General features: G+C 37.4%; 7 protein-coding genes and 1 pseudogene across 9 annotated transcripts in view; 4 read left to right on the top strand and 4 right to left on the bottom strand.

Moving 5' to 3' along the window:
* Positions 1–2,594, bottom strand: part of LOC125196033 (FGGY family of carbohydrate kinase) — a 7,159-nt gene extending 4,565 nt beyond the window's left edge. The window contains exons 1-4 of one of the 2 annotated variants that reach the window (XM_089057132.1): positions 2,309–2,594; positions 1,961–2,040; positions 1,736–1,853; positions 1,452–1,630 (exon numbers count right to left, since the gene is read on the bottom strand). In XM_089057132.1, coding sequence (XP_088913258.1) covers positions 1,452–1,630; positions 1,736–1,853; positions 1,961–2,040; positions 2,309–2,468 — 537 coding nt within the window. In that variant the 5' untranslated portion in view covers positions 2,469–2,594. The remainder of the gene's footprint in view (positions 1–1,451; positions 1,631–1,735; positions 1,854–1,960; positions 2,041–2,308) is intronic. The other variant, XM_089057131.1, reaches the window with a different exon arrangement.
* Positions 2,595–14,928: 12,334 nt separating this feature from the next.
* Positions 14,929–15,754, bottom strand: LOC125191973 (3'-5' exonuclease-like). The gene has a single exon (XM_048089416.2). It carries the CDS (start codon positions 15,752–15,754, stop codon positions 15,131–15,133), a length of 624 nt encoding a protein of 207 aa, XP_047945373.2. The 3' UTR covers positions 14,929–15,130.
* An 11,781-nt stretch (positions 15,755–27,535) lies between these two features.
* LOC125195936 (calmodulin-binding protein 60 B-like) lies at positions 27,536–31,843 on the top strand. 2 transcript variants are annotated; one of them, XM_048094225.2, is made up of 9 exons: positions 27,536–27,684; positions 27,839–27,959; positions 28,414–28,489; positions 28,775–28,833; positions 29,167–29,660; positions 30,099–30,259; positions 30,365–30,568; positions 30,702–30,918; positions 31,015–31,843. In XM_048094225.2, exons 2-9 carry the CDS (start codon positions 27,844–27,846, stop codon positions 31,581–31,583), a joined length of 1,896 nt encoding a protein of 631 aa, XP_047950182.1. In that variant the 5' UTR covers positions 27,536–27,684; positions 27,839–27,843; the 3' UTR covers positions 31,584–31,843. The 2 variants fall into 2 exon arrangements, with proteins under 2 accessions (XP_047950182.1, XP_047950183.1); XM_048094226.2 differs by having other exon boundaries at positions 31,021–31,843.
* Positions 31,844–33,062: 1,219 nt separating this feature from the next.
* LOC148927242 (putative xyloglucan endotransglucosylase/hydrolase protein 23) lies at positions 33,063–34,478 on the top strand. The gene is made up of 3 exons (XM_089057369.1): positions 33,063–33,400; positions 33,779–33,972; positions 34,075–34,478. The coding sequence occupies exons 1-3, from the start codon at positions 33,137–33,139 to the stop codon at positions 34,406–34,408; spliced, it is 792 nt and encodes a 263-aa protein (XP_088913495.1). The 5' UTR covers positions 33,063–33,136; the 3' UTR covers positions 34,409–34,478.
* Positions 34,479–45,875: 11,397 nt separating this feature from the next.
* On the bottom strand, positions 45,876–46,526 carry LOC125194657 (zinc finger protein 2-like). The gene has a single exon (XM_048092903.2). The coding sequence runs from the start codon at positions 46,373–46,375 to the stop codon at positions 45,992–45,994; it is 384 nt and encodes a 127-aa protein (XP_047948860.1). The 5' UTR covers positions 46,376–46,526; the 3' UTR covers positions 45,876–45,991.
* Positions 46,527–52,873: 6,347 nt separating this feature from the next.
* LOC125192837 (4-coumarate--CoA ligase-like) lies at positions 52,874–56,517 on the bottom strand. The gene is made up of 5 exons (XM_048090497.2): positions 55,474–56,517; positions 54,303–54,498; positions 54,018–54,231; positions 53,833–53,935; positions 52,874–53,122 (listed from the first exon to the last, which is right to left on the bottom strand). The coding sequence occupies exons 1-5, from the start codon at positions 56,452–56,454 to the stop codon at positions 53,021–53,023; spliced, it is 1,596 nt and encodes a 531-aa protein (XP_047946454.1). The 5' UTR covers positions 56,455–56,517; the 3' UTR covers positions 52,874–53,020.
* Positions 56,518–61,593: 5,076 nt separating this feature from the next.
* Positions 61,594–65,971, top strand: LOC125192838 (protein YIP4a-like). The gene is made up of 3 exons (XM_048090498.2): positions 61,594–62,231; positions 65,227–65,301; positions 65,467–65,971. Exons 1-3 carry the CDS (start codon positions 61,728–61,730, stop codon positions 65,725–65,727), a joined length of 840 nt encoding a protein of 279 aa, XP_047946455.1. The 5' UTR covers positions 61,594–61,727; the 3' UTR covers positions 65,728–65,971.
* Positions 65,972–67,818: 1,847 nt separating this feature from the next.
* Positions 67,819–69,672, top strand: LOC125197518 (AAA-ATPase At5g57480 pseudogene; annotated as a pseudogene).
* The last annotated feature ends 2,018 nt before the right edge of the window (positions 69,673–71,690 follow it).

Consider the following 71,690-nt stretch of genomic DNA (forward strand, 5'->3'; position numbering starts at 1 on the left):
CTCAACATTGCAATGCAATTATCAAGTAAAATACAAATTATTAGGTTGAAAATATTAATACCTGAGAAATATTAAATAATAAACTATCTTTTTCTTCCTTCATGGCTTTTCAATCATATGAAGAAGCCATGAAAACTGCATCTTCGAAGCTTCTACCATGGTAGTTTACAGATTAAAGTCTACCATTAAGTGCGCGGCACCAAAGAGTATCAGGGAAAGTTGTTGTCTGTGCATAACCCCTTGTAATTGTCTCTTTCTATGTGCACTTACCACTATATGACAGCCAAACAATAAAGCTGGTGGAGGCCTCTGTTACAACATCCCGACATACATCCAATCCATCACTAGATCCTGCTGACATACATCGTGACACACCCCTCATAGGCGAAGGGGGGCATAGCCCAAGGTATTATTCACATTGCAATGAAGATTTGGAAAGAGAGTTAAGGCCGGAATATAACTCTACGAGCAAGACTTCTATGGAACGTGGAACAGAGACTCAATGTAACGATGGGCACTAAAGGGTTTCGTAGAGTATGGACAACGAGCAATGAGACGATTGGCACCAGAAACGAAGGCATAGGTTCATTTCATAAGTCAAGAACAAATTACAAACCGAAAATTTGCTACGAGAAATTGAAGACAAAAGTAGGCAGTTCAACTATGAAATTGCATTAATAATTCTTAAATGAAAACGGACTAATCACAAAGATAAACGGTCCTATTCATAGGCTACAAAGAAAGACCATAATCCTAACTTGATAAGAAGAAAACAAGAGATAGTCTTCATCTCTTTAAAGAGGTAAAGATGACTCATAAGAAGCATTTAACTTCAACCCACTCTTGCACCAACTGTCTGCAGGAGCACGTACGAGACATTGCATGTGAGTTGACGATAACCAAAACAATAGATGATTTTATCAGTTGCATTCTGTTCCATTTCCTTTTATACGTCCACTTGTTGACGTCCCCTGACTGCAGCTACATTGCTTACCCCTACATCCTCTCCTCGGCTAGTCGTGCATGCATCATAATCCATTACTAGATGGATGATAGAAAGTTCTCAAGCTTTTCATACTTTTGGAGAAATTCCAGCTATCAATGAGACGAAAAGCTATGTGAAGTAAAAGAAGAAAAGGTCACCAATCGCTACTAAGGACCAAACAGAACTTTTTTTAGGAGTTGGTAGGAGTTCAGTGATTGAAAGAGATGATCGGATCCTAGTTCGCTTACTAATCGCTTTCAGGACAACGGCATGAAGTTTTAGTGGAAATGAATCTCCGCTAAGTACATAGCTTATAAGACATAGAAAGGTAATGCATCATACGTCATCCACTGAGCTCATTCCAGAGAGTTAGATAAACAAAATCAGCAGCAATGCCAAGAGAATCATGAAACTAGATCCGGTATGAGGAAAACAAATACTGTCGCAATTATATTATGTCTATTACCTTTGGTGTCTGCATCTCAGGAGATACACTCCCACCGCAATACTCCAGAACTGGTGACTTGGATAAATTAATTCTCTCAGATTGCTTCACAGCTCTATGGTCCATCCAGACTATAACATTCCGCCTTGAGTCATGAGTCAAAGAAACTGTCACAGGCTCTCCATCAGAATCAATGGCAACTGCACACAAGACCAATTTCCCCTGGTAAATAATAGGCCATAAGCTACATATCTCAAATCAGTAGGAAGATGGATCCAGCACTGTACTAGTTAGAGCTCACATACCAAGTGAACAGGTAGCCGCAAAACCCAAACTGGTCACTTGTTCCCCTTTAATTTGTGCAACAGAGCATGCTGATCTGACAGCTGTGCAAATCGCATGCCAGATATCGGTCGAAGATTCCTGGGGAAAAAGGAAATCTGGCTTCAAGTTTTCAGTTTCTCTAAGAAATTAGCGTGATTAAAAGTTTGTGCACAAACGTCTCAAAATTCACATTATTAAACAGCCACCTCAACGCAGTCACCATCTTTCCAGATCTGAATGGGGCTAGTAGCAAACCCCAAAAGCCGTCCATGGTTATTAAAAATGGCTGCGTTAGGCAAAAGAACCTTGGGTTAAAAGGTTATCGAATGGTTACAAATCAGTATCCTACATCACAATCCATAATCCCTGAGCTCTAACCAGCCTCATTTCTTCAATAAGAACATAATCGAAGTTGGAAATTGGTGATCAGCACAAATTACAATACCAATAAATTGAGAGAAAAAATGAGCAAATACATTTAATGGAACATTGCTGAAACGCAATCGACTAAAAACGATAAGATGAGTGATATAGATGCAATTGAGTAAGGAGACCTGCGCGTGCGCTTGCGGTGCCGACGTCGACACCGAGGAACATAGGGCCGGTGCGGCTGCGCGGGGTGATAGGGCAGTTGGGCGTAGTCATCTCGACGGCGGAGGAGAGGTGGCCTTGGTTGGGTTTGGGTGGATTGATAAGTCGATTTGCGCCAGACATTGTTTTAGGAGGATTATTTGACGCTATTTCTCGGGTTTTTTCCGTTAGGATTTTGACATTTTCCTCCTCCTCTCAACACCTGGTTTGTTTTCTCTCTCCAGATTATCATCTTTGCGTGATGAGTGGCGATGACTAGTTTCTTCCTTATTTTTTTATTTTCTTCATTATCTGGTCTGGTCATGCCCCGGGCTGAATACACAAACTAGATGTAGAGATGTCCAAGGTTTACGGTTTGGATAATTAATCGTGAAAATGTAACTGTCGATTACGATTTCAAACAAGAACCATGAGATTTATATGGAACCGTGGACCAGTCCAAGTTCCAAGATTCAATAACCGAAACCTTCCATGAACCGCCAGTTCTAGGCGGTTCCAAACCGAAACCGCGAAAAACCACCGGAAACCGTGAAACTAAGCCAAAACAGCAAAAAAACACTTACATTAATTGCAAAAAACACTTATAATTACTCAAATTAAATTTACATCATCATAAAAATATAAACATGCTTAGAGCATCCGCAATGCTGCGGATGTCCCGCCGCCCTTCTCGACGGACTTCCCAAAAACACCTCCTGCCACGTCATAAGGACTTCCCACTACATTGCCACGTTATAAGGACTTCTCATTGCACAATGGCGGACATCCCCAAGGACTTCCCGCGCGGACTTACCGCGATAAAAAAAATTCACAAATTCACAAATATGCAATTTACGTTACGGAATTAAATTTTCGACACGAATACGGACGGAGAAAATGCAACAACTTCATTAAAAAAAACATACATCATTAGATAAAAAAAAAATTACATAGGCATAAAACCAAAAAAAATACTACCCCAAGCTTGAAAAAATGCGACCCCCGGCTCACTCCGCGCCGTCCCCGTCGCCAGTGCCGCTGCCGTCATCCCCGGCGCCACTAAAAGTCAGGGGTGGCATCCCCAAATCGCGCCTCAATATGTCGATGACATCCTTCAACATCCTCTTGTAGAAAGGATCAGTCGTGTTATACCACATTTCCATGGTCTGTACTAGGCTATGCATTTGCTGCGCGCGGGTGTGAGATTGTTGTACTCGGGAGGGGCCTCCGATTAGACCTTGTTGGACCCGCTGGCGCTTCCCCTTGCCATCCGTTGCGCAGTCTTTTGCCCAATCGGGCGACGACGGCGGCGGGAAGACGGGGTCGGGATCTCTGCCTCGGCTTTGGGGAGCTCGTGCGAACCGGCACTACTGTTGTACTAGCCGGAAGCGCTGATCTTCGTCCGCTTCGGCCAGCCAGCTTCAACACCCGCACAAAACTTGGCGGAATTCTTCACCATGAGATAGACCTCCCAATGCTCGAATCCGCGGAACTTCAAGGCCCTGTCGGGGTACTGCTGCATGGAAAGGTTCTTCACACCCTCCTCGGACATGCCGCTGGTTGCTTGGCGGAGGTTGTTCTGGTAGATGCCGGCAAATCGACTGAGCTTAGGCCTCAACCGCTCCTACTGTTTCCGGCATTGCTCGGGACCGTGATGTTTCCCACCATCCGGTTTGAATCGGAGGTAGCCTTGACTAATGCGAAACCACATTCTGTCGATATGCTGGTTAGCCCCGATGTAGGGATCCTCGACTACACCGACCATGGCCTTCGCCAGCGCGACGTTTTCCGCCATCCAGACGAGGTAGGGCCTTTTGCCCTTGCCCTTGCCCTTGCCCCCTCCTTAGTGGGAGTCTCCCTGATCGGAGATAGCCCCAACTCCTCCAAAGAGAAAGTCTCGATGCCAGTGAACTGAGTCTCTAGAGAAGTACTCTGGGGGGGAACACTAGACAATAAATCCATATATGGGCGATAGACATTGTCCCCAGGTGATTGAGGGCCCTTGCTACCCCTCCCCCCCCCCCCCCCCACAGCGGCAGGCATGCCCTGCGTTATACCGGGCATCATTCCCCCCATCATCCCCGGTGCCATCCCGAGCATCATTTCCACATCCCCGCTGCCCCGTGCATCATTCTCCCCATCCCCGCTGTCCTGGGAATCATTCCCGACATCATCCCTGGCGTCATCTCGGTCATCCCTCTACTCACCCCGGGCATCTGGGGCACCATCCCACCCATCCAAAGGTACATACTGTAGTACGGGGACATCATCCCCGCCATTTGGGAAACCATCCCCGCTATTCCGCTCGAGTTTCCCTCACCTTCGGCGGGAAACATCTGCGTTTGTGACTCGCTCGTGGCGTGAGAGTTCCTATCGCTCTCCATTCATCTTCAACAGAAATGAAATTTAGAGAGAGAGAGAAACTTGTTAACACAAGTGGTATGAATGAAATAAAGTTCAAAGAGTCGTATATATAGAGTTTTAAAAAAATAGGAAGTCTGTGGCAGACGTCCGCGTCGTCGCCGCAATAGCGGACGTCGCGACTGACGTCCGCATGGACGTCCCGCCTCAGCAGCGGATGAGCGGTATCCTCACCGGACATCCGCGTCCTCGCAATCCACGCCTAATGGCGGACGTCCGACGGGAAGTCCGCTGTTGCTAATGCTCTTATAAGAAAAAAAAAGTATAAAAACAAGAATCAAATAGAATGATAAAAATGTAATATAAGTCAAAATTAAAAACAAAATGTTAGTTTGGGCTTTGAACCCACAACTCTATGATTCTTCAAGACACGTTTACTACGTGACTAGACCTAGATTTTGTATTAAAATCAAACAAATTTTTACATAAAGCAATAAAAATGCTCTTTTAAGTGTAAAACCAATTGTCCCAAATCGAAATCATAAAGAAACTTGGAGTTGAATACCTATCTCTTAAACAATCATTTATCTCACATCAAAGTCATAATGAAAATTTAATTGAAAACTAATATATAAAGGTTACTAAATCAATGCAAAATTTGTTGATCTAGTGTGAAGGATTATATTCACGCACCCGTATTTTAGTATGGATCGTTGTGTAATTATAGTTTTACTATTATTTTAATTTAAAAATTAAATTTTTTAAATAAAAATCGATTTTTTATCACTCGGGCCCCTGCAGTGGCCGGACGATAGGTTGGACAATGCAAGGGCGCCCCTTTATTCGTGGATGAAAGTTCGGGCATGGCGATCATCCGCCCGCTCGTCTGTCCGCCTGCAGTGGGGGGACAAGGGATCGTCCGGACAAAAACCACCCTATTGTGGATGCTCTAATCAGCTTTTCCAATAGCGTGTCCCATCCCAATAGATGCCGGCGGGGGCATCGATCGCACAACGGTCGATCGCCCTTATTGTGATAGCTCTAAGATCATCTTTATCAATGACCTAGGTCCCTCTCTCTCCTCAATTTCAATTTTACAAAACAAGGAAAAATATGGAGGAGGTCTCCCTCTCTCTAGATCCAAGGTTCAACCGGATTGGTTTATGAGACCAAGTGGTCTCTCCCTTACTTCATTTCATTGACCAATGAGGTTGTGCCATTTGTCACAACTTCATTAGACAATAAATATTTTATTTAATACCTTCAAGAGCTAGATCCCGAGCCCTGTAAGCCTTCATCCTACTCAATGTAGAACCGAACTGTTCATCCACACATTGTCGTATAGCTTGTAGAGAGATATGTGGATCTGCTTTGATCTTCTCAGTGAAACGCACTGCCAACCACTTTGCAGTGATCCACCTATTTTCAACAACATATGAGCATGTATGTGCATGGTTTCTTCGCAGACTCAGTAAGACAAAGTCAATGCCATTATAGGCAGCGGTCTTGCGGGCGTAAATGAACCACTCGCAACCTATATCATGGCATTTAACGCGCATCTTTGTCTTGTCATTCCTTGCAAGGTACAAGGGTCTCTTTGACATAACTGCGTACTGCCGTACAGCCGTCATGAAATACTCCTTCGTGGCGAACACGTCTCCCACGTTCCAAACTGGTAAATCATCAGTTAGGTTGAATGGGGTATATAATATACCCTGCTTGCGTCTGCTTCTGCCTTCCTCGGGTTCTGAGATGTTCTTTAGTCCTGCATCCGGTTGATCATGCATCGGGTCATGCTCTGAACCCTCATGCCCCTGACCTTCATTGTTCTGAACAACAGGCGAGTATCGACGTCGTTTCAATCGTTTGGTCCCACTGCTACTTGAACCTTCATTTACCAACATGGCATTAGCGGCTGCAACTGCTTGTCGATGTGCATTCAATTCTGTATAATACGATGCAAACAATTGCCTTCGTGCTGCGGGATAAATGTTTCCTTAAACAATGCTCCAAAATGAAAGTCTTCAAAATCAAACTCAAAATCAGCATTCTCATCATCCTCGTAAATGTCTTCCAAAGTTGGCTGATACGACCCCTCATCAACCACTTTTTCCTTTCCTTTATCTAATCTTCTACGGTCGTATTGTTCCTATCACATAGTGGCAGATATAAATAACAAAAACCATAGTAAAAGTAAAAAATAAAGTTAGTAATAGCAAGTATATTACCTCGACATACACATCAACATCTTCGAGCCATTAGGCCCACCTACAATCGAATCTCGGTTTCCTTTGTCAGACTCACCATGACCATGAACACTTGCCTGAACACTTACTCCTTCAGCACCTCCAAAAAACTCTACCATGAACACTTACTCCTTCAGCACCTCCAAAATCTGCTAACTGTTGGGGAGGCTCAACACTAGATCCTTCAACTCCACCCTAAACAAAGTCACACAGAGGATTATGATTAAGTCAGTAGAGTTTAGTCAATTATAGCAACACTATAAAACCTAATTATTATAATAGTTTTCCCTCTCTTTAGCAATAGTTTTCCCTATATAAGCTTAAAGCCATTAAAAGAGTCAACTAAATTACCTGGTTCACTGTGTCAGTTGCTACAACACCCACTTGAGAATTATTACAATAGTTTTCCCTCTCTTCAGTAACAATTGGTAAAGATATAACAATTGGTTCAAACTGAAATAATAAAAACACAAAATAAATGTCCGATCCCACCAATATATAATGCATGTCAAGTCCCCACCAAAATACAAAAAATAGTCCTTCAATGACTGAACTTTGTATTTTTTTTGTCCTTATCACATGAAACCTAATCAGGTCCCCACCAAAATATAATAACCTAATCACATTACAGGTATCTACAAATATCATCAATATCAAAAAAGTACCTCGGTAGTTGTTTGGTTTTCTACCTCCATATATGGACCTTCAATGACTGAACTTTGTATTTTTTTGTCGTTATCACTTGAAACCTGTATTCAACAATACATATTTAGTTAATTAAATTCACAGATAAAGTTCTCATATGAAGAACAAATGCAAAGTAGGGACCTCTGCGCCACTGCTTCTGCATGCATCTTCGTGACTTGGCATTGCTTCTGCATGAATATGAATCCCAAGATTATCACCTACATGTCTGCCATCCTCAACATCAAAATCACCCATCAAATTCTTTCCAACAACTTTGCTACTACGCATATCAACATCTTGCTTCTTCCAACTTGCTCGAGCTTTAGCCAAACTAGTTTTAAGATACTCTTCAAACTCAATGTCCCTCTCATACGATCCAATAAGCAATTGTTCTTGATTTAACCTCTGCTTCTTTCTCGGCTTTCTCTTAACCACACTAGCTTCAGGATCTTCTATTTCTTCAATGACCACATTGCTTTTAGGTTTCATAAGAGCCTCTCTAATTTTTTTTTATCCACTGCCGGCTTGGCCCCTAGCTAGGGTTGCTGTAATCTCCACAACATGCACATGCAGTAGCCTTTCTTTGGATATAGCCAGTGAAAGGAATTCACCCATGCGGCATTCATCGACAAGGGGTACCACACGACGGCCTACTGTAGTTCCTGAGCACTCATCGTTATATCGGGGATCACATATAATCTCTTGGATAGCCTAATTTCAGCAACATTGAAGAAAGATCTAGTAGCTGGAATTGCCCAACGAGGCAATTATCATAGTGGGTCATAGAACCACCCACATAGGTATCCTTCACAACTCCTCCACCGTGGTGTAGTGCCACAGTGAACATTCCTGGCTTATTCTCTGTTTAAAAAAATTCACCAAATCAAAACCCTTACAAACAACAAACACAAGGCGAAAAGAAAAAAATGTTCGTAGAAAACACGAATACTAAACAAACCCTACAAAAAAATTGAAAAACTAAAACCCTAACACCCAAATCAACAAACCCATCTTGGATACACGCCATTAAATTAGAAACTAAAACAAGTACCCTCCACGGAATGACAACAATTTTTATAAACTAATCATGGAATTAAAGTCAAATGAGTCAATAAAAAGCAAGGATTTACCATATTCAGTAGCTGGGTCGAACAAATCAATGTCTCTTGGACGGATATCCCAAGTTCCCTCGTCAACGTCGATGATCTCCATATGTTGGGGTGGCGGTGGTGGTGGTGGTGGTGGCGGCGGTGTCTGGGCTGGTGCCTGAGCTTGTCTTCCCCGTTTTCTCCGTGGAGGCATGTCTTGATAAAAACGAAATGGGTCGAAATGGCATAGGAGGTGGAAATGGGTGAAATGGAAGAGGTGGGCTATCTCTTGAGCTTCCGAAAATGAAGTGGAAAGAATAGGAATGTTAGTCAATATAAGAGAGAAATGTGTTTAGGAAAATGACCGTACACTTTGTCCTATTCTACTTACTCTTTGTACATGAACTAATATTAAATCATTTCAAACTTTGTCCAAAAATCCACTCAAATCAAAATGCAAATGAAAAGGCTGGCAGCTGTAGACAGAGAAAGATATTGTGTGGACGAATTAGCCCTTCACCCATTCGGGGGTTATAATGTCCAGAAAAAGTGACGAAAAGTGCAAAAAACCTTCAAACGTGTATAACTACAAGTCCGGGTACCGCTGGTGATATTAATTTTGTTTAGGCACCGCAAAAGTGAGAGCATACAAGTCTAGGGCCCAATTAGATAGTTCACTCTATTTAATATTTGAATAATTTTTATTTACTAAATTAAAAAGATATTTGCATTAGGAATAATAATTTTTCATTCTCTAAAAGTAAAAACTACTTTGCTATTGTTGCGTACACAAAAAAAAAATCTGTTTCGTATAACCCTTTGTCTATTCTACAATTTCTCCAAATATCTAATGTTTAGCCTTTAATTTGAGCACCAAATATCTATCCTTCATTGGAAAAAAAATTTCTTATAAAGAATTAGTCTATCTTTAAGGAACATTCTAAATTGACAAATATGGTCTATTTTTATAGAATGGAGGGAGTAATATATAAAAAATAATATTATAAAAAATAATACTTCTTCCGTAAAAATACATGCACTCTGTACCATAATAATATGGACATTTTCCTGTATGGAAAGTTATCAATTTATTTTCTACTTAGACCATATAACCCACCATTGTACCTCATCGAAAACTACTTAGACCATATGACCCAACCATTACAACTCTCTCCATCCCACAAGAATATGCATTGTTACATTCTTACATTTTTAATCTGTCCCATAAAAATATGCACTTTCTAATTTATGAAACTATTTGCTCTCTATGAGGTGAGACTCGTTCTTCACTAAAAGTACTTTAATTATTTTTTCTTTCTATCCTCTCTTGCTTTACCAATTTTGCATTTATACGCGTGTCGAATTCAAGCTGCATATTCTTTTGGGACAAAGGGAGTAATAACAATATGGATCCCACTATCCACTAACAGTACTTTTACTATCTTCTCCTCATTTATCTAACTTTAGCAATTTTGTCTGAATTCCCTTGTATAATATACTCATATTTTTGTAGGATGAAGAGTGTACACAAGATTATATAATACACTATTTGTTCCATAGTAGTAGGTTCATTTTATTTTTTTAAGAGTTAACTGTATAAATGGTACCTGATCTTTCAATTTCGCACATAAATGGTACCTGATCTTTATTTTATAGTATCGTTTTTTATACCTATAAATCACATTTTACCTGATTCAATTTTCACCCCTAAATACCATCTAAACAAATTCATTTTTCCATTTGTGCCATAAAGAATATTTTGGGCATTGACAAAACTAGTACCAAAAGTGATATTATAATATCTTCTCTCATTCTCCTCACTCTTTATACTATTATTATTAATCAATATTAATATTATTATTTTGACGTTATGAATAAATAATTAATTTATTTCTTAAAATCATTTAAATACACTTAATCATAACTATAATTATAATTATATTTAATTATTATAATAATATTATTGTTATAATAGTAAAAATTAGTAGTAATTGATAGGGGTGCTTAAACAGTTCTTTGCTTCTCGGTTAACCGGAATCGGAACTTAAACCGGCCGGTTAATTGAGTCCGGTTCGAGTACCGATTCGAACTTTTTAAATAAAATCGATTCCGGTTCCAAATCAGAAACCACCGGTTCCTAACCGGGAACCGAATTATAATTCAATTTTATTTTTTTATAATTTAATATACTAATAAATCTAATTTAATTAAATTAATTTTGCATTAAAGTAAAATAAGTTGAAACATTGAGTGATTTTTAAATTTAAACAGTGTTAGTTTGCAAGCTTTGTTTTTTAAAGAATTTAAAATTTTTAAACCGTGATACTTTGAATCTACAATTATTTCCCTTAATCCATTTTTTATGAACTAACTACAATGAGTAGGTAATTGTAAGTTTGTTTATAATTTCCAAAAGAACTTATACAAATACAATATCATTTCATATGATAGAAAATTAACTTTATAATAAATTTATGTAACAATTCATTTAACATACGATTTTAACATGTTTGTAAATAATTTATTAACTGTTCCGTTATAAACCAAGAAGTCACAACTAGATCAATTAGTATTGGAAATTCCAATGAATACTCCCTCCGTCCCGCTTTAGCAGTCCCATTGACTTTTCTGCCCTCTTTTTGTAAAAATAATAAAAAAATAGTTAAACATGAGAAATGGTAAATTAAGAGAGAGAATAATATAGAGAAGAGTCTTATCTACATTATTGTCTTTCTTACTTTACCATTTCTCCACTTTAATTATTTTTTATTATTTTTACAAAAAGATGGCAGAAAAGTCAATGGGACTGCTAAAGCGGGACGGAGGGAGTATTTGTTTTGCCAAAAAAAGAGAAAATGGAATTCAATTTTAAAACTCATTTCTAAAAAAAAATTGCTAAAGTTTAGAACTTCTATTTTTGTATTAAAAAATTGCTAACATAAACTAGTCTGACCTAATACACTTGGCATCACTCTTACCCATACATGAATATTATTGTATTATTAGTTTGTACATTTTCTGTATTTATATGAATTTTTAGGTATTATTTGTTATATTTCTATATGTTGGATTATTATTTTTTTAGTATTGAACTATTTAAAATTATAAATACATTCGGATTAAAATTACACATCGGTTCCGGTTCGAAACCGGAATCGACCGGCTCTTAACCGGCCGGTTCCAAACCGGAACCAATCGGTTCCGGTTCCGGTTCCAGTTCTAGGATTTATGAAAATTTAAAATCGGTTAACCGGTCTGGTTAGAACCGGTACCGGCCAAATAAGCAGGGCCTAGTAATTAATAAATAATAATTATTATATTATATTAAATTAATAACTAATTAATATAGTCTTAATCAAAATTTAAAATTGTGAATTATATTCATAATGATAAAGAGTTGAATATTTTTATTTAGGTGTTTCAATTCAACCCTAAAATGAGTATAAATAATTTAATTAAAAATATTTAATTGATTTAATTATTTTAAATAATTAATTTAATTAGGTGTTTTGTTATTGATTTATATTGTGAATGCAATTAGATGTATGTATAAAATACTAAAAAGAAAGAAGAAAGGAAGATAAAATACTAAAAAGTAAGAAGAAAATGAAGAAAAAAGAAAGAAGAATAAACTAAAGAAAGAATAGTGAACTACATAAATGGTACCTGATCTTTCACTTTCGCACGTAAATGATACCTGGTCTTTATTTTATATCGTTTTTTATACCTATAAATCATATTTTTTGTACCTGATGTAATTTTCTTCCAAAAATGTCCTTTAAACAAATATATTTTTCCATTTATTTCATAGAGGGTATTTTGGGCATATATAAAATTAGTACCAAAAGTGATATTATAATATCTTCTCCCATTCTCCTCACTCTTTATACTATTATTATTAATCAATATTAATATTATTATTTTAATATTATAAATTAATAATTAATTTATTTTTAATATCATTCAAATATACTTAAATATAATTATAATTATAATTATATTTGATTATTTAAACCCCAATAATATCATTGTTATAATATTAAAAACTGATAGTAATTAATAAATAATTGTAGTATAAGTATAAATTATGAATCACATAATATTATGTAATTATTATTATTATTATTATTATTATTATTATTATTATTATTATTATTATTATTATTATTATTATTATTATTATAGTTGTTATTATTACTACTACTATTATTATTTTACATAACTAATTAATATATCCTAATAAAAAATTAACATTGCAAATTGATTGATAATGATATAAAAGTTGAATATTTTTAGTTAGGTGTTTCAACTAAAATGAGTGTATAATAATTTAATAAAAAATATTTAATTAATTTAATTACTTTAAATAATTAATTTAATTAGGTATGTTGTTTTTTATTTATATTGAGAATGCAATTATCTGTATGTATAAAACACTAAAAAGAAAGAAGAAAAAGGAAAGAAAAGAAAAAAGAAGCAAGAAGAAACATAAACTAAGGAGAGAAAAGAAAAAAGAAAGGAAGATAAAATACTAAGAAGAAAGAAGAAAAGAAAGAATAAGAAAAACTAAAGAAGAAAAAGAGAAATAAGAAAGGAAGAAAAAATAATCACATATTTGGTACTATTTAGTTGAAATTTCCAAAAATATCCTCCATGAAAAAAAAAACACATGTTTGGTACGTAGGGTTATTTTTGTCACTAGATACCAAAAACGATATAAAATAAAGATCAGGTATCATTTATGTGCGAAAGTGAAATATTAGGTATCATTTATGTAGTTCACTCAAGAAGGAAAAATGAAATAAGAAAGGAAGGGGAAAAAAATCACATATTTGGTTCTATTTAATTGAAATTTCCAAAAATATCTGTCATAACAAGAAAATCACATGTTTAGTACCTATGGTTATTTTTGTCATGGTGTACCAAAAACGATATAAAATAGGGATATTGGCATCTAATATTATGAAACTTTCAAAAAGTTGGGTTTTTCCCACGAACTTTGAAATTGATAAATAATATCACGAATTTTATCCCGAGTTTGTTATTTCCCACCAATGAAAAAAATCCCTACAAATAATATTATGATACATATTTTTTTTCATAATTTCTCGACGACAATTTTGAAAGCTTCAAGTTTTTCAATCTTTGAAGATAGTTTTTCTTGAAGCATACCCTCCAAAATTGTTCTTCAATCTATTAAAATAACATGAACTTTTTAATTCGTGGGAAAAAATAAACTCGAGATAAAGGTCGTGATATTATTTGTTAATTTTAAAGTTCGTGAGAAAAACTTAACTTTTTAAAAGTTTTATGATATTAGATGACAATATAGAGTATTATTTATGTGCGAAAGTGAGGTATCATTTATGTAATTCACTCTTTTTTAAATAAAAAGTACTTAACACATTTTATCACTTTTACTTTTTTTCTATCTTTTACTTTATTCTATCCATTTTTTACTCTATTCTACTTTATTACTCAATTTTTTTTAATTAATACTATTACATTACACGTCTTTTTCTTAATCTCTCTATTACTTTACTCTCTCCGTTTTTTACTCTCTCCTACGTTATTACTCAATTCTTTTATCTAATACTACTCCTTACATTACACATCTTTTTCTTAATCTAAGTATATACCTCTACTATTATGAAATAGCGGGAGTAGGATGGTTGGGTTATTATTAATAAATGACTATTTTTGGATTCTTAGATTGAATTAATATTGAGGATGAAAATTGAACGATCGGGGAACTGACTTGAACTGGAGAGTGACGGCCGTGGCGGCAGCAAATTTTGGTGGAGAAACTGTCAGCGGGTTATCCTCCCTGTCTAGTTATGTGCAACAGCTGAAAGTCTGCAACTATGGCATGCTGCAGAAGAGAACCTCTCAACCGTTTATTTGGGGTAACCTTTACACGTGGCAGCATCTTGATCACTAAGCCTCTGTTTAACTGTTTTAACAGAGTACTATTCATATTCTCTGCATTTATTAGGCCATGCATGATCCAAAAATTAATCCCAAACTATATTAAGTTAGTTTTTAAAAATACTCCATATCCTATAGTATTTCTAATCTTACATACACTATTAAACAAAAAAATTAGTAATCCCAAGCAAAACATGCCATCATCCACTAATAAAATTTTAATTTTCAAATACAGTGATTTTCATATTTTTAATTTTCACCATAAAATTTTTGTAACACAAACCACTACACATAGTAGTTATTCTATGTCGCACCATTACATTCATAACATAATATACGTATCCCACATACACCACAATAAAGATGAGAATACAAAAAAAGGAGTTTATCCAAAATATTGTGCGTTTTTTACCATAATAGGAAGGATATGAAGCATTTGATGAAATACTTACAAGTTCATTAACCAAAATCCACAAAATGAAAATCCACTCCGAAATCAAAATGAAAAGACGACAGATCCATGATGAGCTTCCCAGTCCCAAACGCTGAGTTTGAGAGCCATCAAAAAGGAAAGAAAAACATCATGGCAAGCATACTCGACCTGCTCCCACGTGAGATCCTCATCCTCCCAGTCGCTCCTTCCCACCTCATTATCCTTCTCCATCCCGTAAATCCCCAAAATCTCCTCCGCCAGCTCCCCCATCGACGCCCCGAGGCGGCACCCCCTCAGATCGCGCGCCGCATTCCGCACATCCAGCAGCTGCCGCACCTGGAGCGCGTGCTCCGAGCGCATCAGCATGGCCTCGTCGCTGTGGTTCCAGAGCCCCACGCGGATGACGTCGGGGTCGAGGAGGAAGCGGCGGAGCACGGCGGGGCAGCGGTGGGCGTGGCTGAGCTGGAAGATGAGGCAGTTGGAGCCCACGCAGAGCTGGAGTGTGGCGGCGTAGGCGGAGCCGGGGACCCACTGGACGCCCAGGCCCGCCACAAGACGACCGCTGTGGCGGTGGAAGCTGTAGCGGTGGCGGATGGCGTGGACCCATCGGCGCACGACGGAGGGCTCGGAGGTCACGGTGGTGCGGACGCGGTGGGAGTCGCAGGGGACGGTGTACATCTCCGTCATTGCAACAGCTGCTGTCCTGTTTCACAGTGGTAATTAACCGTCTATTTATTGGCCTTCTTGCTCAGCAAGTGATCGTATCTCATTCGTTCATTTCACTTTCACCTTTACACGTGGCAGCCTGATCATCTACACACCCACCTAAGATAATATTGTATCACTACGTGGAGTCGTGGACATTGGTTAATTTGTGGACGATTAATATTCGAATTATACGTGCGTATTCCATGCATTTTCTAATTTCCGTTTATTACTCATCATTTTCATTTATCAGGTAAAGCCGTAAAGCTATTTTGAATTTAAACAATACGGTAAATCGGTGCAGTCTCATGGCTAAACAGGCCAATTATATATTCACCTGTATGTTTATTTTCATGTGCATATAAAATTGGACTAAATTTCATTCATAATTCAATCTAATACTCTCTCCTCCCACTTTAATACATCCTGCAAATTTGTCGTCCTTCACTTTTACTCCCTCCGTATGCCATTAGAAATCCTATTCATAGGTGGACACGGTTTTAAGAAATGTTAAAAAAAAGTAGGTGGAAAAAAGTGAATAGAATATGAGTCTCACTTGTATATATTAGTTTTAAATAAAATGTGAGTGGAATGAGTTAATAGAAGGTGAGACGCTATTATCATTTATGGTAAAAGTGAACCGGGACTTCTATTCGCAGACGGACTAAAATGAAAAAAACGAGACTCCTATTCGCAGACAAGGGAGTACCATTTCTGATAGTTGATTCCACATTCTACTAACATATTCCCATTCACATTTTATTGTAACACTAGTATACAAAAGTAGGAATCACAAGTCATTAACCTACTTTCTATTATATTTCTTAAAACTCTTACCAAGTCAAATGGTGACAAATTATTAAGAACGGATGGAGCATATTACGCCATCCGTTCACGAAAAAATAATCATATTTCTATAAATGGAACGTCTCTATATTATACTTTACTCACTTTCCTTCTCTCTGCCATACTTTATCTACCTTTTTTAATATCTCTCTAACTTTACTTATTTTTCTATCATATCTCTCTTACTTTACCAAATTTCTCATCAAAATCAGTGTCGTCCACAAATAAGACTATTTTTGTGAACGGATGGAGTATATATGTTTGAATATAGTGAACTCTTTATTTATATGACGTATAAAATATGAAATAATGATAGATATTTATACAAATATAAAATAATTACAAAACAATTTATATTAAAATGAAACAATGTTAAAAAAAAAATTATTTCACATAAACAAACAGTTAACAATATTTATTTAAATATAAATATCAAAATGTTTTAAATTGAAATATGAATGAAACTTTTATACTGTACTTTGTAATTTATATAAATATTAAATTATATATATTAATATAAAATTGTTGGCTAGGATGCTGGAGATCAATCAAGAAACAAGATGGAAATCAAGAAAAATAAGAAAGTAGATGTAGGGAAATTGTATTTCGTATTTTGAAAAGTCAATCACAACAATTTGGGGATTTAAACCCTTGAGCTGAAACGGATGAGATGAACAACCCCATAACAAAACTAACCTATAGTTTACAAGAATAGACGGCTAGGATCTAATCTATCTAACTTAAATAGATCCTACGGCTTACAAAAAAACTCTCCACTTGAGCTAAAAAATGCTTTTCAGCTCGCACGACTTATCCGCATTTCATCTCCTAATATTTCAGCTAAAGGCCCGTGTTCGTTCTGGTAGCCACCATATTCACAAATCTCCACCTGACTGCCTGAATTCGAGCCTTCTCTTGCTCATGCCCACCAACTTCATACACAAATCAAACTTTTCTTTGGGTAATGGCTTGGTAAGCATGCCAGCTGGATTGCTAGCTGTGTCCAATTTAAACACACAAATATTTCCCTTTTCAATCTCTTCCCTCACAAAGTGATAACACACATCAATGTGTTTGCTGCGTTCATGAAAGACTTGGCGCTTCGCCAAACTGATAGCACCATTATTATCACAGCCCATGGAAACACCCTTCAAGTATCTTAGAGTCCACTTCAAAGCGTGTTAGTGTTGTCTCCCATGATCTTCCATGAAGCGGCTAGTCACACTGATGGCTTGAGCCACATCATGCCTAGTGCTTATCATGACATACATGATACTGCCCACAATATTAGCATAGGCTATTAACTGCATTTCTTCTCTTTCATCTTCATTAATTTAGCTTCTGCTGACTTAACAACTTGAAATGCTAAGGTCATCCGCAGCCCTATCTCTTAACCGTTTCATCTCTTCACTATTCATGGACCCACTGTACTTTTCATCCCATCTTTTAACTAAGAGACAACACTTGCATCCCTCCATCTCTTAACCATCTCATCCCTTAACTATTGATTCAATTTCATTTTTATTTTTATTTCCAACAAATTCAATTAATAAAAAACACACTTCATTAAATTAAATAAAATAAAATTACAATTTAAAATCCTTTCATTAAATTAAATAAAATAAAATTACAATTTAAAATCCTAAAAAAACACATAATGAAAATTCAAAAAAATAAAAATAAAAATATATAATTTAAAATACTCTAAATTAAATTATAAAAACTACTCCTCCGGCGAATCATCACCCGAAGGCGGTGGCGGTGCCCTTAAGCTAGGTGGAGGCGGAAAACCAATTTGTCTTGCCATATACTCAATTACGGCAAGATGGGTTTCATATTGGGGAGGCGTCATGCGGGAAGTGCCAGTCATCGTGGCAAGCAGGTACATGGACATTAGGGTGTTGAGCCCGAGCTCGCCTGGCTTGATTCACCTCGGCCCCTCCCCCCCTCCCTCTAGCCGCCTTCGTCGCCTTGGACCCTTGCGCCCGACGTCGTGAACCGGAGGAGCCCCCTGCATCGGTGGCCCTGCCCTCAACCTCTTGTAAGGTGTTGCCTGACCCGTCCTCACTAGACGAGTATTGGCCACCCGTCGTGTGCTTCGTGCTTTCGAGTTCGACCCCGTGCATGACCGGACACCGCCAGCCCACCTTTCAAGGTCTTTGACCAACGACCAAACATCGATGTGTTTGAAATCTTTACCGTTGTCGTCTTCAAAGACTCGCAAAGCCGCTCTCAGAATGTCGGCTCCACTGGCTCCGCTTTGGTAATTAGCCGCTTCAATCCCATAGATCGCGCAAAATTTTTTGACATCTCTGTCGCATCGGTCAAAATGACTGCGGAACATCTTCAAGTTGCGGCGGCGGCCCCCTTTGGCTTTGTCTCATTGTTAGCTTCGGTGACCTTTTCCTAAAAACACAAGCGGGTTTGTTGATTCCCGACGATGGAATTGTACGAGATGCTGACCCAAGCGTTGTACAGAGCCAACGTCTCCTTGCGGCTGTAAGGATGAAGGCCTAGATCGTCCTCCTCCTCGTCCTCTTCCTCCTTGGCATCGATGTTGCGACTGGCGGAGCCTCCACCTCCTCATCCTCCTCCTATCGGAAGGTTTTTCGGAGTGTGTTCATCCGGAAAATTCTCCCTAATTTGGGATAATCCATGCGTTTGCACATACCTTGGGGGGACGTAGGGACGACAGTATGCATCCACATCAAAATGTGGTGTTGGTACGCCGCCAACGTCGACGAGTCTTGGGTGCCCGGCGACGAACCGGAACCGGTAGCACCCAAAACGTTGTACATGCCCCCAGTCGCCAAATGGGTTCAAGTCGAAGCCGCCGGAGTTTCCGTCACCAAACATTTTTACAGAAATTGGAGAGGAAAGAGAGATGATTTGAGAAGAATAGATGTGTGTTTGTGTGTAGAATGGAGAATGAAAGAGGAGTATTTATAGAATAAAAAAGAAAAAATAAATATTTTTTTCTTTTTACCGTTACAACGGTAATATTGCCGGGTTTTTTTTTTTCTTTTTGAAAATCGAATTTTAAAAAAAAATTATTTATGACGTCAGCTTGACGACGCCCACTCTCGGGCCAGCGAGTGGGTGTCACGCCTAGCGCCAGCGCTCGCCAGCTCCCCCTCCGTAACGAGACGCGCGACGAGATGGAGACTTGCATCGCTGTCTCGATGCGGTCTCATCTCAAATCGAGCCCGCATCGAGACGCGATGCAGATGCTCTAACCCATAGGCACACTTATACCTTTTGACCCCTTTCTTCCTGACTTGTACCTTATCCTGCACTCTTCAGCAACTAATTTGCGCATATTATCTGTTTAAACACGATAAACAGGCCAGTAACCAAGGCACAAAACTCGACTCATCAACAATCGACCAAATAGATTACTTTCAGTAAAATATTTGATTTACTAGTCTTCCGCTACGAACCCAACAAAATGTGCCACCAAACCAATGGTTATTGCGACGACACGGCAACAAATCACACATGGGCAAACTCAAGCGGATAACAATTGCAAGATCTCACAAAGAAAACTCTCAAGCTCCATGAACCTGTCAAGCCAAAGCCAAAATTCCGATCAAGTTTGAGTTAAGCGGTTATAGTAACCAAGAAGGTTACCCAGCAAAGAGTTTCACACTCATGAATACACAGAGTATTAATAAGAAGAAGGAGGAAGAAGACCAAAAGAAAATGATCACATAGAGATAAGCTCACAAAGAGAGGAAGAGAGAGACATAGAGGGGCGAAAGAAAACACTAATAGATAGAGAGTGAAAATGGCCAAATACGAGACATTGAGTGAGAAATAGCCTTTTAGAGGCTCCTTGATAATCGCTCCCTGAAGGTGGAACTACGTAGAGTTTAATAAGGTTGGAACTAGTATTGTCAATTCGGGTATCCGTGATACACAATCTAAAATTTTGGGGTATTTGATACCCGAACCCGATTAGCATTCGAGTACCAAACAAGTAGATTTAAATTTTTTTGGATTGCAATAAAAATTTATATGGTTTCGCTCGCGAGCTTGTTCTTTCAACTAAATTATTCTCCGTCCACACGTCATGCCTATAATATCTAGTATTTCTATAGCCATAGCAAAATTTATAAATATCAGCCTCAAAATATCTAGTAGTAGTTCTATAGCCATAACAACAACATTCTATAGTACTTCTTCAATTTCCTTGCTCCCGATAATAAAAAACAACAATTTCAACCTTGTTTAATTGTCTTTAATCATAAAAAATTTCCATGTATACATGATTTTCTGTGAAAAAAATGAAAAACATATATGCAGTTTATTTTTTCCTTGAGAAAAATCAATAATGATTTGGAGTCAATTACATTTGGCATAGAGTCAATTAAATTTGGCATTAAAACTTAACATTTCCATTAGAGTCAACTGTTGGAGTTCATGTTTGACTCGATTCACATTAGTTATTCATTAAATCACATAATTGATTTCAATTTCGTTTAGTTAGAATTTCCATATGGTACTTTCTAACTGTGATCTAAAATTAAATGAAATTGATCTTGTCAAAATAAGCTAATCAAGTTTGATATTACTGAATACTTGGTCCGATAACTCGATATCCAAATATAAAGATAAACCATTCTTGACAAGAATAAAATTATTTTTCATCAGCGAAGGAGTATAAATTTAATTTTAATTACACATTGGTGTCAAATTTTATTTCGAGTAGGGGCGATTTTAATCAATTAAATAAAAAATCTCTCACCTTTCCTGCTTAGTTCATCTCCAATAATTTACATCAAACTCAAATCCATTTTTGAATATATGTCACATCAAAAAGTAGTTTTACTCCAATCATTTACACAAAATTTAAAATTTACACCATTTTTGAGTTTTTGTCTCATAAAATTTTTGCAGTAACACCATATTTGGTGTTATTTCACAAAAATCACCAAAAATAAATTTGAGTTTATTGTATAGTTAGAGAAGATTTCTACACCAAAACTCATTTTTTTAGGTATAATTGGAGATAGTCTAAGAGGCAAATTTCTTTTTGGGATGCCCATCATTTCCTTCTTTCTAACAATAACTATTTTCATCTTTATCATATTTTAATCTCTTAGATATGTTATTTTATTCTATTTTTTTCCTCTTCTATTTTATTATTTACATCCTCCGTCCCAGTGCGACATTTTTTTGGCAGAAGATTTAAGAAATTTGTATTTAAAAAGTTAAATGGAGAGAGGAAAATATGAGAGAAGAGAAACATAGATGAATGAAAAAAATACAGTATATGGAAAAATAAAGTTAATAGAAATGATTTTTTTCATAAAATGGAAATGATTAACTTATGACGAGACATCCAAAAAAAAGTGACTCGTAGCATCCACAATAAGAATAGGCCAGCCATAGACCAGCCACTCTCTCTCTGCCACGTCATCAGCACTAAAATTCACCTGTCACGTCAACATTTACTCAAATAAGCCAGCTATAGGCCAGCCGCAATAAAAATAATTCAAAAACAACTACATTTACGGAATTAAATTTACGATTAAATTACAGAATTTACGAGACATATACGGGAAAATCCATTCATTTCATTAAAAAAAAGGTACATAGATAAAAAAAAATACATGATTTTTTTTTTAAAAAAAATGGGCTTCCACACATGAGCCCCACCACTCTCTACTCCTCGTCGTCGCCGCCGCCGTCCTCGCCGCCGCCACCCGGGGTATCTGAGCCCGCGTCTGAACCCCCCACCAGTGCCCTCGAGGCATCCAAATACACCCGCATGTTCTCGAACATCGAGTGGAGAAACCTCTTCTCCGTGGGGTCAGTTGCGGCCTTCCACTCTTGTAAGACTTTGTACATCCGTTCCTCCGTTTTTGCACGCGAGAATAAGGTGTACGCGCATGGGGGGGTGCCGAGATGACCTCCTGGGGCGATAGGGGGGATCCTCTCCTCGCTGCCCGTTGCGCCCGCTTTAGGCCAACCGGGCGAGGGCGACGAGTAGAGGATGGAGGGGACGGAAACTCCTCAGCATCCGGGGGGAGGTCGTGGGATCCGCCGCTGCTACCGCTGTAGTCGCCGGAATAGTTCAGCCTCTGCTTCTTCGGCCACCCAGCGTCGCACCCCGCCCGGAACTTCTCGGAGTCCTTCAGCAACACATAGCATTCCCAAAAGGTGAACCCCTTATACTTCCCTGGCAGGGGGAACTGACTCTCCGCTATCCTCTGGGCGTCCTCCTTATTCTGCCCACTAGTCAGCTGGCGGAGGGCGTTGGCGTACAACCCCGAAAATCGGTCGACCGCGGCCCTGATGCGTTTCCACCCCTTCCGGCACTCCTCCCCTCTGTAGTCCTTTCCGTGCGGACAGTTCCTCCTGTAGGCTGCTCTAATCTTCGCCCACATGTTGACGACCCGCTGGTTGTTCACAACCAGCGGATCGTCGCAGACCGACAACCACGCCTTGGCCACGCCGGCGTACTCATCCTCCATCCACTTCCTCCGCGTGGGGGTGTCGTGATCAGCGGGCTGCGACGATTCGCCGACCACCTTGCCCTTCCCCTTGGCCTTCTTCTTCTTCGGCGCGGCCCGACCCGCTAACGGGAGTGTCCGGCTCCCCGAGATCGATCCCCATCTCATGCAATGACAAAATGTCATCGCCAGTTAACTGCGTCTCCACTTGGGTCGACGCGTGAGACGAAGCCGTCAAAAAATCAAGAGAGGGACGATAGACTATGTCCCCCCCGGTGACCCCTGAATCCCGGGATGCATACCAGGCTGCATCCCTCCCTGTCATACCGGCATCATCCCCATCATCTGCTGCATCATCTGCTGCTGCATCTGGGGCATACCTCCCCACCCCGACGTTGCCTGCCCGCCACTGGCCTGCACCCCGCCCGGCATCCCCCTCGGCATCCCCCCTGCATCCCCCCTGCGCTCCAGCCATCATCCCCATCAACTGTTGCCAAGGGACGTTAAACCCTGGGCCCATCTGTGATAAGGATTCATGTATTTTATGATCCATTTCCCAAGGATTACTCATTTATGATGCTTGTTCTAACTATTTTTGTGAGATTGATTTTCAATTTATCAATAAAACAAAGGATAAGGTAGACCCAACCACAAAAGTTGAATCTAAACAAGAATGGATAGAAGATTAGGAATGGAAAGCATGTGTATAATGATGAGATAAAAGAGTTATGACCATAGGACCTTGACCAAAAGAATGGAAACAAACCTAGGTAACTTTCAATAGCTCTATCACCCCTTGGCTCCACTACTCAATGGATACACCCCATTGATGCATACCTCTACTTGAATCAATCTATGAAATTGAAACAAGCAACCTTCAAGGAAGGAATTGGATACATTCCTCAAAGAGGAAAAACTCACAAAGGAAATATCTTAATCACAATCTTATCTTAATCTAGAATGAAAAATGACACCAAAAGGTATTTATACTAAGGGCCCAAAATGTGGAAAAAGGCCCTCAAAAACTACGTCTCGGGTGATTCACCCGGTCGGGTGAATTGCAGGGTGCAAAACACCCGCCTGGGTGTTCTCTCTGGACTCCCTCGCCAGTTCTGCGCGACTTCTGTCAAACCGCTATAACTCCCTCATTCGGACTCCGATTGAGATGTGCAAGATACCCACACGAAGCTGTTTCCAAGACGAAGATGATGGTGGTAGTTTCATAGCTTTCGGATATCATCTCGATAGGAAGGTTTCTGGTTGAATCCAGCTATAGTTGAAATCCTTAACGCACGGCTTCCATGATCGTATCATCCTCCCCTTCTTGGAAAGGATTTATCCTCAAATCCGAGCCTTCTCTATTCCTCGCATCCTCGGGAGACCCTCTAGCTTTATTGAATCCTTGGAACGTCTTCACTCTCTTCCTTGGACCCCAATCAATCCATGGCTCACGTCGAGGTGAAGACACTTGATGTCTAACACTCATGGTCATATCAATCTACCGTGGGAGTCTGAGATCCGCTCGTCGCCGGACTGGACTCGTTGTTGTTGTCCATCGCTCGATATTGCTCTTATACAGAAATTTAGAGAGAGAGAAAACTCGTTAAAACAAGTGGTGCAAATGAAAATGAAACTAAAATCGCGTATATATAGGTTTTCAAAAAAAAATTTAAAAAAAAAACGAAAATTGGTGCTGGCCGATCGGCACGCCACAATGGCGGCCAGCGCCCTCAAATCGGCTAGCCCACGCCGATTTTTTCGCCGATTCGGCGCTGGCCGATTACAATAGTTCGGCTAGCCGACCGGCTAGTGACGCGAATCGGCTAGCCGGTGGGCTAACCGCTATTGTGGATGCTCGCAATTCGCATCCACAATAAGAATAGGCCAGCCATAGGCCAGCCACTCTCTCTCTCTCTGCCACGTCATCAGCACTAAAAATCCACCTGCCACGCCAACATTTACTCAAATAGGCCAGTCATAGGCCAGCCGCAATAAAAATAATTCAAAAAGAACTACATTTACGGAATTAAATTTACGATTAAATTACGAAATTAAATTTACGAGACATATACGGGAAAATTCATTAATTGCATTAAAAAAAATTACATTCATTTTAAAAAATAAATTACATAAAAAAGAAAAAAAAACTATCGCCGTGCAGTCTTCCGTGCCCACAACTCTTCAATTATATCCTTTTGGAGTTGAATATGAGCATCCACTTGGCGCATGTCGGCATATTCCTGGAGGCGGCCGACTTCATCGTGAGGTACCCCACGTCGTACGCTAGGGGTGGCCGTTCTGTGGCTTGGACCGGCTTCATCGTCATTGGTCCAACTCGTTAGTTGTACGCCTTAGTCTTCGACGATCATGTTGTGCATGATAATGCAGGCGTACATTATATCAGCAACGCATTTGACATCCCACAAACGCGTTGGACCCTTAATTGCCGCCCATCGAGACTGGAGCACACCAAATGCGCGCTCCAGTCCTTGCGCGCCGACTCCTGCCGTTCCGCAAAGTAGGCCTTCTTGTCATCCGCCGCGTGCCTGATCGTCTTCACAAAGACAGGCCACCTAGGGTATATCCCATCCGCCAAGTAGTAGCCCATATCATGCCGGTTGCCGTTGGCCACAAATGAGACGGCTGGACCGATGCCCTGACACTTCTCGTTGAAGAGGGGCGACGAGTTGAGGACGTTGAGGTCGTTGTTCGACCCGGCTACCCCAAAATACGCATGCCAGATCCACAGCAGGTAATCAACTACGGCTTGAGGATCATCGTGGGATTCTTTCCCTTGTAGCCGGTCGTGTAGGCCCCTTTCCAGGTAGTTGGACAGTTCTTCCACTCCCAATGCATACAATCTATGCTGCCTAACATCCCGGGGAACCCATGCTGCTCCCCGTGCATCTGCATCAGATCCTGACAATCTTGGGGGGTAGGGCTTCGAAGGTACTGCTCACCGAAAATTTGAATCACGCACTGACAGAAAAACTTCAGACATTCCAGAGAAGTTGTCTCACCGATGTGGAGGTACTCATCTCACATGTCTGCCTCGCCTCCGTAGGCCAACTGCCTGATTGCCGTCTTGCACTTTTGGATAGGGGTGTGGCCGGGTCTGCCAGCCGCATCGTGCCTGAAACGGAAATAAAGATATCGACGCTCCAAAGCGTCAACGATACGCATAAACAACTTCCTGCGCATTCAAAAACGCCGCCTGAACATGTTTGCTGGAAACCGCGTCTCCGGAGCGAAGTAGTCGTCATATAGCCGCTAATGTGCAGCTACGTGATCCCGATCAATCACTGCTCGGCGGTGGACAACCGGTGGAGGGCGAGGTACCGCCTGCTGTTCGACCCTTCGCATGTACCGCTCTAGCTCGCGGTTCATGTAGGCCTCCATAGCCTCGTTCATCTGCCGTTCGTACTCCTCAGTATCCCCACCACTACCACCACCACCACCACCACTACCACCACTGCTACCACCCGCGTTACTCATCGCTCGATGTTGCTCTTGTACAGAAATTTAGAGAGAGAGAAAACTCGTTAAAACAAGTGGTGCAAATGAAAATGAAACTAAAATCGCGTATATATAGGTTTTCAAAAAAATTTTTATAAAAAAAACGAAAATTGGCGTTGGCCGATCGCTGGCTGATCGGCACGCCACAATGGCGACCAGCGCCCTCAAATCGGCTAGCCCACGCCGATTTTTTCGCCGATTCGGCGCTGGCCGATTCCAATAGTTCGGCTAGCCGACCGGCTAGCGACGCGAATCGGCTAGCCGGTGGGCTAGCCGCTATTGTGGATGCTCTTATGGCGAGACAGATGGAGTACTAATTTAATTCACTAAATAAATAAAACTACGAAAACTCTTGGAGCAAAATAAAAGCGTTTTTTTAGACTGGTACACAGATAACTAGATTAATTAGTTCTAAAACTCATTTCTATAAAACAGAAAAAATAAAATCACCATAAATAGTCATTCACTAAAATTAATTTAATAATAATATTTCTTTTTTGTGTATGCATTAAAATTAAATATATTTTCTGTTCACAGAAATATTATTAGTACTCCTATAATTTTTTTTTAAAAATTGCACATCTAAACAGTACAATTCATAACTGAAACTAAATTTTGAACCCATTTTCACTCACTTATTTTAATCAAATTTTTTCTCACTTATTATATCTTCGTATCTTTACCTTTTTCCTTTCCTATTTTATTATTTCTTTACTTAACTCACTTAACACAATACTTTTAATCTTCAACCGAAGAAATGTCTGTATTACTATGAAATAGAGGGATTACATAAATTCGTGAAGAAGACTAATTCGGTTTAAATTTTATAAATTACAGTTACTCTCTTGGTGAAGGACTGCATTTGCTTAACTGAAAACTAATTAACTGTAGTAATTAGAGAGACCATTTTCTATTAGTTGAAAAAAAAAAAAAAAATCGACTTCGTTATCGCATATCAAATCAAAGACCAATAAAGCTTGCTTCTTTCTACAAATACCAAATCGTAATTACTCACCAAGCAATCATTCGAACTCTGACGCAGCAGTCCGCCAATCCACCACCTAAACGCGCGCGTACCACACATCCGAACAGGTGAATTTCTTTCCTTCTTCACCGTATGTAATTACTTAACCGATTTGATTTGGGGATCTGTGACGGATTTTTTTCAATTGGTGGTAATTTGAAGCTATTTTGACCTATTTTTTCAATTCTGCTTCTCAAATTCCTCTTTTGGTTGTGTTTTAAGTGTCAATGAAGACTAGGTATATGGAGAGAACAAACTCGATGAAAGGTCGAGGGAAAAGGACCTTGGATGGTGGCGGAGATGAAGAGCAGGAGCCCGAGAGAAAAAGGCCTGCTTTAGCTAGGTATCAAGCTCTCATTTCTCCCTCCTCTGATTTTGGACTTGTAAATTTTGTGTCGAAAGGGCTTGCTTTACTTCCCTGTTTTGCTGGTTTAGATTTCTTTACTTGGCTGGCGGCTGGAAATGTGGGAATTAATGTGGCCCCTTTACAATCAATTTAATCTATGAACCCATTTATTGTGTAATTATATTATCCTTTACTGAATGTGTCTAGAAACCAATAAACTGAGATATGAACTGTATATAAGTATTGCATACTGCCTTAGGAAGTGTGAGGGTTATGTGGTAGCTTCAGGTTTCAATCAGTCTGGTGATGCAGGTGTTGGAAAGAGTTTCTTCATGTTTCTGCGCTCTCTTTCCTTTCTGCTGTAAAATTATTCACTGATTAGTTGTCTTATTAACAGATGCTAAGCAAGAAATGGCACTGATTGTTTTATATATTACTCCCGTTTATGCAGTGTTATTGTCGAAGCACTCAAGGTGGATAGTCTCCAGAAGCTTTGTTCATCCCTAGAACCAATTCTCAGGAGAGTGGTAAAGTCAATGCCATTACAATTCAAATGCATCACTTTCCGTAATAAATTTTCAACAGATAAGAACACACATGTGAACCTTGTCCCTGACCTCCTGTACACTCCTTTCTGTGAAAGCTTTTGTGGATTACAATAGCCAATTTATATAAGAGCTAATATAAAACATTATGTGATTAGTATTTGGATTCCAAGTATGTATGCTACTTGAAGCTGTCTGTTCTGCTCTAGGTGTTAAAATAATTCTCACACACAATTTTGATGCTGTATAATAACTTGTCTTGAACAGGTTAGTGAAGAAGTGGAGCGAGCTTTGGCCAAGCTGGGTCCGGCTATGCTGAATGGGAGGTTGGTTGCTCTGTTTGAACTTCTGAAAGGACTTATCAATATGTATAATGTAATTTTTTATGAAATATTGATAGTTTTCTTGTTTATGTTTTTGATGTGCTAGTATATTTCCTTATCATATTCCATTCATACAGAATTACGGATGTTGATGTTGTTCATTCAAAAGATAAATGTTCAAGATGACAATAAAATGAGAATTTCATAAATGGATCTTTTCTAGTTTGGTTCATTTTTCAAATGTCTCAGTTTCTATTTTCATTATTAGTTTCCTCTACTATATTATTGAAACTTCCTTTATACCTGGAAGTTCTTCCTAAGACTTTGAGAGTTCAGGTCATCTCCTAAACGGATTGAAGGGCCAGATGGGAGAAATCGGCAGCTTCACTTTAAATCCAGACTTTCCCTTCCGCTGTTTACCGGGGCGAAAGTAGAGGGTGAGCAAGGTGCTGCTATTCATGTTGTACTAATTGATGCCAACACAGGGCATGTTGTAACATCTGGACCTGAATCCACTGTGAAGCTGGACATTGTTGTGCTAGAAGGTGACTTCAATAATGAAAATGAGGAAGGCTGGACTCAGGAAGAGTTTGAAAGCCATATCGTGAAAGAACGTGAGGGAAAGAGGCCTCTTTTGACAGGGGATTTACAAGTCACACTTAAGGAAGGTGTTGGAACTCTGGGTGATCTTACATTTACTGATAACTCAAGTTGGATACGGAGCAGGAAATTCAGACTTGGTCTGAAACTTGCATCAGGATATTGTGAGGGAATGCGCATTCGTGAAGCAAAGACAGAAGCTTTTACTGTCAAAGATCATCGAGGAGAATGTATGTACACCTCTTATTTTTTCTAACTCTGTCCCATCTATGACACATGGATAGAACTGCTCTGATGCTATATGATACTGATGTCAATTTATAGATTCACCAGATACAAAGGGGTGTTACTGGGCGACTGAGAGGAGTTAGGATGAGGTGGGGGAGAACAATTATATGTCTGAATCTACCCCTTATCTATTTTCTTAAATTTAAGTAAGGCTTTTTACATGACGAGGTAATCAGGATAGAACAGTTAGTGAAAACATCAAAAACACGTTTTAAGCTTTAGGTCCAAAAACGATATGGAAACCATGTTACTCCAGAATTGTCTTTATTATGATGTATCATTCTTTCGCGCATGATAAGTTTCTCATTATTGTATTGTAATTAATGTTTCTCTTTTTTCATGTTGATTCATGGACTAACATATGTTCTTTCTCTTGATAGTGTACAAGAAACATTATCCACCTGCTTTGAGTGATGAGGTGTGGAGATTGGAGAAGATTGGCAAGGATGGGTCATTCCACAGAAGGCTCAATAATGAAGGGATATTTACCGTGGAGGATTTCCTTCGACTTGTAGTCAGGGACTCTCAAAAGCTGAGGAATGTAAGTACCTGTAGTTTTCTCTCTCTTTTGATCATCAAATTTATTTAACTATGGTACAGTTGCATATTTGACAACATTTTTGTTTTTGAAATTGTGATTGAGCAGATACTTGGCAGTGGTATGTCAAATAAGATGTGGGAGGCCCTCATAGAACATAGCAAGACTTGTGTTTTGAGTGGGAAGCTTTATATATATTATCCTGACGAGACAAGAAATGTTGGAGTGGTATTTAACAATATCTACGAGCTGAGTGGTCTTATAGCGGATGATCAATATTATCCTGCTGATTCACTTTCTGATGGCCAGAAGGTTTGCTAATTTTCTTCTGCAATGAGTTTTCTTGGTGATTATATTCGACGTCTAGTGTGATATCTTCACCTCATTAGCCTCTATATTATGATTGGATGCTGTGAATTGCTCTCTGAATCTTATTTATGTGCAGGTATATGTGGACACTTGGGTGAAAAAAGCATATGATAACTGGAGTCAAGTTGTGGAGTATGATGGAAAATCACTGCTGAATTTCAATCAAATGAAGAAGTCAAGCACATTGACCGATCCTCCTTTGAGTCATACATTAGTCAATCAGATTCCGCAGCAAAGATTGCCAGCTTCAGTTCCCCCTGAGCCATTAGTGGATCAGACTGTACTAGCTGGAGGTCAGCATCGTCATACCCAAAGCAAATATTTCTATTGTTTGATAGTCGATATCTAGTAACAATGGATGATGGGACAATATGCTTTTATGTTCCCAGGTTCAGGTTATAACCATGATATGACTGCAAGATACGGAACCCCTTCCCAGCTTATAAGTCCCGGTCCGCGCCCACAGTTTGATGCAGCATCATTCACACCAAACGACCATCAGGTTAGCCAACCCAACCAGTTCCAAAGTGATGCATATGACCTTGCCCTCGGCCCTCCTCAGTCGACCTCATCGTTCCAAGAAGGGAACTCTTCTCTTCAGCAAGCATTACCTTTCGAGGACTGGCCCAGCTCCCGGGAGAAGGGTGGTCTTGACTTCTTGTCTGAGGAGGAAATTCGTACAAGGAGTCATGAGATGCTCGAGAACGAAGACATGCAACACTTGCTTCGGCTTTTCAGCATGGGCGGCCATGCCCCTGTTAACGGCCCAGAAGACGGGTTTGGCTTCCCTTCGTATATAACGTCGCCTTCTCCGGGATTTAGCTACAATGAGGACCAAAACCGTTCCGGAAAGGCCGTTGTAGGTTGGCTCAAGATCAAAGCTGCAATGAGATGGGGCATATTCATCAGGAAGAAAGCAGCTGAAAGGCGAGCTCAGATTGTGGAGTTGGAAGATTAGAATATCAGCATCGCCTAACAACTCGTCTCCGCTGCCTGTGTCGCTCACCCTCCGTCTTACAGAACATGCTTAGTAGGAACATATTTGAGACTGCGCCCGAATTTAACTTTGATGCTGTCTTTGTATTATTGTGTGACAGTGTCTCCTGTCCAGTGTGAAGTGATTTGCTAGTAGCATTTAGTAAACTTGATTGTTTTCTCACTCTAGAACCTTATTGCTGGATATATTGCATTCAAATTTACTGGCTTTTAAAGTGCAAATGTGTGGATATAATAATTACTCTGTTTTCATTCTTGGAAATTTTGTTTTCTGCTGACTTTGATGTGTGAAATTCGATTCGGAATGTTTCTTCTTATGCTGACTGTTTAAAATTTGAATTTGTTTTTAGATATGCATCCCTTGGAACTCAAAAGGTTGCAAAGAATTTATGCTACACGACCAAAATGAATAAACAGATTAAAGAATTTGTGGTATTGTGTTGGTTTTCATCCCGCAATATCATGTCGTTTTGGGTATGAGTGATCAGCATAAGAGAAAGACTAGTTTTGTTATTTTACAAAATTCATCCTATGAGGTTCAATATTGAAAAGGGTTGAAACAATATACTTCCTTCATCCCGTCATAGGTAACTTGTATTCCTTTTCGGAGCATCCCATCTAAAGTGAGTCGTATTCCTTTTCGGCGTAATATAACTTTGATCTCTTTCATACTATTTTATTCTTTTTTTTTCCATTCATCTACTTTATTATATCACCACTTAACTCTTTAAAAATCATTTTCTTAAATCTCGTGTTTAAAAGAAATGTCTCATTTATGTGAGTTGGAGAGAGTATTAAAGTAAGCCACAAGAGTTGAATACAAGTAATCTGCAATCGTTGAGCTAGAATATTGCGTTTGACTATATATGAAATTTAATGACATTCTACAGTTTCTAGGCACGTAAAAGATGTACAATCTCATTTCCTATAGATTAAATTGAAGTCACTCTAATAAAGTATAGTAGGAGTATTCAATAAATTGAAATTGAAAAACAGAGCATAGGTCGAAGTGATTGACAAAATAACACACAAAAACTTTTCCTAAGTTACACGACAATAAATATGATAGGACTGTATTTTAATGCATAAAGTGAGCGGCATCTCGAAAAATACCAAACATTCACATTTCGGTTAACCAATAATCTTAAATGATGACGAAGGCAGCTCACATGAATCATAATCATCCTGATACATTGTTGCCTTGCTACCGACGATAGCAACTACATACAAAACAAAAGCCAATTGAATTCATACTCCTATAAATAATAATTGTGTGGGCACAAACTTACGACATTTCCTCTGTTTCTGAATTTTCTGATTCATCATGCTTTAAACATCCATCAAGAATGGTTATGAATTGAAGCAGAGCAGCGCTAGGTGTTATCAACTCAATTCCACATGTCATCTTACAACAAAATCGAAACCCCACGTAGTTGTCGTCTCTTTTCCATTCCCCAACTATAAAAATCCAACCCATCTCTCTCCCATTGGAATTAAAACAAACCAACAAAAGCTATGGCTGCGATTGCTTTAACTTTCATCCTCGCCTCCTTTCTCACCGCTTCATCCTTACTGGTTTCCGGTCAATTCCAAGACTTCGACATCACATGGGGCGACGGCCGCGCCAAGATCCTCGACGACGCCGACACTCTCACTCTCTCTCTAGACGCCTATTCCGGCTCCGGCATCCAGTCCAAGCACAGCTACTTGTTCGGAAAGTTCGACATGCAGCTCAAACTCGTACCTGGAAACTCAGCCGGAACCGTCACCGCTCTTTACGTCGGTGGTTTGATTTCAACAAGTTTAGGATGTTTGTTTTTGTTTAGACTTATAGATACTACAAAAAAAATATGGAGCAGTATTTTTAAGTACATAAAAATTGAGACATACTAACTGGCGTTTGAAATTTGTTAAAAATATATAATATAATATCGGAGGCAAAAGAAAGCGTTATATTAATCTTTTCTTCTTTTTGAAGGCTTTTATTTGTGTCTCCAATTTTAGTTAGGATACCAATAATAAGGACACTTTATAAAGTGTTGGTGATATAAATTAGAAACACAAATTAGCATTCTTAATAGCATTTAAAAATGTCCTTAGCCATTCTTTTTGTTGTAGTGAGATGTGTGACGAAGTTCCATTGGTTTGGATTTGCAGTTGTCTTCAGATGGACCGTATCACGACGAGATAGATTTCGAGTTTTTGGGAAACCTGAGCAGCGATCCTTACACTGTTCATACAAATATATACACGCAAGGAAAGGGAGAGAGGGAGCAGCAGTTTCGCCTCTGGTTCGACCCCACTGCCGATTTCCACACATACTCAATCCTCTGGACTCAAGAAACGATAGTGTAAGTAATCTAGCTCTGTTACCAATTTAATAAAATATTAATTAATTGTGTAACCTAGCTCTGTTACCAATTTAAACATTAATTAATTGTGTTTGCATGCAGGCTCTCGGTGGATGAAATGCCGGTGAGGGAATTCAAGAACATGGAGAGGAATGGAGTTCCGTTTCCGAAGCAGCAGGCGATGAGGGTGTACTCGAGCATATGGAACGCGGACGAGTGGGCGACGAGAGGGGGGCAGGTGAAGACGGATTGGAGTCAGGCACCGTTCACGGCGGCGTACAGAGGTTATAAGGCAGAAGAAGGGTGGAGGGAGGAGATGTTTGATCAGTACGGTGAGGATAAGCTGAGATGGGTGAAGGACAATTACATGATATATAACTATTGCAGTGACGGAAACAGGTTTCCACAGGGTTTACCTCAGGAGTGCAATGCTTAATAACAAAAACCAAATGTCTTGTTTCACTTTCCATTTTATTAATATAAATAAAAGGGAACCAATTAGGTTATTGAATTACATTCAAAAGAAGGCATACAGATTTTATGCATTAACCAATCAGAGAGACCACATTACTCAATTCAGTTAGTCCCTCTCACGCTTCTAATTATGAGAATAAAAGCATAAACAATTTTGAGTTATTTTTTAAAAATACATATTACTTTCAGAGTTAGTATTTTTTTTATGTAAATACACCCAGTACGTATTTTTCTATTTTTTTTTCTTCTAATTTCATTTTTTGAATTTAAATGTATGTATAAACTTTGGACCTTTTTAAGCTAAAATATAAAATATGTATATTTATAGTTAAACAAATATTTTTGAGTATCTGGTTAACGTTTATTTCCTTTGGACAATCAAACACGTTCATTTCTCCAAGGCGAAGTTTAATGTAGTACTGCTACTATAATACTCCATGCATGCGTCCCTTAATTTTTTTTACTATTATAATACTCCATCCGTCTCTTAAATTTTTTTACTAGTATAATACTCCATTTGTCCCTTAAATTTTGTCACATTTTGACTGTATTGGTAAAAACGGCTGAAATTTTCGTCTTTCTGCGTTCCTATAACCTGTACACCTACCCAGTTAGTTGTTAGTAGTATAGGAGTATCTTTTTTCTCTCTACTACTCTCTCCGTCTTATCTTAGTTGAGATATTTATTTTCGCCATAAAAATTAAGAAATGAGTGTCTAGAGAAAAAATAAGAGAGAAATAAAGAGTACAATAAGATAGAAAATAAAGTTTTTCTCAAAAATAAAATGACTTAACTATTTGGAAAAGAAATATGGGTCAACCACTATGGAAAGTCTTGAATGGTGTATTAGACATGTTTTGGGAATAGAGAAATAATGAGAGGAATAATAAGATTGATAATTTGATGATCGTATTATTACTGCAGAGGCTAACCCTTTATATAGGGTTGATACATGTGTAAATAAGGAACAATATCAATCATATATCAATCAATCTATTCTATTCTTGGAGTATAATTGTGGAGGATAATTAGGATTATTCCTTGCTATCTTTTCCTTTCTTAACATTCCCCCTCAAGTTGAGTAGTGGGATCTCCGAAACTCAACTTGCCAAGTACGTTTGTGAGACTTCTTGAGTTGACTGCTTTGGTGAGGATATCGGCTAGTTGATCTTCTGACCGGACAAACGGTAGTTCCACAACTCCACTTTCTAGCTTTTCTTTGATGAAGTGTCTGTCCACTTCAACGTGCTTTGTTCTATCATGCTGTACTGGGTTCTCAGAGATGCAGATTGCCGCCTTATTGTCACAGTATAGTTGGCTCTTGTCTTGAGTGAGCCCTATTTCACTCATCAGCCTCCTCAGCCATAGGATTTCCATCAATCCACTTCGTATCCCTCTGAACTCAGCTTCTGCACTTGATAGTGCCACCACTTTTTGTTTCTTACTCCTCAAAGTAACTAGATTACCTTCAACAAATGTGAAGTATCCAGCCGTTGATTTTCGATCGACTGGATTACTTGCCCAATCAGCATCGGTGAACCCATATACTCCTCGATGTTCGTTTTTTCTGAACATTATTCCATGCCCAACTGTTCCCTTCAGATACCTCACAATCCTTAATGCAGCCTCATAGTGGTCTTTTTGTGGTCGATGCATAAACTGACTTACTATTCCCACGGCATAAGCGATATCAGGTCTAGTGTGGGAGAGGTAGATGAGCTTCCCCACTAGTCGCTGGTATTGGCCTTGATTTGCTAATTCTGCCTCTTCAGAAATTTGCAACCCATGATTTACTAGGATTGGTGTATCTGTGGGTTTGCAGTCTATCAGACCCGTTTCAGCCAGAATATCCAAGGTATATTTCTTTTGCCTCAAAAAAATTCCTCCCTCAGAACGCAGCACTTCTATCCCCAAGAAATATTTGAGGTTTCCCAAGTCTTTCATCTCGAACTCCTGAAATAAACTCCCTTTCAGCCTCTCTATTTCCTCTGTATCGTCTCCTGTGATGATCATATCATCTACATAGATGATCAGGCATGTGATTCTGTTGTCCCTCCTTTTCAAGAATAGAGTATGATCCGAGTTGCTCTGCTTGAAACCATACTTGTTCATGGCTTATTTGAATCTCCCAAACCAGACTCTTGGTGACTGCTTGAGTCCATAAAGAGTCTTCTTCAGCCGACATCCTTCTCCCTTCTTAAATCCCTCAGAGAATCCTGGGGGTGCTTCCATGTATACTTCTCTTTTTAGTTCCCCATGTAAGAATGCATTTGTCACATCGAATTGGTGCAGAGGCCAGTCTCGATTTGTAGCAACGGAAAGTAAGGTTCGAATGGTATTCATCTTTGCTACCGGGGAGAACGTCTCATCATAATCGACTCCGTAGGTTTGTGTGTATCCTTTTGCAACCAGTCGTGCCTTGTATCTCTCTATCGATCCATCTGGTCTTCGTTTGATAGTGAACACCCACTTGCACCCAACTGCCTTCTTCCCATCTGGTATTTTGCACTTTTCCCAAGTGCCGTTTTTTTCTAGAGCTCCCATTTCCTTCAACATTGCCTCACGCCAGTGTTTGTGTCTCCAAGCTTCTTCAACAGTACAAGGAATCTCCTCTTCCTCATATAGCGCAGCCTCAAATGCGTGAGCCATTTCTGAAAGGTGGCCTTTGGCCAAGTTCACCACGGAGTACTTAGATTTCCTGCCAATGATCTCTGGACTATATCTCTTTAGTGGGACTCCTCTGTTGGGCCTTGTTGGTAATTTATATCCTCCAACTCCTTCACCTATCTGTTCCTCCAATAAATCGCAAATTTCAGCTTCATCTTGCGACTCAGTTTCGGGCTCAATATCTGTCTCAGGGTCAGTTTCACCAATGCTAGTATTGATATGCTCAGGAGAGGTATCAGAAGTACTTACAGCGGATACCAGTAGGGGAATTTCTTGGATGGGCTCACTGATTGGTGATGGCTGTATTTCTGGTCCTTGTTCCGGTGATGTCGATGCTGCTGAAGGGCTTAACGTTGGAAACCGGCTTAGTGGGTCAGTTTCACTCTCCCCCTGGCCGCTAAGGTGGTGGAAAAAATAATCTGTTTCGAGGAAATCACAGTTCATGGTGGTAAACATGCGATTGGACTTAGGATCAAAGCACCGATATCCCTTTTGAGAGTGCCCGTACCCCACGAAGACACATTTTATGGCGCAAGGTGAGAGTTTGGTTCGCTCATGTTTTGGTATATGGACAAAAACTGAGCATCCGAATACTCGAGGCTTAAGGGTCAAAGGTTGTGGAATTTGTGCTAAAGTTGAGAGGACCTCTAGTGGTGTTTGGAGGTCTAGGGTGCTAGAGGGTAACCGATTTGCTAGATAAACGGATGCGGCAATAGCTTCAGGCCAGAAGTGTCTAGGTGTGTTGGATTCAATGAGCATGGCTCGAGCCATTTCTAAGAGAGTACGGTTTTTCCTTTCAGATACACCATTTTGCTCTGGGGTATATGGACAAGTAGTTTGATGAACTAGTCCCTTAGAATGGCAGAAGGTTTTCATTTTTGAGTTGACGAACTCTCCCCCATTATCTGATCGAAGGATTTTTATATTTTTCTGGAATTGAGTTTGAACAAGGGCATGAAAGTGGGTAAAATGTTCAAAAACCTCATTCTTGTGTTTCATAAAGTAGACCCAGGTCATACGAGTACAATCATCTATAAAGAGAAGGAAATATTTGAACCCTTGTCCCCCCATCACTGGAGAGGGACCCCACACATCAGAATGAACAAGAGAAAACAAGGAGTCAACACGGGTATTATTGGATTTATAAGAATGTCTATGGCTTTTAGCCAACACACAAGTTTCACAATGCAAATCTTGACTAAATTTAGGAAAAAGGATTTTCAAATAACCCGTAGACGGATGTCCTAAACGACGATGCCAAAGCCATGCTTCTCTATCAGCATTCCCTTGAGTTAGCAAAGCAGTTCCGTGTTCTGCTATTTCGTCCACATAATACAGCCCATCCCGCTCAGTGCCACGTCCAATAATTTCCCCTGTCCTGATATCCTGCAGTAGACAAAAATTTGGTTGCATCAGAAGAGTACAATTTAATTCCTTTGTCACATGACTAATTGACAACAGTTTATGCGACATGGAGGGAACATATAAACAATTAGATAAAGTCAGAGCAGATGAAATTCTGACAGTCCCGGCTCCCTCCACAGAGGTAAATTCTCTACTGGCCGTTTGAATGTGACTTTTCGGTGCCCTGTGCATATCAGATATATCAGAAAGATCATAGGTAATAGTATCAGTGGCCCCACAGTCGAAAATCCACCTATCATTTTTACCCTCGGAGGAAACAGACAAGGCATACGAAGTAGGCAAGTTTTCGAGTATTTGAAATCTGTTTTCACAAAGTAGTGGGGTTGCCTGACAATTTCCATCAATCTTAGAGTCTGTATTGATAATTCTTGGCTGTATGGTGCATTTTCTGGGATTTATCAAAGTTTGGGGCTGAGTTTGTAATATTCCGGGATCTGGTGGGTGGCATTTAGTATTAACAAACATAGGGGGTTCATTATGTAGTAGTGTAAAGTATTGGGGATCTGAGAATAAACTCTCAAGCCCTAATTTACCTCCGCCTAAATTAGGCGCCTCCATCTCATTCGACTCCCCAACCGGAGAAGCCGCGCCGCCTCCTTTGGCGACTGATGCCACTCCGACCATCTTTCCCTCTGCTCCCGAGTTGCCGCCTTGGTTGATAGCGGCCTCTTGGTTGCTCCCGATGGTGGCAGCCGGTGCTCTCTCTCCTCCGGCAACAGCTGCAGCCGCCCGACCCCCTCTGAACGGCGCCGACGGTGGATTGTTCTTAGCTTTCCTCTCCTGCCACCATTCCGGGTATCCGTGGAGCTCAAAGCATGTCTCACGAGTGTGTTTTTTCTTTCCACAGTGAGAGCACATTAGCTTCGACTTGTCCTCCTCCGGTGGTCGTCTACTCCAATTTCCACCACTTCCGGCGCTGCTTCGTTGAGTGGGGTTCCGGTGTGCCGCCGAGTTTGGCCATGGATGGGTCACGGCTAAGCCTGCCCCGACTCCCTAGGCGCCGGAGTCCTCCGTCTGGAGAACGCTTGATCGGACGTCTTCTCGCCGGAGGATGGCGTATGCAGCTTCTGCAGAGGGAAGTGGTTCCATCCTTAGAATCTCCTTCTTGATGCTTTCATATCTGCTATTCAGGGCTACCAGTAATTGAAACAGCCTCTGTTTTTGTTTCTCGGTGTTGTATATATCGATATCCTCTGCGTACTTCATCGGGTTTGGATGTCTCCGATCTATGGAGATCCATATATCGTTCAATTTGGTCCATAATTCCTCCAGTGGCTCTTCCCTCTGTTTTAATGTAATTCCCTTTGCGTACAGGTCGTAAACTTGGATTTTGTCACTCCCGCTGGCGTAAGTGACTTCGAGGCTAGCCCATATATCTCTAGCCGTCGGGTATTGAGTCAATCGACTCACCAGCCTCTGCTCCACATTCTGGGTCAGCCAGGTGAACACACAATGATCCGCCTGCTGCCATTTTCCGAACGCTTGGTCGGTCTTTGCCGGGGGGGGGTGGAACTCCAGTGATGTGAGAAATCATCCCCCTCCCACTGATTGCCGCTTTCATGAGGATGGACCACATGGGGTAATTGTCACCCTTAGTTTCTCTGCAATAACTAATGGTGAAGAATCGATCTTGTAAGTTTCTGGTGTTGGATCTGGAGTTTTGGTGGTTATTATTTGGTTATGATTTTGTGCGATATTCACACGCATAAATTCGGCAAACATTCGAGCAAATTGCTCTGTTTCTGTTGGTTTTGGTGGTTCGTCGCTGTCTGACATTTTTGGTTTTTTTTTTTTTTTTTTTTTTTTTTTTTTTGCAGAATCTGCCGGGTTTTGGTTTAAAGGTTCGAGATTGGTCCGAGACAGTGATGAGACTACTCTGAGTCTCACCCCCGCTCTGATACCATCTTGAATGGTGTATTAGACATGTTTTGGGAATAGAGAAATAATGAGAGGAATAATAAGATTGATAATTTGATGATCGTATTATTACTGCAGAGGCTAACCCTTTATATAGGGTTGATACATGTGTAAATAAGGAACAATATCAATCATATATCAATCAATCTATTCTATTCTTGGAGTATAATTGTGGAGGATAATTAGGATTATTCCTTGCTATCTTTTCCTTTCTTAACAGAAAGGAGGAAGTATTACTTTTTCAATATTTTTTCTTAAGAAAAGCACAACACAATTAACTTGCGATATTTAGTTGATTATTAAGACCAACTGTTAATTGACATTTTATCCGACTTAGGCTAACATATTCTATTATTATAATTTGTACTCCTATTAGGCCCACTCTACGCAATAATATTGGGCCGAGACATGGGCTATATTTTCTGTATATGTTACCATTCCATCTTAGTAGAAGTGCCAAAATGGATGGGCCATTAATCCGTATAAGCACACGAGCTATATTCGTGTTGGACTGTGAAAACCGAAAATCAATACTGAAAATTGCTCACTTCACACATCAAACTGTGTTGGTTGGATAAATAAATCTATTATTAAATAAGACAAAAGTGAATCAAGTAATAAGTTTAATGGTCTAACTATTATTGAATTGTGAACGTCCACTAGAGCCGTTACGTGCCAAATTACGAAAACTGATCATGACTATTATATTATCTCAATTATCAAGTCCCATATATCTACACATCTTTCCCACTTCTCATTAGAAGATACTTATTTTTGTTCTCATATATATAAAAAACTTTCTAAAAAGGGATTATTTTTTTATCTAGAAGGTGCACTTCTGTATAAGCCTCTCTAATGTCTATATATTCGTGAAGATTCAAGTTTGTTTTTTCTGAATCACACCTGAGTAAACGCCGTTAAAATGAAGTAATCTGTAAATGAAATTATTTACACATAAAAGTCACTGCCAAGCATGACATATGTCTCATCTAGCGCTAGACATTTAACGTTATATCTAATTTTTAAATTACGAAATTTTCTTGTAGAATCAGTTTTACCTAATGTATTTAACAACGATAAGCATATCATCTTTGATGGATGGATTGAGTTCATTAAAATTATACTCCTATAGTCCTACTCCTATACTGTACTATTTTATTTTATCATTGGAGAAAAATCAGTTTCCACTATAATATTTTCCCGTCGTTGACAAAACTCGGTACTCAACTTGCTTGTTAAAATTTAATACTGCTAATCAGTAATCAGTCTTGTGAGAACATTAAAATTGTTCATTATATTGTACTTATTCTTGAAGAATACATTAAAAATATTCTTAAAATCAATTTTATTACTTATAGCTAAAATGTGGAGTAATACTACCTTTCAGATAAATGACTACTCCATCATGTGAGTGGATAAGTGAGCATATAATGTCTCACGTTCAAACCTGGAGACGCGATTAGGGCTAATAATTTTTGAAATGACACGATAATCCGACACTAATTCACACGAAATAATATGTTTGATCAATCCTTATTGAGTTTGTATCCTTATCGGGTTAATCCGTTAAAGACTCGATAATTTCAACTTAGGTTATGATTGGATATAGAAATATTACTAAGTATTATTTTTATTATTATTATAAAAAGTTATGCTTTACTACTTTATTTCTTTGTTTTCTTGTAAATCAAGCTTAAATTGTGTAAAACAAATTTTATCGTGTAAATTATATTTAAAAAGCAGGTTTAATTGTGTAATATCAAGTTTTAATCGTGTAGTTACATGTTCGGGTTTGAAGGTAACAGGTCGGGTTTATATTTGAGTTAACAGTTTTCTTAACAGGTCGGATTCGGGTTACATTTGATTTGGTCGTTATCAGGTTGACCCGATAACGACCCAACCCGCACAATTCGTCACCTAACGCGACCTTTGAATTTTAATTAATTTATCAATAAAAAAGAAGAAAAAGTGAGACATTATCTCAAGACCGAAGTGGCCATGACTTGCCTAAAATGAATACTTGCAGTGATTTTGCAGCATCCAAATATAGCTTCTATAATTGAAAATCAATAACTAATGTCTCCGGGCCCAATGTAAAAAAAAAGTACGTAAAATAATTTGTTGGCATCTTAAAACTTTAAAATTCAATACATTCAAGCTGAACCATCTATGTTTCTAGTTTCTAGTTTCTACAGTGGAAAATCTTATCAAATTTGTTGAAGAATATTTATTTCCTATGTAGCATCATTATCCGATATCAGGACAGTAATTAACCAACAATAATTTATATTGTCATTAAAAATATGGAGCTCGTGATTGTATATTTATATTACTATTACTATAATTTATGAACCTACAGATAGAAACTTCGATTTGGTATATTAAGTTTAATTTAATTTGTGGAAAATCGGATAACGTGTTAATGTTAAACGGAAGATCCGGGAGGAGAATTTTGTTTTCATATCAATTTCACTTTCTATAAGTAATGAAGTATTGTTAAGGAATACTACTGCTGTTTTTTCTATTTACAAGGTGGGTGTGCATTTTCGAATTGTCAATTTTTGGGGGCCATTTTAGATCCAACATTGATATTGCCCAATTTAAAACTTACTCTGGATAAGGAAATAAACTTGTCTTAGGCTTAATTTATGCAAATAAAAAAAAAATCTAAAATAACAACTTTTTTTAATTGTTGGAATCGTGATCGGTCAAAGGGTTTTGACCGCGTTATTGATGTGATGGAACATTTAATTTGTGAAATTAAACGATATATGATTGATCTACATTTGAAGCAGATGATCGTGTTATATTCATTTTCTCTGAACCGAATCTCGATAGGTGAGAAATAATGGACTAAAGTTAGTCATAAAAAACATAAAAAGTTAGTTTATTTAAACCGATTCCCGGGTGCCATGTGCTTTGGACTTGGATCATGGCAATTGGTTTTTGGTTTGTTCTTTGGGCCTGGTCATTGGGCTTGGCGCTTGGGATTTATCCGAGCCCGACCCAATCTTTTTTAGACAAGATGTGACGCGACGAAGCAAGTCCACGTCGTGATCGTACCTAGACGCGAGGCGTTTAGATACGCCCCGTTCAGGATCAGCCTCCAGCTCTCGTTACGGTTTGTAACCCCCATCGGTTATAGTCAAACTTTCATGATTGAAATAATGGTTGTTAACTCCAACAACTCAAGGCATTTCAAACTCACCAAGCATCTCAGAACTCAGCATTGGTTAGTTCTCTCCCTATCTCTAAATAGTACTCCCTCTGTTCTATAGTATAATAGAGGTGTTTCTTTTCGGCATAGAAATTAAGAAAAATTGTGTTAGGTGAGTTAAGTAAAAAGAGAATAAAGTGAAAAATGAAAAAGGTAGAGAGATGAAGAGAGAAAAAAGTAAGAGAGAGTAACGTAGGTGTGGAAAAATGTGTTGACTTTTACTAAAAAGGGAAATGACTCTATTATTATGGAACGTACCAAAATGGAAAAATGACTCTATAACTTTGGAACGGAGGGAGTAGTTTTCTGATCATCTTCATCCAGTTCGCCGGAGCTTGCTCTGTTTGCGGTGCTGCAACTAACAAGACTTAGCCGTTTTATCTTTGGGGACGACACACTAATGCAAGAGCGCTACATATCTCGTTTTGCAGAAACAGGACTTCTCGACTCAATATATTCTCTATTACGGTTTCTTGTATCTATTTGTTATGGACTCAATTCCCACATCGGTTGCGAGAACAACTGGTGTGGGGTATATAGACTAAATGGACTCTCTTTCCTAACAGGCTAGTCTTTTGGGCTGAGTTCTCCTGTTTATCTATTGGTGCTTTCATTGAGAGCTCAAACGGCTTGGAGTGGTGGCCGGGCAATGAACCCGCCGTGACCAACGAGTACGTTTGGGGCCGACTCGGAGTGGTGGTCGGGCAGAGAATCTGCCATGACCAACATGGTCGTGACCAATGAGAACTCGGAGTGGTGGCCTAGCAAAGAATCAATTGTGGCCAACGTGGCCGTGACCAACGAGGACGTTGGCCCTTAAAGGAGGGTCAAATGTTACAGACTCAATTCTCACATCTGTTGTGAAAACAACTGGTGTGGAGTATATATGCTAAATGAGCTCTCTCTCCTAACAGGCTAGTCTTTTGAGATGAGTTCTCGTGTTTGGTCTGTTGGGATGTGTATCAGTATCTTAATTGAAGTACCATGTAAATACAAATTACAATGAAAACAGTACAACACACCAAACTATAAATAGAGTCGAGAAAAATCCTCTTTTAGCAAGATAAATTCCACTCGATTAGTTCTCTCAAATTGATGTATTGTCCCAAAATAAATTGACTAGCTCCTAGCCAGTAGAAGCACTTCAAACCCACTAAACACTAAAATTTTTGATAGAGTTATGAGAACTTTGAGCAAACAAATTTCTAAATTAATGCACAAATTTTATGCATGTATAACAGAAAGAACTTGGGAGAAAACTTGCATCTGGTGGTGTGTTTCCATTGTTTTAAACACTAGACTATTAATAGTTTTAGAGGTCGTTGGACTTACAAGATTATATCTTATAATTAAATATGTACTCTTTTCGTTCCTGAAGAATATGAACATTTGGTTCGACGTTTTAATGTATGATTGGCAAAATAAGAGAGCGATAGAAAAATAATAGTGTAATGATATTAATTAGTTGTAAATAAAATGATACGTAAAGGTAATGTGTTGTTTAAATATTTCAGAATTAGAAATTTCATATTTTTTAAGAACAAAATAATAAGAAAATAATTCTTACTTAATTTTCAGGAACGAATGATATTATATTTGATTTATGAGATTAAATCTCACAAATTAATTCTAAATAAATAATCATGTGAATATTAGTCATATTTAATCTCTCTAATTAAAATAATCTTATAATTAAATTTTAAATAAATTATCATATGCTAATTAGCTATGACAATTAGACGACACCTCTTAAAAGATGACTTCAAGGGCTTCGCAGCCCAGACATCCCATGAATAGGTGATTGATTTCTGAAGATATATGTAACGCCGATGGCCTCTTGAAAAAGATAACCCAAAAGCCTACTTCAGTTATCGTTTAATACATGATTATTTCTAGTTTCAACAATCCCCTTTTGATTTGAACCCTACTATCTAATCATGAATATAAAGAAACATCACGGTCCTTTTAATTGCCACATTTATTAACTTAGAATTATTTTTAATCGATTAACAAAGCCATGAACATAAAATAGTTACTCACGGTCCTTAAATCCCATTTTTCATTTGACATTAACTAAATTAAATTTATGCTACCCTATATAATTAACGTTGAGCATCAGCAGATCAACTATTTATCCCCCTCTCCTAAAAATAGCTAAAATAACAGCATTAATCGTTTTTTGGCATGAAAAAAGATTTAAAAGTGAGCATAATTTTTCACGGCATGGATAAAAATAAAATCTAATTAAACCATACAAATAGTTAAAGATGAACTCTTCCAAATCCCAGAAATCATCTAATTAAAAGATAGCAAAACTCATCAAAGCCTCAAAGACAAATCAAGATGGCCGAGTTCCTCTTGATGATGATCAACCCCTTCATTAATCCAACCGATATTTCCATAACTACTCAACTCTCTCGCACGCATCGGCACGTAGCCCGAGCCAGCCCGTCGGGTTGAGCCCGAATCCGGCATGCTGAGCTCCCTGCTCTTCTTCGCGAGCGTCCTCTCCAGTTTGTGAGCATTTTGGTGGCCGCCGAGCGCCTGAGAGCTGTAGAATTTCCTCCGGCAGTAGTTGCACGAAAACACGCGCTGATCCGCCGGGCTGAGCGGCGGCGAAGCCGGGTCCAGAGGCAGATTCATCAGCCCGCTCCTCCTCGATGATAAGCTTAGATTGAGAGAGGTATTGCCGTCGTAATTCATGCTTGCTAACTTCTTTTGTTTTTTGTATAGAGTGACTGAGGAAGATATTGGACAAAATACTCATTTATATACTTAGAAACTCACGCAGAGATACACATAGTGAGGGTGAATGAGTAGAAATTTTTTAATTAAGTATATGCCGCCTCCAATAAAGGCGGCAAGAGAGCACCTTGTCGGTTTATAAATTAATATTTTGAGTAGAAATATTTATGATTGGGTTTATATTTTATGTAATGTATAGATGTATTAAATTAAGGGGTGAGAGTATGAGTTTGGTTTAGGGTAAAATTGGGATGTGGACATAATTGGAGTGGGAGAACTTTCACTCATTTTTCTAATTTAAGTACAAGATGGGGATTGAAGATAAGACTTCTTGACTATATCATTTACGTAATGTAATAATACAGTCTTTCTTCAAAAGAAACAAACAACGTCGATTGCACTAATTGATTAACTCATATCACTTTTCATTAACAAGTTTCCCATTTTTTCAGACTACTACTTTTGCTTTCATTTTGTTTCCTGCACTAGACATGACATCTCTTTGAAAATATGCACCTTCGTGTCCCCATTAGTTGTCTTGTGTCACGTTTTAAAAAATTATTTGACTTTGTATATTAATAGAACATGAGATCCATCTATTAAAAATATTAAAAATTAAATAAAACATTTACTGGGGACTGAATAAAAAAAGAAATATGAGACATTTAATGAGATCCATCTATGTGTTTTTTCCAATAGTTCTATTTCTTAATCTTTCTCACTTGCTCCTACAAAACTAAGGTCGAAAAAATTGAAAAAAAAGCTATTCACAACCACCGATGAAGGATTCCTTGAAAAGTTAAGGATTAGCAATTTTTTTGAAATCGAATGACTTTCAATCTTGTATTTACGCGAGAAAGGTGATTAAAAAAGAAAGAAGATGAGTTCTTCGCAAGCAACTTGGGTACTATGGCAGACACAAGGCAATAGGGGTATACTTCCCTACCATATTTCTATATTAATTATTTTTCTTTAATAATGATGTGAAATTTATGTAAATTTTATGCAAAATATTGTATAAAAATCTCAATTAATAATCAAAATTATCTAAAAATATATATCTGTAACTGTAATAAAAGTTTGAATGTAGTTTATATCATTTTTTCTCTGCATCCACCCTTTACTTAGATATATACTACTACTATGGATGCAATACGTAATCCATGATGCTGAAGACGATTGTTCGATGCTTCTGGTCATAAATCCAATTTCAATTAAGGATTCATCCTAGCTGCAAGGGACATAATCTGACAAAATGATTTTCCAAAATCTCCATTTTTATGTGCAACTATATCCATTTAAAACAAATCCATGTATTAGTACCAATCTTCATTCCGTACATTCATTATAACCCACATTATAATAAAATCAAATAATAAAATTGTGGATGCAGTGTTAAATGACATACTTTATGCATGATTTCGGTGACTGTAACATTGAACTATATAAACAATCAAAATTTAATGTATAACATGGTAAAAAAAATTGAGACAAGCAAAGGTAACTCAGACTTTCGACCATTTACTTACAAATACTCTCTTCGTCCCATTTAAATGACACACTTTCTTTTTAAGTTTGTCTCAGCCAAGATATACCTTTCTATTTTTGATAACTTTCTCTCTCCAATTAATACATCTAACTACTTTTTTCTTTTTCCAATTAAATATTCATCTTTCTTTCTCTCTTCATTTAATGCTTCCACACATTATATCTCTTCAATTAACTACAATAACCAATAACTCATAAATCGCGTGCCGACTAAGAAATGTGTCATCTTAGCCGGGACGGAGGGAGTCTAATCTTGGTAAAACACCAATAAATATCATATAATAAATTGATAATAATACATGAAATTAAATAATTGTTGAAGTTGCATGGCAGTGAAAACAAGAGCACATGGGACATAAGTTTTAAAACTGAGTGAAACAGTCTGCTAATTAGAAGCCCATTACATGGTACAGAAGTGGCACTTAAAATATTCAGAGACAGAAATGGGCTTCACTGAATTGGCATAACATGGCAAAACTTCTTTATTTTTATTTTCTATAATTAGCGGCCTAATTTATCATCAAGGATCTTAAAAATCTTGAATTGTCGGCAATAATTACGGCGATTAATGTGTGCTGTTAATTACAGACACAGCATAATCATGTAGGAATGTATCTAGTCCTAATATACCCAAGCAACACTAATTCCCTTTTGAAAATTGCACCATGGTTCAATAATTCTCTAGCATGTCTTCTTCTTGCACTTGGACAAGCCTACAGTAATGTGAAAACATACCTGCATCAAAGTTTGGGATCATCAAACTTTAATAATTAGATCCCACTTGGCAACACGTACGAGTATTATGGGTTTACACAGAACATCAATTGCAGTTGAAGACACCAAGAAAAATAAAGTTTAGGTGTATATGAATTGAGGCTAATTACATTATACATACAAATTTTCATTAATATTTCAATTTAGTATAAAAGATCGTAAGTTAATATATATCATACAAAAAGTTTGATTAGTGTTTTAAATTAGGACATTTCAGTCTAAAATCACTAATACTAGTACCTTTTTTTCTACTTTTCATCTTCTATCATCCAAAATTATGCCTTGAAAAACATGATAATATTTCTTTAAATAATACCTCATGTGTTGCCATATAGGCATTTTATCAAGCAATGAATTCACATGTAATTTTAAACGAAATATTTGTAGCTAATTTTGAAGTAATAGGATGAAAAATATGAAAAAGTAATGGTATCAGTGATCGTAGACGAAATGTACTAATTTGAAACACTAGTCAAACCTTGAATTTGATATATGCTAACTTAAAACTTTTTGTACTAAATTAAAAAATTTGTGAAACATTTTGTATAAGAGGTGCAATTACCCCTATGAATTGATCGTATAATTTCTCTGTCTCTAAAAAATAGTCTTATTTTATAGTACTATTTTACTCCATCTCATAAAATGAAACTTTTCGATTATAAAATGATACCGTTAATAAAGTGAATCTCACTGTCTTGAAACACTATTTCAATTACTATATTTTTTCTTTCTCTTTTTATACTTTTTTAATTTCCCATTAAAATTATCATCGTCCCAAAATCCATATGGAAGGACGGGAGTAAATATTTAGAGAGAATCGAGAAGGCAATAACTGAGCTTTGGGAAACGTGAGGTTTGTTTGAGAGGAATGGAGTTGTAAATTTTATAGGAAATTTCCTTAAAGCTAAAGGAGGTCTTGCAGAGAACATGTTTTATTTGCTGTCGAGGATCATACTTCATTAGTAGTATTATTTTATTTTATGGCTTGTGGAAAGGGCACACTCTGACTACGCCATTTCTTGTTCATTTCAATGCTTTGATAACACGTGGATAGTCAAGATCATCATCAAACAATTGATTGATTTGAGTGTGTCTTTCTTTAATAAATCGATTTGTTAATTAACTGATAATCATCATTTCAACAGTACTATTAAAATGCATTCAAGTCAACTGTAATAGTAATAATTTCATAAATAGAGTCAAGGTCGCCACTCATAATCATAGGGTGTTAAAATAAATTGTAGAGCTCTATGAAAATGTTTCACGTATTAATGCTGAAATTCGATTGTTTATAAGTTGCAACTTGCAATTGACTGTGAGCGAGCTAAAACGAATTACAACTTGACAAATTATATAAGTAAAAATATATATGCACTTAGAAGGAATAGCTATTTTAGTTTAATACACCTGTATGAAGAATGACTTATATAAGTGCAAATTTAAAGTCAAGTACTGAAGTCCGTAAACAATACTTATACACGAAGGTGGTATTCGGTTTACAAGATAAAATAATACCAAAATACAATCTAGGATTGAGGTGTGAGATTATTTTAGTTATAGGGGTTAGTTATGACTAATTATCTCATAATTATCCATCTAGGATTGAGTTATGTGATTGAATTTCATGAACCAAACACACTATAAATTTAATCTCGGATACAATCTTGCAAACCGAACACTCCCGAAATGTTCAATTTATGTTTAACAGTTTTATCCTCATTATTACATTATTTACTAGCAGTATAGTATAGATAATGTGTTAAGCGAATTTGTTTTTATAAAAGCATAATACTCCAAAATTACTTGTATTATTTTCATATTTCTATATAAATACTTTGAATTCCTTTTAGTCAGCGCCAGAATCAGAAAATTTAAATAAGATGGAGCTTAAATATTTTTAATAAATTTAATATATCCAATTTTACATATAATGTTTTTACAAATTGAAACGTGTGAAAACATACCCAAAAACTTTAGGACACATTTTTTTTGGGTATGATCAAAACTTTTTATAATACGTTCAACATAAAATTATACTCCATTCGTTCTATAAAAATAGACAATATTTCCTTTTTCGTCTGTCTCATACAAATAGTTCATATCCATTTGTGACAACTTTTTTCTCATTCTCTTTTACTTTATTCCATTATTTATGGGTCATAGTATCCGCTATACAATTTCAACTAATTTTTTTCATTCTCTTAATTTACCAATTACACATTAAAACGCATGCCAACTCTAAATGACCTATTTCTATGAGACGGAGGGAGTAAGAGTTAGAATTTATTTATTATTTATATTAGTGAGAAATTTTCATTTAAAGATCGTAATCAACATAATAAAATGTAAACTAGCATAGGAGTAGCACTCATTACAATTAATCTAACAAATAGAAAAAAAAAATAAATACAATGCAACTTAATAATAAACATAATTAATACATGAACCAAATCAACCGATGTTACGAATTAATAAATTGACACATAATGAGAAATTTCTGACTATGAGTCAGTTTAAAATATCTCATTAATATATACTAATAGATAGTACTACATTATATGAATTGGGATTAGGAATTGATATAAATTGGAGATACAAATTTGTAGGATAATTAGTGGGAAAAACGTTAATACATAGCTTCGAGTTAGAGTATTGGTTGACGCCTTGACGGCTTGATTCAATTTTAGAGTAAATAAGTAAATATTAGTGGGCCGTATTATACTGTATATGTTTTCAGCCCAATAACTTTAATTAAGAATAGAACTGTTCATCTTCTTTATTTAGAATACAGCAGCTTCGAACCTAAGGGATATGGCCAAGTGGTCAGAGAATTGATTCCTGTTTAGATGTGGAGCAGTTTTAAATTATTGGGCCAACTGTCTCATCTTTCGAAGTACCCATAAACCAAAATGGGGCTCGGCGGTGGATACCCTTAGTCTATTAACCAAAAAAAAAATACAACAGCTTCACTGGGTGTGGCGCCATAACGTAAGGCTCTCTCCGATGGTACCATTATTAGTTGGGCTCCAGCCAAGCCCCCACTGGAGCAACGACTTGGCCTGAGTTGGATCTGTTGTTGCTTTTAGTAATTGGTAGGGATAATATAAAATAACCGATTCACAAGGAAAGTATAAAATCGAGTTATACTTAATACTTCCATCAGTTCATGAATACATGTTCCATTATCCAGAGTTGATCGGCTCGGGTGTTAAGAAATTACTTTGATTTTGTGAAGGAAAGTGGAAGAAAAAGTTAGTCGAATATGAGTTCTACTTTCATATAATAGTTTTATGGAGTAATAAAATGTGAGTGAAATAAGTTAGTGGAGTGTATGGTCCATTTACTAAAAATAGTGAAATGGGACTTTTATTAGCGGACAGACGACAAAGGAAAAATATGACATTTAATGACGGGCGAAGAGAGGGCGTATCAACTTGTGATTTAGATACAAACATCTAAACTTAAATTTTTAGGAATGGACCAAGTATATATGCGATGTAGTACTACAATAACTAGACAATTTCATAAAAAATCATCATACTCAATCATACAATTTTCATAAAACTAAAATACTGTGTTGTGAAGCATGCGAATAAAATGTATGAATTGTGTTAACAAAAAATCTGATTCATGTATGCATATGTTCTATGATAGATTTACCGAAAAAGAGTATTGTTCTGCATAGTAGGAAATAGTATAGATGTGAAAGTAATAGAGAGTGAAGAGAGAGATTGAGATTTTCTAAAAATGAAAATGTAACATATTTTATAAAACCAACAAAACAGATTTGAATATATAGATGTGAGAGAAAAAGAGAATTAAGAGAGTTAGTAATTTATGTTTTTTAAAAATGAAAATATAACATACTTCATAAAACAACAAAACAGAAAAGTTGATATATACCTTAGAACAGAGCAGATGGAATAATATCTAGTCCTACTGCCCTCAAAATAGGAAACAAGTAAAATAACAACTTAGAACAAATCATAGATGTTGAAATACAATTTAATTAATAAGACTTTTCTCTTTTAACCAGTATTAGCCAAGTAGTAAATTACCATTAAAAAAAGATAGAGAAATTATTATTGATGCTTTTATTAAGGAAAAAAATATAACAAATCATACGATAGAATAAAAAAAAAAACAGAATAATTATCTCTTCCAAAGATATCTAACGTATCCACTTCTCAATTTCATTGAAAACGACATATGTTCTTTTTTTTTTGGGTAATCCAAATGTTATTATTTGGTGTAAGTAATACTTGCAAACCTCGAATGAAATCAAAGTCTAGCTCGTAGATCTTTCCTTAAAATTTTACCGGTGGATGCTTTTGGAATTGTAGCAGTAAAAAATACACGATTGATGCGTTTGTACGGCGCCACCTGCATCACAATTAATCAATATTAACAAACAATTATGATACTACATCCTTCCCACAAAAATATAGCCATTTAGAACGATACAAAAATTAATGAAAAAAAAAAAAGTACGATAAGAGAGAGAATGAGAAAAAATAGTGAAAATAAAGTTAATGAATTGTGGAGTCCATGTTCTAAAATTAGACTAAATCCAAATTTTTTATTTTAATGAAGCGGCAAAAAATAAGAATAGTTGCTATTTTTAAAAAACTGAGAAAGTAATTCTAATTAGAAAGATAAACGAAATTGTCAATTAAACTATCTTTAAAAAGTCGTTGATAGTGCAAAATTTATTTATTAAATTGGGTTACTAAAATAGTTAAATCTACCTTTTTCATAATTTATGCTGAGATTTTTTATACAATCGATGACGGCACACACAAAGCTAGACAAATTTATATAGCTACGTAAAATTTCACTCATTTTATCAAGACCATTTTCATTTTATATACTTACTCTATTTGTAAGTGATACATTTTCCTTTTTGAAATGTTTCAAAGCGATATTTGTTAAAAAGAAAATATTTTCATTGCTATATTTTTTTCTTAGTTCATTTATTAAATAATACTACATAATATCACGTACATAATATCACGTGTTGAAAGAAAAATGTTTCGCTTTAAGCAGGATAAATGCAGTATTAACTTGTCAGGAAAAATAAAATGTTGTAATACCTGCTTTGCTATATAGCTCTTGATCTCTAGCTCGGTAATATAAGCACCATTTGCTCGGACGACAAATGCAACTGGAACTTCTCCAGCGGCCTCATCCGCCATACTGCACATCAAAATCGAAACGATTAAAAATAAAAAATTCGGGTGTAGCTCATGTATTTACAGAATAGAAAAATATGACTCACGGCACAACAGCAGCTTCAGATATAGAGGGATGAGCAATGAGCAATGCTTCCAGTTCAGCAGGAGCAATATGAAAGCCTTTGTATTTGATCAATTCCTTCAATCTATCCACGATGAATACTTCATCATCGTCGTCTATGTACCCTAGATCGCCTGTATGCAGCCACCCTTGTTCATCAATCGTCCTCCTTGTCGCCTCCGGGTCGTTGTAGTAGCCTTTTTCAACGTCCACAGATACAATCAAGCTAAGATTATTGATATCACACATGCACATTGAGACTAATTACCTTTCATCACAGCGTCTCCCTTGATGAAGATCTCCCCCATCTGATTCCGAGGAAGAGAGGCGGCAGTGGAGGGGTCGATGATCTTCATCTGCGCATTTCTAATCACAGTTCCGCATGAACCAGCCTTGAATTTGAATGGCCTTTTGGCGAACCCTAAGCTTATAGATAGTAATCCGGCTTCAGTCATGCCATAACCCTGTGCATTATACATCATGCACTTCAACTTCACATAATTCCTTATTTTCTCAACTTACAAAAGATTCAAAACTACTACTACTACTAGTAGTAGTGATGAAAAAATATAACTATACTGTTTTTTGGAGTATTTTTTTACTTATTTATTGTCATGCCATTAACAACAATTAGCCTTGCATTTATAGTAACTTCTATCACAATTTGATAATACATAATTACCGAATTAATTTATCTAGTAAATGAATCAGGGAAGGATGCAGTGGTTTTTGATCAATCTATCAATATATCAATGCACCTTATACATAGACAAAACTAATTAAATGTGACGTGATATAAACGAATACGAAATAATGGCATGTCCGCATGTTGGCCCATTTACGTAACATCGATATGTCATAATCTCTAAAAAAATCCTTAGTGGAACGGTTGAGTGATGAACGTGACTCACATGCCAACATAATTATTTACAAAACTTTCTCACGATACGTTTAACTGTGACGGCTCAACGAGAAATCATTTCGATCATTTCGTATTTATATATAAAGCAATATAAAAATGAAATAGTATCTCATACCGACTCATATGCATTATTGGAATAAAAAAATATAGATAAAAAAATTCAATTAATGCAATAAAATTCAGTCTAATGTAAATTATTATAATATATAATATTGTTGTCGTGAAGTTTGGTCAAGTTTGATCAAATTGTTTAATACTACTACTCAATCAGCAGCCAATATATTGTCACATTGTTCATTTAAAAATCTGTTTAATACTTCTACACAGTCAACTCAACAAAATCATTACTTGATCATTTAATATCTTAAATCAAAATCATACTAGTAAAAACAAAACCAAATGAAAATTTCAATTTCTATGGTATTCAAAATTCCAGTGTTAGCATTAATTCACCAAAAAATATTAGTATTATAGATTTTTAATGTAAAAAAATGGAAATAATTAGCGAATTGAGTACCTGAGCAATAACAGCATTAGGGAGCTTTGCTTTGAGAGCTAGCTCAAGCTCTCTATCAGTCGGCGCCGCGCCGCAGAGGACTCTCCTCACCGACGAAAAATCGAACTTCTCCGCAGCCGCGCTCTTGGCAATTGCCAGCAATATCGGCGGCACAAACGGCGCAATCGTCACTCTGTATTCCTCTATTAACCTCATCAGCTCATTGATTTCATACTTAGGCACAATCACCACGGCCGCACCCACACGCAGGCACACGAGCATCACCGAAATCATACTGTACACGTGGAACATCGGCAGCAAGCAGAGCATCCGATCCTCACTATCGGTGTACACCGCCGGATTCTCGCCGTCCGTTTGCTGCGACACGCACGCGACCAGGTTTCTGTGGCTCAGCATCACTCCTTTAGGGAGACCGGTGGTGCCGGAGGAGAACGGCAGCGCCGCCGTGTCCTCCGCCTGGATCTCGACCGGCGGGAGCAGATTCTCGTCAGATCTCATAATTTCAGCGAAATTGAGGATCTCCGGCGACGGCGGAGGGTCGATTGTGGCGATTTTCGCGCCGCAATTGCGCACCTTCTCAGCGTAACAAGCGTGGGTGATTATGAGCTTAGGTCTCGAGATTTTAGCCTGAAGCGAGATCTCCGAGGCGGTGTAGAGAGGATTGGCGGTGGTGGAGATCGCGCCGAGGAAGGAGGCGCCGAGGAATGCGAAGGCGAATTCCGGAGAGTTGTGGAGGAGGAGCATGACGACGTCGTTTTTGTGGATTCCGAGGGTGTGGAAGCCGGCGGCGACTCTGCGAGAGGTGAGCTCGAATTCGGCATGGGTGAAGGTTTGGGCGGTGGCGGAGTTGATTAGATAGGGGCGGTGGCGGTGGGAGGAGAGGTTTTGGAAGCAATATGTGTGCAGAGGGAGATGAGTGGGTATGTTTATGTCAGGAAGCTTTGACTGGAAAATGTGTTCCTTTTCTTCTTTCAACTCCATTTCCTCTGCTTCTCTGCACCTTTACTTTTTCTTCTTTTTTTCTATAATAAAAATTTGTTTGTAGAGGGAGAAGAAATTCACGTTCTATTTAAGGTGTCGAGTTTCAGTAAATTGACTTTGCATTATTAATTTTCGGAAAAGATTAAAGCCCGAAATATGTATTGAACATATGTCTATTTTATAATTTCGGTCTTATACTTTATCTTTTGAATTTTTGCATTCTGACCATTTCAACTCGAATCACAATTGGTCATACACTAACAATTCCATTCATTTTTAAACGATTTTAACCCGAATGAGACTGTTAAAACCATAAAAATCGGTCAAAATCGGATTAAAACCGTTTAAAAATTGACAGAACTGTTAGTGTATGACCAATTGTGATCGAGTTGAAATGTTCATGATGCAAAAATTCAAAAGATAAAATATGAGATCAAAATCATAAAATGGACATATGTTTAGGACCAATTTTGGCCTTTACTCTTCGGAAAATAGAGCCAATATATATTGTTATTTTCGGAACCTAGTCATATTGATAGATAAAAGCAGTTTAATGTTAAATTGATAAGTAAATTAAAAGAAAATAAGAGAAATTAATTCTAAACTGATAGATTAAGAGAAAATAAGAAAAATTTAATAAAATTTAAAAGAGAAAAATAAAATATAGATAAAATATGAGATAGAAAGATAAGAAACTATAGATAAAGTTTTATAAATTGGAATAATTAATAGTACTCCATAAGACTAATTTTATACATAAAATATGAGAGAAGGATAAGAAAATGTAGATAAAGTAAGTTTATAAATTAGAATAATTAATACAATAATTTTAAAAATAAAATATGAGATAGAAGAAAATGTGAATAAAGTAAATTTAAAAATTGAAATAAAAGACTAATTATAATAGACGGATTAAAACTAAAATCATGACACTACTTTTTTTAATGGAAAGAATATTAAAATTATAAACTCGCAATGCAATATGCAAATACCAAGAGAGAATAATCGTAACAAAAATTTGGCTGTTAAAATTTTATACGAATACACCTGCATTAGTCAAATCTTTCTTTCGCGTATTGTCTTTAGAGACAAATTGTATGAAAAGTTATGAACTTTTGAAATAGTCTAATTTTTTTTTTTTTAAGTTTTAAATGTTATATGAAAAGTTATGAACTTTATTGCACTGTATAAATTTTCCATCCGATCTGACCCGATAAACTTCCGACACAAAATTATCCTACATGGCGCGCTCGAGGCGTGACTTGTCAAATGACAAATTTAGGATTCATTTCGAATTGTGGAGTTAATACTACTTTTATGCTGAATTCGATTTGTGAAATTCTATTTGTATGTTTATATCGATTTATATGTTGAATTCAATTTATATGTTTTCATTTGTGCTACTCGTATGTTTATGATAAGTTCAGTGTCAGAGATTGCAAAGATATAAGAGAAACAATCAGAATTCGTGGAGTTTTGCCAAGTCTTGGCTCAGGCGCGCCACGTAGGATAAGTTTGTGTCAAAAATCTATCGGATTGGGTTGGATGAAAAATTTACACAGTCTGATAAAATTCATGACTTTTCATTCAACATTTAAGTTCAGGGAAAAAATCAAACTATTTTAAAAGTCTATAACTTTACTGACAATTTGTCTTTTTTTTCAATTGCAATTATCTAAACACATATTCTAATCACTAATTGTTTACTACTCCCTACTCCATTCGTCCCACAATAGGAGTCACATTTAATGTAGACACGGGTTTTAAGAAATGTAAATAATAGTTGGTTGGAAAAGTTAGTGGAATATGAGACCCACTTTTTTATATAGGTTTCGTAATAAAATGTTAGTGAAGTGAGTTAGTGGAATGTGGACCTACTTATCATTTATGGTAAAAGTGAAATGCGACTCTTATTATAGGATGGATCGAAATGGTAAAATATGACTCTTATTGTAAATTGAAATGAGTATTTAAAATGTCACGGGATGAGGGGGAGGTGGATTGGAATGGGATTGGGATCCCCAATTATATTTGTCACGGGAGATGGTGGTGGACCGGTGTATTTAGAATATCTAAAATTTTAGTTTCGAAGAAATTTTTATCATGGCAATTTTAGGGTTGTAATACTGAAATGTCTTGCATTCATTCCTTAGTTTTTACGTTCAAATGTACCGATGCTTGGATAAAGAAAATGTAGATTTTGCCTTATAAAAAATGTATAATTAATTACATGTGAAATCTTATAATCTTGCCTCTAAATTTTATATCATCTAAAAAATTACTTATTTTGGTTGGTATCAGATGAATGCGTAAGAAGAAAAGACGTAAGCGGTGTCAAGCGGGAATGGCCCGTCCAGTGGGAGTGAGGCAGCACGGGTGGCTACTGGACAGTAATGCAGTAGCGTGAAGTTGCACGGCCGACACTAGTGAGCGCGACAAGCATGTAGACTGGCGGTGGCCAATTTTTAATCTTTCTATACTTAGGATTTTATTCAAGTTAGTATATAGTTTCACCAATCAAAAAAGGCTACATTTATAAAAAAATAAATAAAAACCTTATGCTTTGTGAATATGTCTAAAATTTATGTTCCCCGAGTATTTCATCGATGAAGACTATAAATTTGTCTTAAATACACCTAGTCCTACCGTACATGCTAATGCATCAGCGCCAGTCAAGGAGCATATAACAAGTGGCGCAAGGCTAGGAAGATGATGACGTGTTGGGTTTATAGTGAACCATGCATAATGGAAGACTAAATAAATCATACTTTCTCCGCCCTTAAAAGTTTGTCTCATTTTTCTATTTCCGCCTACCTACAAAATTTGTCTCATTTCACTTTTTACCATTTTTGGTAGTGGACTTCATATTCCATTATTATAAAAATAATATATAAAAGTTGGATTCACATTCCACTAACTTTTTCAACTCACTTTCCATTACATTTCTTAAAACTCGTGTCGGGTCAAAGTGGGACAATATTTAGGGGTTGGAGGGAGTATATAAGATCTATTTGGTCAATTATGAGATTAATCAATTCGCATGTTAAAAAAATAATTACATGCTACAACACAAATAAGTTATGTATAAAAAATTTAAATTCTAAATCATGAATTATACGGTTTAGAGTTACCGAATTGATTTTCTAAAGAATCGACGATTGTTTGCACCTTTTCTACGTCCATGAATCTTTTGGCTGTGTTCCAACCTTTAATTTTGATCTTAGGGTAACCTAAGCTTATCAAAATAGTCTTGTTCTTAAATAGAGAATAGACAAAATTTCTACACAAAATAGGAGAGAAATTTATCCTTCTCTAGAGAGAGGGAACAATAATAATGAAGAGATTTATTTATAAAGTTATTTTGGGCCAGTTAAAGATCTACGGAGGTTTTGAGCCACACTTATTTGGCTTTTAATTAATTAAATTGAACCCTAATTTAATCCAAAGCCAAATAAAATATTATCAACCACTAGGGTAAAATAATATTGATTGTCCGTCTAAATCCGAAATTACGAGTATTCCGGGATTTCCTCTTAAATAATCCATTATTTCTCGCGCTTAAGGTATAAATATCCATTAATTATTTAAAGTCTGATTTTAGAGGTGGGTTAATGGTCAGTTCGGTTAATAACCGAACCGACTTAAAAATTGGTCAAAAAACTAACCGAAACCGACCCGATCTCTAGTTTGGTTACTTAACTAACCGATTCGGTTAAACCGGTTGGTTGTCGGTTATAACCAAAATAACCGAACTAACACTTCAACTTTTCATTTTTCACTTTTCATCTACTTTTATTATTATTATTATTATTATTATATTATTATTATTATTATTATTATTATTATTATTTCCTAGTAATACATAAATTGTTTAGGCACTTCAAAAGTTTAAACTTTAAATGATCTGAAAACTTTTCTATGATAATTAAGTGAAGGAATATCCTATTTTTAAAATAATAGTTAGGCACTTTATTGACTTTGAGATATTATAAATGAGTGACACAAATTAAAATAGACATTGAAAAAATTTGGAAGTAAATCACATTTTTTCTATTGTGACGCCACATAAAACAATGGAGAATCAATGTAATATAAATATGATATTTTACAAGTATAAAAATATTATAGAAGTTTATAATTTAAAATATAATTGAAATTAAAATTGAATTTAATTTCAGTTATAGGTTAACCGATAACCGACTTTGAGAAATGCCAAATCGGTACCGACCCGAACACTGTGATTTTCGGTTATCGGCTAATCAATAACCGATCGATTTCGGTTCGGTTCTCAGTTAACCGAATAACCGAGAACCGTTTACCTACCCCTATCTGATACATACTTTAATTAATTAACATCTATCCCAGAGTGGTCTAATTCGAAAAATATAATTTGTATTCGTGGAATAAATTCCAACCGGCCAGCTTTCCGGATAATAAAACTTTATTTCAGACGCCTCTTAATATCAAACTGAACTCACCCAGCGTACGATCAAGTGTAATAACAATCCTAGCACTGCTAAACACTGATCACCACTGCCCAGAATATCATGATTCTTGAGTAATGAAATACTGCACCTTTTGATAAGTCAAAGTAGTGGCATAACCAATATCATATGTTCAATATTAAATACATTGATTAAGAAACAGTAATCAATAAGACCTCGTCTTTCAGTAAATAACAAGAAAGACTTATCTCATTGTTCGATTTAAACAAAATTTAAAAAGTAAAAAAATGATAATAATATCTAGAAACTTGAGAAAAAAAAAAACCAAAATCAAATCCCCAAAACGACCCCCCACTTGTGGTGGGAGGAAGTAGGCGTCACGGCGCCTCCAAAACGCGCTATGTGGTGTTGGCACGTCTGCCCGTGCTCTCCACGACGGACAACCCCTTGGGACGGATGCATGCAACGGTGTGAGTCAGTGACTTGTTACCGACCATTCCCAACGGCCGAATTGGGCCTAGTTGGGGATGCTCTTAACTAGTCTAACAATGTAGTTACAAAATTTATTAGAGAGAAAAATGTGGAAGGGATTATGTAGCTCATTAAATTGATTTTAATCGTATTGTGTTAATATTTGAATATTTTCAACGGGTAAAATAGTCCATTTAAGACGACTTAGATGTATAGGTTTGCTTCCATCAAAAGTAATGGAAAAAGAAAAAAATAGAAAGAAAATAAAAAGAAAATAGATCTGGGCTTGGGTGTGGCTACTCGGAGAATTAGAGAAATACCGGCGGTGGCGTGATTTGGGTGAAAAACGGGTTGACAATGTCTTACAGTGACACGGTTCCGCTCCATCCCAGCTCCCAATCGGACATCGACGAGATCGAGAATCTCATCCACTCCAACCCCTTACCCGTCCTCCCCGCTCGCCCCCCTTCCCCCCCACGCGCTTCCATCCCCGTCTCCTCCGCTCCTCCTCCTCCCTCCTTCATCCCCTCCAATCTCCCCCCTCCTTCCGCCCCCAAACCCACTCCCGTCCCCTCCATCGCTCCTAAACCCCCTGTCCCCCCTCCGATTGGATCCTCCTCCTCCAGCGGCGGAATTGCCTCATCGGGGTTCGGTTCCCCTCCTAATACGCTCACCGAGCCTGTCTGGGATACTGTTAAGAGGGATTTGTCGAGGATCGTCAGCAATCTCAAGCTCGTTGTTTTCCCCAATCCCTACAGGGAAGATCCCGGCAAGGCATTGCGCGATTGGGATCTTTGGGGCCCCTTTTTCTTCATTGTTTTCCTCGGCCTCACTCTCTCCTGGTCTGCTTCTGTTAAGAAGGTAACCTGATTTGTAGATTACGTTTCAAATATTCGTGAGTTTTGATTGGATACTGTTTTATTCTGGGCGATTTGTTGAAGAAATTAGGGCTTGTAGTGAAATTGGGATCTTATAACGTAGATATATCTGTACACATTAACTCTACTTGCCGATCATCAATCTTCATCATATAGGATTTGATTAGAGGCTGTTAGTTTGAAGTAGCCGGATATGGATAAATATAGCTTAGATCAGGATAGCATATATATATCCTGGTTGGTTTAGACTAACTTTGGGGATGGTTGATTCGAGAAACTTAAAAGTACCTTCCTATCTAGTATCTATCAATTTATCGTCTCCATCATGTCAACAACAAGATGGATCCAACTTTTACTTGTATCAATTGTAGGCTGGTGCATTCAAATGAGCTGCTTAATTACCTGTAAAATGAGTTTCTTTGTGCGATCGCTTGAAATATGTCCTGCCACGTGCCAGTAATCATTCATTATATATTTATTGTATGGGAAGTATGTTTGCGCTAAGTATGTTGAACGGTTGCAACTGAGTGGAACTTCAGAAGCATCTTAGTTGGAAGAATTTGAGTAAAAATATTTCATTTTCCTAAATGGGTTTCAAATCTACCACTGACTCAAAGAATGCTCAATGGTCTCAACTCAGATTCAGTGCCTACTTTACTTTCATCCAGATAGTCAAACTCAATATCAAGTCTTTTAATTTAGAATGTTTGAATGCTTTTGATATCTGAAAGTCTCCACAATCTTGCAAAATACTCAATTAATTTCAATTGTGAGTATCTTCACTTTTTTCAATGCCTCTCTCCTTAGCTCTGCTTCCCTCCAAAATCATTGTTAACCATCACTTTTCAGTCAGTTGAGATTTGAGAATTTTCCCACTGGCCACTGCCATGAGTGACCTCTAGTTTCCGGTTTTTACCAAAAATAAAAGATAACTTAGTATTAGTTACATAAAGTGAAGTGTATTTAACATGGCATCATAGGATGACACGTGGACTGTTGGACGGATACACTTTGTCAATCTTTCATTCATTCTGCAACCACTTACTCAATTCCTTCAATGGAATACTTGTGTTAATTGAATGAAACTTTCATGTGGAATACTCCTTTAGTTTCACTTTCATGTGGCTTGATTTTTCATGATCCATTTGCTTCACAACCATGTGGGCTTATTGATTACCCAATGATGCAGTAGTGAAGCCTATAATATATGCCCTTATACTTGCATCCTTCATTAAATGGTATTATATAGTATTAGAACTTAAATGTTAGAGGTACTCCCACATAGACCCTTTAGATTTTGTGGTACTCTCATATTACTGTGTAGCAATAGCTGTAACTTGTACAGGCTACACTCACATGGGGTCAAAGAAAATCTACTTTCAGACACTAGTTAGTTTGGAGGCAAGAAAATATATTAATTCATGCATGTGCTTGTCTCCTTCTACTGATGATTGATGATAAGCTTGTTTGTATTGGTTTTCTATGGATTTATATTGAGGTCTCCTTGTAATGGGCTTCTTGTTATTGAGATCCATGCAAGCAGTCATTTTCGTCTTACTTAGATTAGATTCATGCGGACCTATGCATAAAATAAATATATGGCCTTTTTTTGTCATTTTTGAAAAAACAATTCTGTATAATATAAATTGGTAATATTTTATTGAAAGAAACAATAGAAAGAGACTTCCCTCATCAATTTCTATATCTCATTGTATATACTATCTTCTTACTCACATTTATAAAAACTTCAGCATTCTCCGCCTTGTTAACAATTTTAAGTGATTGCTAGTGCTAAATCAATAGACTTTTGCAGCAGTCCTTTGTAAATATTAAAATAGTACAAAAGCTAGCTCATAATCATATATTTCAGCAGAGAAGTGTTTAGAAAGTCTTAAGTAAAAGTTGATCTGCCAAAGAAGCAAATTAATATGATGCATATGACTAATTGCTCATTGCATAAACCTTGATCTTATAATTCTCAACTTAGTATTTGTTGTATGGCTGGCATTCTCTTTGTAGATGAGTTTTAGGTTTTCTTTTTTTCCTTAAGGCCTTTCCATTCATTGTTTTGCTTCTTATTTAGAATATGGCATTATAAAAATTGTTTGGAGAGTCATGTTTGGCTAAGCAAACCTAATGTAAAAGTTGAAACCAATTCACGAACTTTCTTGCCTTGTAGTCCTGGTTTCAGCTGTTGCATTTCATTTCTTTTATTCTTTTGCTAGTAATGTTTGTGGAGTCTAATTTTGGCTTGATTATCGAGTTATTATAAGTTACTGAAGAGAACCTATTTCTTCTAACTTAAATTTCCACTTTCTTCTACATTCTATTTGTGTAATATTGTACAAGCAATTTCACAGGTCGCTATCCAATCTAATATGACTTGCTTTATGAATAGTACAATGAGTCATTATCATATAATGTATCCCTATTAAATTCTGAGGCAAATAAATAAATACTCTGTACTGCATTTAATTTCAGCTTTTGTAGATTGAATTTACGCCAACTCTTGAGTAGGTAAAATGGATGATTAATGAGTTTACTTGAGTAGGTAAAATGTATGACGAATAAGTTTAAGTTTCTTACTCTGGTCTGCTATTGTTAGGAAGGGCGCTGCTTCTTGAGTAGAATATGAAGTTGGTACTGAACTAAGAGGGTGTTTACTTTGGCATGTTGGCTTAGGGATTAGATTTACTTACATGAGATCAAGCTTTTAAAGGATTACATGATCAAATCATCTCAAAATTAATCAATCCATCTAAGCATGTGGTAGATTTGTCTTTACTACACCAAAAGTAAACACGGTCTAAAACGCTGATACAAGTAGGGGAAAGGAAACAATGTTTCAGAAAGTGATGTTGTACCACATCCACCAAATGTTTAATTGAAAATAGTTTGCAAATTTCTTTGCTTTGCTTGCCTATCTCAAGCTAATATCCCTTGAGTAATGATCTTCGAATAATGTTTTCTTGTTCCAGTCTGAAGTTTTTGCTGTTGCATTTGCACTTCTTGCGGCTGGCGCTATAATTCTGACCTTGAATGTGTTGCTGCTGGTATATCTTTTTTCCTCTCTTTCTCTGACACACACATGCACAAAGAACGAGCAACTAAATGCTACGAGTTGCTATCAATTATGTACCTTTAGCATGGACCAGTTTATGTTGCAATTAATAGACAGAGTTGTTACTCTCATGATGGATCTTGTGTATTTGTTTTAGGGGGGTCACATCATCTTCTTTCAGAGCCTAAGCCTTCTCGGTTACTGTTTATTTCCCCTGGATGTGGGTGCCTTGATTTGCATGTTGAAGGACAACGTAATAATTAAAGTGGTGGTTGTCGTCATCACATTGGCATGGAGTTCATGGGCTGCATATCCGTTCATGAGCAGCGCTGTTGGCCCGAGGAGGAAAGCCCTTGCACTATATCCTGTCTTACTTATGTACGTGTCCGTGGGTTTTCTAATCATCGCCATCGACTGATTCAGTGACACACTGCTATACTGCTCATGGTGACACTTGCATTACATGTACGGCATTAGGTGAATTTATTCCAATTAAAGTTTTGATTTTCTGGGATCTCCTTCAGAATTCAGTTTCTTTTTATGGTTATGTTGGAATCATATGCTTATATACACATACTCAGGTTGAGTTCTTTTGTGCTGGTTCTGTTTTTTGAATGGTTGGATATATTTGTGAAATGAAATCCTACTTTCTTGACTGTAAATGCGTGCTTATTAATATTCCAATATGGTATGTTTATAATAGTAAAAATAGATTATTGCTAAGGCCTAAGAGTGAAAATAAATCTCTCTGTACTTTTATTTATGACAGTATAGATACAATCCAGGTTTACTAAACCCTGCATCATTGGAAAGTTAAATTCCAGAGGTAATTTTATTGCATTCATATTATTGGGTTTGCATTGGAAGACTAGCAAATTTAAATAAATTCACTATATATTCTATTTAGTTGATTATACTAGTATTAATTCAATTCTTATGAGAGAGCAGTTATTGCATGCTAGGATGGATATAATTAACATAAATGAAACTAAATCACAGATCATGAATTTGCGTTTGATTAAACATACTATTTCTAATTCTCCAAAGATTCAATGTTGACTCTGCAATGTCTACATGGATGTTTTTGTATTCTATTGTAAATATATTGATTTGTTACCTAAACTCGTTATTCGATCTTTGTGAGGGTAAAACTTATCGAATAATATAGGACTCGCAAGAAATAGACAAAACTTCAACTCTACAGGGGAGCAAAATTCGAAAAATCCAAGTGAAGGGAATTTTCAAAAATCTTAAAATATGATTTTTTGTGTCTCACGTCTACTCCCCTGAATTATAGAGTTATAATGAGCCAATGATCCATGTGTTGATGTCAGTTTTACTAATTTACGAAAAACTTTTCTAAGATACAAAATGGCCGAAACTGGGTTACACCTGTTAATTACAATTTCTTATTCGGCACAAGATTTTATGCAGCGTAGTTTTGTAAGTTAAGTAGATACTTCCTCTGTCCGTGAAATGTTATCCAGTTTTACTATTTTGATCCGTCCGTGAAATGTTGTTCACTTTATTATTATTATTATTATTATTATTATTATTATTATTATTTTTTTTTTTTTATTTTTTATTTTTTTTTTTTTTTTTGCATTTTTAGCAAATGGATCTCACTTTCAACTAACTCATTACACTTACATTCTATTATAAAAACAATATATAAATGTGGAACCTACATTCCACTAACTTTTTCCACTTACTTTTCTTCACATATCTTATAACCCGTGTTAAGTCAAACTTGGACAACATTTCGTGGACGGAGGGGGCATAAGAAATAAAAAGTAGAGACTGATTTTTCTATTTTAAGAAATGTGTCAATTAAAATGAGATATCCCAAAAAGAAAAATGTATCACTTAAAGTCGGACGAATAAAGTACTGCTCCCTTCGTCTTTCATTAGGAGTTTTAGTTTACCATTTTAATTTGTAGCCATTAGCAGTTCTGGTTCATTTTTACTATAAATGATAGGTAGACCCACCTTCTAATAACTCATTTGACTAACATTTCATTACTCCCACCGTCCACCAATAAACTTCTCATTTTAACATTTTTGCTTGTCCACCATTAAAATTTTCATTTGTTTTGTTACTACTTTTGGTAATGGACATCACATTACAATAAGTTTATCTTAATCACATTTAATTATAAAACTAAAATATAAATGTAGGACACACTCTCATTTGTTTTTAAAGTTATTTTAAAAAATCGACGATTTCAATTCAGGTAAATTCTCACGGTTTCGGTTCGAAATCGTAACCGGCAATTACAGTTCGGGTTACGGTTTCGGTTTTAACTGCCGGTTCGGTAAACCTTGGGTGCAAGTCTAAAATAGAGTATTTGATGTTATTTTTGAAAAGATCGGCGTGGGTGCAAAACAGCTTATTCAAGGACCATCTGATTAAAGAAGGACCATCTAAGAAATATGGTCTCAATTTATTAAAAAGCATTGGGAATGGAAAGATGAAAAGAGTACTATAGCTTATATTCCTTCACTATCAATGCATGCCACAGCAGCCCTACCCCCGCTGATACGCTTTCCGTATTAATCTACCAATCGCTATCTAAATCTCACTCCCAAGATTCTTACACTACTATCATCACATGATCATTTCCTCTATAAATCACTCAGAAATCATCACATATATCTTCCCCATAACCATAACAACATATGCATAAATCATAAAATCCTCCCTCTTAAACAGTTTCTAAATGAAGGAGCTGTGGACAACCATGGCCTCCATAATGGGCGTGTGGGCCTTCGGCCAGAGCCTCCTCCACACGCTATTCCCGCCGGAGCTCCGCTTCGCCTCCCTGAAGCTCCTCCACCGCGTGTTCAGCTACTTCTCCGCCTACTGCTACTACGACATCACCGAGAGCGACGGCGTCAACACCAACGAGCTCTACAACGCCGTCCAGCTCTACCTCAGCTCCTCCGCCTCCGTCTCCGGCTCCCGCCTCAGCCTCACCCGCGCCCTCAACTCCTCCTCCATCACCTACAGCCTCTCCAGCAACGACCGCCTCGTCGACTCCTTCAACGGCGCCACGGTAGAGTGGGAGCACGTCGTCACGCAGCGCCACTCCCCCACCTTCTCCTGGCGCCCCCTCCCCGAAGAAAAGCGCGCCTTCACTCTCCGTCTCAGGAAAAGCAACAAACACCTGCTGCTCAACTCCTACCTCGATTTCGTCATGGACCGAGCCAGCGACCTCCGCCGCAGCAATCAGGACCGCCTGCTCTACACAAACTCCCGCGGCGGCTCATTGGACTCCCGCGGCCATCCCTGGGAGTCTGTTCCGTTTAAGCACCCCAGCACCTTCGACACCTTAGCCATGGATCCGGTCAAAAAATCTGAAATCATGGCCGATCTGTTGGATTTCGCCAACGGAGAGGCCTTTTACCAGAAAACTGGTAGGGCTTGGAAGAGGGGCTACCTCCTCTACGGCCCTCCGGGCACAGGAAAATCGAGCATAATCGCCGCCATGGCCAATTTCCTTAGCTACGACATCTACGATCTCGAATTGACCGAAGTTAACACGAATTCCGAGCTGCGGAAGCTGCTGATGAAGACGAGTTCAAAATCGATTATCGTTATAGAAGACATTGACTGCTCGATTAATCTCACAAACAGGAACAACAAGCTAGGGGGGAGGAAGAATGCGGCGGCGGCCGGCGACGACGGCGCCAACACGATAACGCTCTCCGGTTTACTGAATTTTACGGACGGATTGTGGTCGTGCTGCGGGAGCGAGAGGATCTTCGTGTTCACGACGAATCACATCGGGAAGCTGGATCCGGCGTTGCTGAGGAGCGGGAGGATGGACATGCACATCCACATGAGCTACTGCTCGTTTCCGGCGCTGAAGATTCTGTTGAAGAATTATTTGGATTTGGAAGAGAGCGATGTGGAGGGGGAGGAATTTGCGGCGGTGATCGATGAAGCGGAGATGACGCCGGCGGATATAAGCGAGGTGCTGATTAAGAATCGGCGCGATAAGAGCAGGGCGGTGGTTGAATTGATGGACGCGCTCAAAATTAGGGCGGAGAAAAGTCGATTGAAGAAATTAGGGGTGGAAGATGAGGAGCAGGAGAAGAGGGCTTTGGAGAGTCCGCAGCAAAATTGCATTGGAGATGTGGTTGATAATGACAAAATGCATTCAACTTGAGTTGAGTGTGGATGAAAGGATGAAAATCGTGACATGAATTCCATGGCATTATTGTTTTTTTTTCTGTTACTAGTATTCAGGCGGTTAGTACTTAGTTGAGTCGTATTCGTTTTTGAATCGCTATATTATAAAATAGCCACTTACTTATTTAGTGAGTGAAAAAACAAAAAACACTTTATTTCGCTCTTATACTTCTTTACTAGTTATATTTTACATAACGAAAGTTTCATGCTTTGCTTCACATTGTGGAAACGAGTTTGAGGTCGATTATCTTGATATTGAAAATGTTCAAATGGATAATGGAAGGAAATTTAAATAAGAAATGCATGATGTGAGTGAAAAACAAGGAGAAAACAGCTAAACTATGTAAAGATTTTATGTTGGAATAATGAAAGATATTCAGATGAAAAGCATTAGTAATTGTATGATGATAAAAGTTGACGCTTTTTGTTCTTTTTTTGAAAAAACTGATTTTGTCTTGATTTTTATTACTGAGTTAGAAAAGTAGATTTTGCCTTTTTCCATTTTAGCCTAGAAACTAAAATAGATTTAATCTACGTGGCAACACCAACCAATGCATTCGTTTTCTAAAAAGAAGTTTTAGGGATGATAACCTCCGTTTATGGAAAATAGAAATTTTTAAAATGATATGGATTTTAATATATAGTTGATAAAATAAGTGAGAGAGAGAAAAAAAATTAAAATAAAAAAGATGAAGAGAAAAATTAGTAAAATTAGTGTAAGTAGATTGTGGGATTCAGATTCTAAAATAAAAATTTATATTTATAAGCGGCGGATCAAAATGTAAATAGTTTTTATTTTTAAGTGGCTGGTATAGTATATTTAACATGAAACTGATAAAATTAGTGAAAAATAGAACAGAAGTTGAAATTGTCATAGTGGGAGTATGACTAAGACATACACCAAAAGTTTCAAGTTTTGAGTAGGTTTTGATGCTATCTTTAAATTTTATTCATTTATAAATAAATTCTTTAAGAAGAGATACTATATTACTATTGGATAGTAGAATCCGTATATCTACAAATGTTATACTATGTGAATTTTTTTTCTAAAATTAGAAAATGGATTAGTTTTATGTGAAAAATGATAAAAGTTGATTATTTTTCAGGAATAAAGAGAATGTTCTAGGAGTACTTATATTATTTGTCCGTGTGTGGCGCTTCGGAAAAGGTAACCTTTTTTTTAATAGTGCTGTATTAATTTGTTAAGTGCTGTGGTTGTGATTTCTCTATAACTGGTTTGCTTTATTGAAAAATATTATTTTATGGATTATTAAATTTAATTAGGTCAGGAATTTGTTTTGTAGTTGGTTCAACTCATATTCGCCAGGTTTACTAATTTTAAACTTGTCGTTTTGTTGCAGTTTTCCACTTGAAACAGCAATTTGGATCCATGGCATTCTTTTGTTTTATTTACTATATTTATTTTATTTATGGATATGGACAATTTATAATATTCAAAATCTATCGCTGTGATCGGGATCCCATTGGGATAAGTGCAGTAACGATTACTCACTTTTGCTGACAATTTACTTAATGATAGTAGGACTATATAATAGTGGTGCATAATTATTATCGTTTCCTCGGTCCACAATTTAAAATAGTTAATTAGTCAATATGATTTTCTATTGGATTTAATTATCTAGAACAATTGATTATTACTATACTCATTTAGTAATTTTAGCAGTCATTCGGATTGTGCTCATAAGTCATAAACGATAAGTCATTTTGTTCAATACAGAACATTCGTTGTGGATGGATTGGGGGGCCGCGGCGCGACAGTCGTTGGACTACGGGGTCGCCACTGCGACGAGAAGAGGGTGGGATTGTTCGGGTGGCCAATCTAGCTCGGCGGCCAAGGGGTTTTGGGTTATGTGCGCGGAATCTTTTCCTGTCGGGCAGAATAATAAAGCGGCTAGGGTATTTTACTCTAAAGAGATCAATTGAGAAAATTTTTCTTTCATTGATTCCTTAATTGATAACAATGTCTCCAATTATAATATATACTAGCACCCTAACTTAATGAACAAGAAAACAAATAGCTAAATATATATGAGAAAGATACGATGAATTAATAATAAAATAATAGATAGATATGCTAGTATCAGTCTCCAGATTGATTGGATGAGATTAGAGATTAGTTTTGGCCACGGAAGCGACAAAGAGACAAGCTAAGTTGATTCCAAGTT

This window comes from Salvia hispanica, chromosome 4 (assembly GCF_029641045.1).
Source record: "Salvia hispanica isolate PSC_SH4W2 chromosome 4, Shi_PSC_v1, whole genome shotgun sequence".
Taxonomy (NCBI): domain Eukaryota; kingdom Viridiplantae; phylum Streptophyta; class Magnoliopsida; order Lamiales; family Lamiaceae; genus Salvia; species Salvia hispanica.

Bases quoted from the DNA above. Each gene is read 5' to 3' on its own strand.
- LOC125192838 (XM_048090498.2), top strand. From the start codon at position 61,728: ATGTCTTACAGTGACACGGTTCCGCTCCATCCCAGCTCCCAATCGGAC. The intron at 62,232-65,226 runs GTAACCTGATTT...TTCTTGTTCCAG, and splicing joins GGTCTGCTTCTGTTAAGAAG to TCTGAAGTTTTTGCTGTTGC. The intron at 65,302-65,466 runs GTATATCTTTTT...TATTTGTTTTAG, and splicing joins CCTTGAATGTGTTGCTGCTG to GGGGGTCACATCATCTTCTT.
- LOC125192837 (XM_048090497.2), bottom strand. From the start codon at position 56,454: ATGGAGTTGAAAGAAGAAAAGGAACACATTTTCCAGTCAAAGCTTCCT. The intron at 54,499-55,473 runs GTACTCAATTCG...TATAATGCACAG, and splicing joins CTAATGCTGTTATTGCTCAG to GGTTATGGCATGACTGAAGC. The intron at 54,232-54,302 runs GTAATTAGTCTC...ACGTTGAAAAAG, and splicing joins GGGAGACGCTGTGATGAAAG to GCTACTACAACGACCCGGAG.
- LOC148927242 (XM_089057369.1), top strand. From the start codon at position 33,137: ATGGCTGCGATTGCTTTAACTTTCATCCTCGCCTCCTTTCTCACCGCT. The intron at 33,401-33,778 runs GTCGGTGGTTTG...TTGGATTTGCAG, and splicing joins GAACCGTCACCGCTCTTTAC to TTGTCTTCAGATGGACCGTA. The intron at 33,973-34,074 runs GTAAGTAATCTA...GTTTGCATGCAG, and splicing joins TGGACTCAAGAAACGATAGT to GCTCTCGGTGGATGAAATGC.
- LOC125191973 (XM_048089416.2), bottom strand. From the start codon at position 15,754: ATGACGGAGATGTACACCGTCCCCTGCGACTCCCACCGCGTCCGCACC.
- LOC125194657 (XM_048092903.2), bottom strand. From the start codon at position 46,375: ATGAATTACGACGGCAATACCTCTCTCAATCTAAGCTTATCATCGAGG.
- LOC125195936 (XM_048094225.2), top strand. From the start codon at position 27,844: ATGAAGACTAGGTATATGGAGAGAACAAACTCGATGAAAGGTCGAGGG. The intron at 27,960-28,413 runs GTATCAAGCTCT...CCGTTTATGCAG, and splicing joins AAAAGGCCTGCTTTAGCTAG to TGTTATTGTCGAAGCACTCA. The intron at 30,569-30,701 runs GTTTGCTAATTT...ATTTATGTGCAG, and splicing joins CACTTTCTGATGGCCAGAAG to GTATATGTGGACACTTGGGT.